Source organism: Ovis canadensis, chromosome 15 (genome assembly GCF_042477335.2).
Source record: "Ovis canadensis isolate MfBH-ARS-UI-01 breed Bighorn chromosome 15, ARS-UI_OviCan_v2, whole genome shotgun sequence".
NCBI classification, from domain to species: domain Eukaryota; kingdom Metazoa; phylum Chordata; class Mammalia; order Artiodactyla; family Bovidae; genus Ovis; species Ovis canadensis.
Genome location: NC_091259.1, coordinates 23,071,801 through 23,126,943, shown reverse-complemented (window position 1 = coordinate 23,126,943; position 55,143 = coordinate 23,071,801). Strand labels below are relative to the sequence as shown.

The 55,143-nt window shown below is 46.5% G+C and overlaps 1 protein-coding gene across 1 annotated transcript; it reads left to right on the top strand.

Moving 5' to 3' along the window:
• Positions 1–17,536: 17,536 nt before the first annotated feature.
• ENDOD1 (endonuclease domain containing 1) lies at positions 17,537–52,194 on the top strand. Its single transcript, XM_069554928.1, has 2 exons — positions 17,537–18,111; positions 48,028–52,194. Exons 1-2 carry the CDS (start codon positions 17,812–17,814, stop codon positions 49,228–49,230), a joined length of 1,503 nt encoding a protein of 500 aa, XP_069411029.1. The 5' UTR covers positions 17,537–17,811; the 3' UTR covers positions 49,231–52,194.
• Positions 52,195–55,143: the final 2,949 nt, after the last annotated feature.

Genomic DNA, 55,143 nt, shown 5'->3' with positions numbered 1-55,143 from the left:
AGGTCTCTGATGGCTGTGTATTTTAGATTTTTCTTTTTGCTTTTAAAAAAGTTATGTTAGTTATTCATTTTAAATACAGCAGTATGTATGTGTCGATCCCAAACCCTCTCCCTCTCCTTCCCCCTTGGTAACCATAAGTTCATTCTCTAAATCTGTGAGCTTATTTCTGTTTTGTAAATAAGCTCACTTACATCATGTCTTTTTTGATTCCACATATAAGGCTGTAATGTTTCTTCTTCTCTTTCTGACTTACTTTACTCAGTATGATCATCTCTAGGTTCATCCGTGTTGCTGCTAATGGCATGATTTCATTCTTTTTGACTGCTGAGTAATATTCCATTGTGTGTATGTACCACGTTTTTATCCACTCCTCTGCTGATGGATATTTAGGTTGCTTCCATGTCTTGGCTGTTGTAAATGGCACTGCAATGAGCATTGGAGTGTGTGTGTCCTTTTAAACCATGGTTGTTGTTTTTTTTTTTTTTTTTTTCTGGATATACGCCCAGGAGTGGGACTGCAGGATCATATGGTCGCTTTATTTTTAGTTTTTTTCAGGAACCTCCATACTGTTCTCCGCAGTGGTGGTACCAATTTACATTCCTCCCAACAGTGTAGGAGGGTTCCCTTTTCCCTACACCCTCTCCAGCATTTACTGTTTGTGGACTTTTTGATGATAGCTATTCTGACTGGTGTAAGGTGATATCTTGTTACAGTTTTGATTTGCTTTTCTCTAGTAATTAATGATGTTGAACATCTTTTCAAGAGCCTCTTGGGAAAGGCTGTAGCTTCTTGGGACTCAAAGAGTGACCAGGATCCTCGGCACAGACATCTCTTTGGACCTTGGTGAAGTGTGATAGCTCAGACTTCAGCACAGACCTGCAACTCAGAATCTTCATTGTTAACTAGATCCAGGTGAGACAGGGGCACACACAGCGTGGAGGAGCAGTGTCCCCTGGTCCTCCACCCCCAGAATCACATCTGGAACATATGGATGCCTAGATCCTCCTCCCCTTTCCCACCATCCGCCAAATTCCAGTTCCCTTGACTGAAATACAAATGTTAAAACTGATGTGCAGTCCTGATTGACACCCACCCATCTAGCTTTTGGTCCATGGGGAGTTAGGCTGCAAGGGTGGATGGGAGTTTAGTTTCTTCAGCAAGCGCCTGTGAGAATTCAGCTTTCCTTTCTCTCTTGCCAAGCCCAGTGGAAGGACGGAGGGACACGGAGGGACACATTCTTCTCCCCCGCCTCCGCCATTCCCAGTCTTCATTCCAGCTAAGGCCACGTGACAAGGCTCTGAGCAGGCTTCTTGGCTCGTGTTTGTTTCTCTAGTTGTGGGTCGGTTTGTCCAGGCTGGGCTGGTTGGCAGTCTCTCCCTCTCTCAGCCCTGTGTGCCTGGGATTTGCCTTTTTGGTGGTGGGAATTTGCATTTCCTTGAAACAGGTTTCATCTCCTTCCTTCGGCCACTCCGGCCTAGCCCCCAGAGGATGCTGACCTTTCCTCTGAGCCCCTTGATGCCTGGTGGAAAAGTCGCATTCCCACCAGGCTCAGCCTGGTTACCTAAGTGACTCTTGCTGTCAGGAGGGTGGCTCATGCCCCACCATAAGGCCAAGGACTCCTGGGGGCCAGTCTACTATTGTTTTGTGGAAATGAGGGGCACAGGGTTTTCATTTTTGGAATTTTCCAGAAGACCCAAAACTTGCAATTTTACGAAAAAAATTTACATGTTGACTTGAAAGTGCTGATGGCCACATAAAACATTTCCAGAGCTCAGAGTTGCCTCCTGTTCCAAGCAGTTCATTTGGGTCATGAAGATTCCACAGTCCCTGGTGACTAATCCAAATGATCTTGCTGTACCTTTGAAGCTGGTAGAAAAGGGGAGGTGCTTGGGAGTCGCCTAGGCCGTGTGGCCAAAGGTTTTTAATTTGATGACTTATTAGTTTGGTGGCCCCTCTGCTGAAGCCTGGGTTCCCAAGTGGCTCCGTGGGTAAAGAATCCACCTGCATTGCAGGAGATGAGGGTTCGATTCCTGGGTGCGACAGCTCCTCTGGAGGAGGGCATGGCAACCCACTCCAGTGTTCTTGCCTGGAGAATCCCATGGACAGAGGCACCTTGGTGGGCTACAGTCCACGGGGTCGCAAAATGTCAGACACGACTGAGCAACTGGGCACGCACGCTGCTGAAGTCACACCTTCCATAGGCCCGAGCATGGCGGTCTGACACTCATCCTCTGAGACCCCGTGTGTCCTCGAGGGGCAGAAGGGACCTCTCTGCCTGACCTGGGGCCAGATAGGGGAGGAGTTGCTCAGGGTGTTTGTATTCCCTTCGGACAGCAGAACAGAAGGAAAGCAGCGCGGTTTACGCGCTCGGATCTTTTCCCTTGCCCGCCCCGCCCTCGCCGAGTGAGAGGCAGCCCCAGCGTGTGACAGGGCCCCTTGTTCGATGCTGCCGTTCCTCTACGAGTGACTGTTTCTCCCTCAATATTCTCTTTATACAAGATGATGTGACTTGTGTTGGCTGCTAATATTAGATCTGCAACAGACGCCTTCATTGTTGTGCCTCGGGTCCATGTGGAGCACATTGATAAGGCAAAGACAAAGCCTCAAATGCTCAGTGACTTTAAGAGCAGGATTTGCTACCAAGATGAGGGGCTCATACTGTGTGAGGGGATAGGTCTGTGAGAGTCCCAGGAATTAGGACCACAGTCCAGATACCATGAGAACTGCAGGCAGAGCTCTGGGGGAAAACGGGTAGGGGGCATAAAGCATCCAGAGGTGGTATCTTCATGTGGAGACAGAGAGTAAGGTGGTTGAAATGACGTGTCATCTAGTCACCATTGATTAACAGAATGAAGAGCCAGGGGAAGCAAACATTAATAGCAGCTCCAGGGAAACAGTAGATAGTTCATTTGAACATGACAAGGAGAGATAAGGAAGCCTGCTTCAGCGATCAATGCAAAGAAATAGAGGACAACAACAGAATGGGAAAGACTAGAGATCTCTTCAAGAAAATTAGAGATACCAAGGGAACATTTCATGCAAAGATGGGCTCGATAAAGGAGAAAAATGGTATGGACCTAACAGAAGCAGAAGATATTAAGAAGAGGTGGCAAGAATACACAGAAGAACTGTACAAAAAAGATCTTCACGACCAAGATAATCACGATGGTCTGATCACTCACCTAGAGCCAGACATCCTGGAATCCGAGGTTAAGTGGGCCCTAGGAAGCATCACTAGGAACAAAGCTAGTGGAGGTGATGGAATTCCAGTTGCACTATTTCAAATCCTGGAAGATGATGCTGTGAAAGTGCTGCACTCAATATGCTAGCAAATTTGGAAAACTCAGCAGTGGCCACAGGACTGGAAAAGGTCAGTTTTCATTCCAATCCCAAAGAAAGGCAATAAAGGGTGCTCAAACTACGGCACAGTTGCACTCATTTCACACGCTAGTAAAATAATGCTCAAAATACTCCAAGCCAGTCTTCAGCAATATGTGAACCATGAACTTCCAGATGTTCAAGCTGGTTTTGGAAATGGCAGAGGAACCAGAGATCAAATTTCCAACATTCGCTGGATCATGGAAAAAGCAAGAGAGTTCCAGAAAAACATCTATTCCTGCTTTATTGACTATGCCAAAGCCTTTGTATGGATCACAATAAACGGTGGAAAATTCTGAAAGAGATGGGAATACCAGACCACCTGATCTGCCTCTTGAGAAACATATATGCAGGTCAGGAAGCAACAGTTAGAATTGGACATGGAACAACAGACTGGTTCCAAATAGGAAAAGGAGTACGTCAAGGCTGTATATTGTCACCCTGCTTATTTAACTTCTATGCAGAGTATATCATGAGACATGCTGGGCTGGAAGAAACACAAGCTGGAATCAAGATTGCCAGGAGAAATGTCAATAAGCTCAGATATGCAGATGACACCACCCTTATGGCAGAAAGTGAAGAGGAAATAAAAAGCCTCTTGATGAAAGTGAAAGAAGAGAGCGAAAAAGTTGGCTTAAAGCTCAACATTCAGAAAACGAAGATCATGGCATCCGATCCCATCACTTCATGGGAAATAGATGGGGAAACAGTGGAAACAGTGTCAGACTTTATGTTTTTGGGTACCAAAACCACTGCAGATGGTGATTGAAGCCATGAAATTAAAAGACGCTTACTCCTTGGAAGGAAAGTTATGACCAATCTAGACAGCATATTCAAAAGCAGAGATATTACTTTGCCAACAAAGGTCCATCTAGTTAAGGCTATGGTTTTTCCAGCAGTCATGTATGGATGTGAGAGTTGGACTGTGAAGAAAGCTGAGTGCCAAAGAATTGATGCTTTTAAACTGTGGTGTTGGAGAAGACTCTTGAGGGTCCCTTGGACTGCAAGGAGATCCAACCAGTCCATCCTAAAGGAGATCAGTCCTGGGTGTTCATTGGAAGGACTGATGCTAAAGCTGAAACTCCAATACTTTGGCCACCTCATGCGAAGAGTTGACTTATTGGAAAAGACTGATGCTGGGAGGGATTGGGGGCAGGAGGAGAAGGGGACGACCGAGGATGAGATGGCTGGATAGCATCACTGACTCGATGGACATGAGTTTGAGTAAACTCTGGGTGTTGGTGATGGACAAGGAGGCCTGGCATGCTGCAATTCGTGGGGTGGCAAAGAGTCGGACACGACTGAGTGACTGAATGGAACTGAACTGAAGGTTTTTCTTCTTGCTTCTTTCATTGTTCTCAATAACACTTTCAGGACAAATCAGAGGAGGGTGGTTACCTACCATGCACCTCCTGGGCTTAGCATGGATGCCTGGGACTTTCTTTTCTCTGTCCTTATCTTTTTATTGAAAGATAATTTGTGTTGTTGGTTTTTCATTTTAATTTATTTTATTGAAGCACAGTTGGCTTACAATGTTGTGCTAATTTCTGTTGTACAGCAAAGGGATCCAGTTATATATACATTCCTTTTCGTGTTCTTTTCAATCATGGTTTATCCCAGGAAGCTGCATGCAGTTCCCTGTGCTATACAGTAGGACCTTGCTGTTGACCCATTCTGTATATAAAGTTACCATCTGCTAGTCCCAAACTCCCAATCCATCTCTCCCTTATCTTGCGTTGTATTTTTTTAATATTTACTGAATGTGCTTTTTTCCCCTCAAGATTTTTAGTTAGTTGCCCGAACCCTTAGGGAATCACTGTCGCACAGTGGGGTGGAGATTTCGTGTGACCCTCTTGCCTGCCACACAGACTCACACACTCGCAGCCATTGTCCTAATGAGCCTCTTCTGCCCACAGTGATCCCAGCGCTAGTGCCGGGGAAGGCTTCCTGAAACATGGTCAAAGCCAGTCGCTCGAGTGTTTTTTGATCTCAGGAGTGTTGTGCTAGAAAGCTCTGTGCTCTAAGGGTGCTATCTTGATTTGGAAAATTGGATTATCAAGTTGAATCCTGCAGTTAACTGTTTATAATCTGAGTTTAATCTTTCTATAAGGAAAACCAGAGCCCTAAAAATAACTGTCTTGTAAATTTCAGATTTTGGTAATTGCATTTTTTTCCCCCGTAAATGAAGGACTGGCTACCTACCTATAGTGAAACAATATGGAAGAAATGAACTCGAGTTTGTTGAGTTTTGCTCTAGGTTAAGTGTGTCACATTGTTTAGTTCCTTTCAATCTCACGTCAAAAATATGAGGTAGGTATTATTATTCCCATTTTACAGATGAGGGATTTAAGGCTCAAGGCGCTCAAGCAGCTTATAAATGGCAGAGCTTAGATTTAAAATCAAAGTCTCCTCATACCCAAACCTCTGCTCTCTCCATTTATCTGCACTTCTGGAGTTCTTTTGCAATTGCCAGATGCTGTTACCTTCAGACTAAGACAGACACACAGGGACAGAGAGAGGACTGCATGTTTTTCTTAATATTTTCTGCAGTGAAAAAAATAAACAGCAATTATTTTAGATATATAAGTAGTTACAATGGAATAGATATTTAGACACATAGATTTCTGAAATGAAAGCTTAAAGTTCCATGTTAAAAATCGAGATGCCCTGGTAGAAAGCGGAGATTGTGATCTCCAGGACAGCTGAGACCATGTTTTATACACTCTGAGCTCAGTCGTTCAGTTGTGTCTGACTCTTTGCGACCTCATGGACTGTGGCCCACCAGGCTCCTCCCCATGGAATTTTCCAGGCAAGAATACTGGAATGGGTTGCTATTTCGTACTCCAGGGGATCTTCCCAACCCAGGGATCGAGCCCTCATCTCCTGCACTGGCAGGCAGACTCTTTACCGTTAGTGTCACCTGGGAAGCCCCTTGTACATCGTGTCCCCAGCAGTTAGCACTGAGCTTTGCCTATAGTGGGGAGAAAGGCACTCGGTGTTTGTTGAATGACTAAGTAAGTGTTTCCTCTATCCACATCAGTACTTGGAAAAAAAGAGACCATCTACATAATTTAAATGGACCTCCTTCACATACTGAGAAGACTGTTGCCTTCAGCAATACAGCCATAGACGGAATGTCTGTGTCCCTCCAAAGTTCATGCAGTGAAACTTGAGTGATGGTGTCTGGACAAGGTGGAGCCTTTGGGGGGTGATTAGGTCGTGAGAGTGGAGTCCTCATGAAACGGATTACTGCCCTTATCAAAAGACCACATGAGCTTTCTGTTCCTCCTGCCATGTGGGTACACGGCAAAAATACAGCCACAGGAGCCAGGAGGTTGGTTCTCACCAGACTCTGCTGAACCCTTGATCTCGGGCTTCCCAGCCTCTAGAATAGTGAAAAATAAATGTTTGTTTCTAAACCACAATTGTATTTTGTATATCATCCTGAAAGGACTACGACAAATACTAAATGATATTACAGGGTAGGCAAGAAAGCCAAGCCAAGCAGTTTATCCATATCTGAAAAAGGTGGATTTTGGTCATCTTACTTCGTCAGAACCTCCTTTTCCTGTTTGTAATATGAGGAAGTTCATGGTTCGTGTACTGTTGAAGCCTAGCTTGGACAATTTTGAGCATTACTTTGCTAGCATGTGAGGTAAGGGCAATCGTGTGGTAGTTTGAGCAGTCTTTGGCATTGCCTTTCTTTGGGATTGGAAAGAAAACAGACCTTTGCCAGTCCTGTGGCCACTGCTGAGTTTTCCAAATTTGCTGACGTATTGAGTGCAGGACTTTCACAGCATCATCTTTTAGGATCTGAAATAGCTCAATTGGAAAAGATTGAAGGTGGGAGGAGAAGGGGACAGTAGGGGATGAGATGGTTGGATGGCATCACTGACTCAATGGACATGAGTTTAAGTAAACTCTGGGAGTTGGTGATGGACAAGGAGGCCTCACGGGCTGCAGTCCACGGGGTCGCAAAGAGTCAAACACGACTGAGCTACTGAAGTAACTGACTGATTATGGGGAAGAATGACTCTGTGCCTTGGTGATCTATGAACAACTAATGAAAATGAAATACCCTTGTGAGTTTTTCTAAAATGTACACGGAATAAATCTACAGTGGTTTCCAAATTTCAACTGAATTTAACATCATTTGCTTTAAAGAAGAATTTCATTTTTTCTCTTATAAGATAGTTTCTCTGTTTAAAATTTTAAATACACAAAAAATAATTTTATTTACCTCTTATGCAAAGGCAATTATTGAGCTTTTCTCAGTCTTTTATGAGCCTTTGCATATGTTCACACACTATGATCATACCATGCATAATATTTTTATTCTACTTTTCTAATTATTCTTTATATTATAAATACATTAGTAGAACTTAATTCTCCATTTTTCCTGGAAATTAAAAAAGCCTTTCATAATACAAAGGCAATATACATATTTGTTATAGTTGAATAAAACAGTACAGGCGAAAAATACACGGATTATTCAAAATGACGAAAATGTAAAATGTGGAAGTTTAAACCAGAATGTTCTGCTTTCTCCCATTTACAGTTGAATACATTTTAAAAGGGAACATGTACTCAGCAAGAAACGAAAATCCAAGGAAGCTCCTTTTGATCCCCTGTCTAAATATATAAAATTCACTCATGTCTGTGTGTCTCTCATCTGAATAAACTCCTTTTGTAGCCCATAAATGGAACTGAATTAAGGTTCTCTAAGCAATTTAGGGGACTTCCCTGGTGGCTCAGTGATGAAAGATCTGCCTGCCAATGCAGGATGTGGGTTCAGTCCCCGGGTTGGGAAGATCCCCTGGCAACCTGCTCCAATGACCATTCTTACCTGGGGAATTTCGAGGACAGAGAAACCTGTCAGGTTATAGTCTATGGGGTCACAAAAGAGTTGGACATGGCTTAGCGACTAAACAACAAAAGCAACTTAGGAGACTGGTTGCTTATAGAACCAGTCTCCAAGGTTCATTAGAGCATCACTGGAAACTTGATGATTTTTTTTTAAAAAATGTATAGTGAATCTTTTCTTTGATATAGTGTAGTCTGTGATTGGAAAGCAAGACTTTCATTAGCCTCCTGGGGAAGTGTAGCCCAATAGTCACTGTCCTCCTAAGAAGAGTGATTGGTTAATCTAGGGCGTTGGATTTGCTCCCTGGTGTATGCAGGCTCGGGGTGAGAACTGGATTTCTGAGCTTCATCATCAGAGGTCCTATTTCTCTGCTATGTCCAGAGCAGCACTGTCTCTAATAAATGAGTAGGAGAAGAATAACCATTTAAAGAGGCATCAAATTTTTAACCTGCCCAAAGTACCCACATCTCAGTGGGTCTCAGTTATATCACCTTTCTGATCTTGGCTAAGATAAAGGGAAGGCCTCCTCCAACTCCAAGCCCGATATTAAGAGCAGCTTCTCTCTTTTCTTGGAAATGGGTCAGTCATGTTACTATTTACCATTGCTATTTGGACATTTGTTTAAAAATGAGCTTAATGTTGGCATTGATGAGGTCAGAAGAGCTATATATGTATATTATCTCTATATCATCTAGTAAATACTAATTTACTACCGTCTCAGTTCAGTCCAGTTTAGTTTAGTTGCTCAGTCGTGTCTGACTCTTTGCCACCCCATGAAAGGCAGCACGTCAGGCCTCCCTGTCCATCACCAACTCCTGGAGTTCACTCAGACTCACGTCCATCGAGTTGGTGATGCCCTCCAGGCATCTCCTCCTCTGTCGTCCCCTTCTCCTCCTCTGTCGTCCCCTTCTCCTCCTGCCCCCAATCCCTCCCAGCATCAGAGTCTTTTCCAATGAGTCAACTCTTCGCATGAGGTGGCCAAAGTACTGGAGCTTCAGCTTCAACATCAGTCCTTCCAATGAACACCCAAGAGTGATCTCCTTTAGGATGGACTGGTTGGATCTCCTTGCAGTCCAAGGGACTCTCAAGAGTCTTCTCCAACACCACAGTTTAAAAGCATCAATTCTTTGGCACTCAGCTTTCTTCACAGTCCAACTCTCACATCCATACATGACTGCTGGAAAAAACCATAGCCTTAACTATATGGACCTTTGTTGGCAAAGTAATGTCTCTGCTTTTCAACATGCTATCTAGGTTGGTCATAACTTTCCTTCCAAGGAGTAAGTGTCTTTTAATTTCATGGCTGTAATCACCATCTGCAGTGATTTTGGAGCCCCCCAAAATAAAGTCTGACACTGTTTCCACTGTTTCCCCATCTATTTCCCATGAAGTGATGGGACCAGATGCCATGATCTTTGTTTTCTGAATGTTGAGCTTTAAGCCAACTTTTTTACTCTCGTCTTTCACTCTCATCAAGAGGCTTTTTAGTTCCTCTTCACTTTCCGCCATAAGGCTGGTATCATCTGCATATCTGAGGTTATTGGTATTTCTCCCGGCAATCTTGATTCCAGTTTGTGTTTCATCCAGCCCAGCATTTCTCATGATATACTCTGCATAGAAGTTAAATAAGCAGGGTGACAGTATACAGACTTGAAGTACTCCTTTTCTGATTTGGAACCAGTCTGTTGTTCCATGTCCAGTTCTAACTGTTGCTTCTTGACCTGCATACCAATTTCTCAAGAGGCAGGTCAGGTGGTCTAGTATTCCCAACTCTTTCAGAATTTTCCACAGTTCATTGTGATCCACACAGTCAAAGGCTTTGGCATCGCCAATAAAGCAGAAGTAGATATTTTTCAGAAACTCTCTTGCTTTTTCAATGATCCAGCAGGTTTTGGCAATTTGATCTTTGGTTCCTCTGCCTTTTCTAAATCCAGTTTGAACATCTGGAAGTTCATGGTTCACGTATTGCTGAAGCCTGGCTTGGAGAATTTTGAACATTACTTTGCTGGTGTGTGAGATGAGTGCAATTGTGTGGTAGTTTCTTCTTTATTGACTATGCCAAAGCCTTTGACTGTGTGGATCACAATAAACTGTGGAAAATTCTGAAAGAGATGGGAATACCAGACCACCTGACCTGCCTCTTGAGAAATCTGTATGCAGGTCAGGAAGCAACAGTTAGAACTGGACATGGAACAAAAGACTGGTTCCAAATAGGAAAAGGAGTACATCAAGGCTGTATAATGTCACCCTGCTTATTTAACTTATATGCAGAGTACATAATGAGAAAAGCTGGGCTGGAAGAAGCACAAGCTGAAATCAAGATTGCCGGAAGAAATATCAATAACCTCAGATATGCAGATGACACCATCCTTATGGCAGAAAGTGAAGAGGAACTAAAAAGCCTCTTGATGAAAGTGAAAGAGGAGAGTGAAAAAGTTGGCCTAAAGCTTAAAATTCACAAAACGAAGATCATGGCATCCGGTCCCATCACTTCATGGGAAATAGATGGGGAAATACTGGAAACAGTGTCAGACTTTATTTTTTTGGGCTCCAGAATCACTGCAGATGGTGACTGCAGCCATGAAATTAAAAGACGCTTACTCCTTGGAAGAAAAGTTATGACCAACCTAGATAGCATATTTAAAAGCCGAGACATTACTTTGCTGACTAAGGTCCGTCTAGTCAAGGCTATGGTTTTTCCTGTTGTCATGAATGGATGTGAGAGTTGGACTGTGAAGAAAGCTGAGCGCCGAAGAATTGATGCTTTTGAACTGTGGTGTTGGAGAAGACTCTTGAGAGTCCCTTGGACTGCGAGGAGATCCAACCAGTCCATTCTGAAGGAGATCAACCCTGGGATTTCTTTGGAAGGAATGATGCTAAAGTTGAAACTCCAGTACTTTGGCTACCTCATGAGAAGAGTTGACTTACTGGAAAAGACTCTGATGCTGGGAGGGATTGGGGGAAGGAGGAGAAGGGGACGACCGAGGATGAGATGGCTGGATGGCATCATAGACTCGATGGACGTGAGTCTGAGTGAACTCCGGGAGATGGTGATGAACAGGGAGGCCTGGGTTGCTGCGATTCATGGGGTCGCAAAGAGTCGGACATGACTGAACAACTGAACTGAACTGAACTGAACTTGAGCATTCTTTGACATTGCTTTTCTTTGGGATTGGAATGAAAACTGACCTTTTCCAGTCCTGTGGCCACTGCTAAGTTTTCTAAATTTGCTGGCATATTGAGTGCAGCACTTTCACAGCATCATCTTTTAGGATTGACGTAGCTCAACTGGAATTCCATCACCTCCACTCAGTTCAGTTCAGTCGCTCAGTCGTGTCCTTGGTCTCAGAGGGAGAGGGAGAGGGTGGGATGATTTGGGAGAATGGGAATTCTAACATGTATACTATCATGTAAGAAGTGAATCGCCAGTCCATGTCTGACGTAGGGTGCAGCATGCTTGGGGCTGGTACATGGGGATGACCCAGAGAGATGTTGTGGGGAGGGAGGTGGGAGGGGGGGTCATGTTTGGGAACGCATGTAAGAATTAAAGATTTTAAAATTAAAAAAAATAAAAAATAAAAATACTGGAAAAAAAAAAAAGAAATATTCCCTTGGTATCTCTAATTTTCTATTCTAGTATCCAAAAGATGGCTAAGCAATCTGAGTTCTATGGACCATGCGTCTTTTTTTACTGCAGGCTCATGGGTTGAGAGCATGCATGTGAACACATGGCTTCTTCCATAAAGTTGTCTAGTGTTATTTCTAGACCTCATCCAAGGTTTAACTTTGCTAGAAAGAAGACGGTTCTTCCCACAGTTTCAGGAGAGCATGACTCAGCCTCTGACTGGCTTGGGTGTTAACCACTTTTGACTCTGAGTCCTTCTGACTCTCAACTTGAGGGTTGAGTGGGGAATGCTTTCTTAGGTTTAGTGATTTTTAGGAAAATAACTCATGTATTCTCACCCAAATAGGAGCTACTCCTCAGCCTCCTCACCTCTGTTTGCAATCCAAGTAGGATTAATTTTCTTATTACTTGTCAATTTCATATATGTGTTAGACAATCAGCAAAGATGAGAGTTGAAGAAGCAGCTTCAGGGAACCAGAAATTTAGTTACTATTCTAATTTATGAGCCACGGCTTCAACACATCTCGTCAAGTAAGATTTTACACCATTGCTACTGTCTTTACGGAGGTGCTTCTCCCAGATTAGCTTCAGTAACCCTTCTCTGCCCTCATAGCACACAGCTCCCTTAAAGAGCAACTCTCACACTGTATTGTAATTGCTCATGTGTCTGTCTGTCTGTCTTCCCTACCTACTTTGAGTTCTGTGGTGCAAAGATCTGTGTCAGTCTTGCCCTGGACTAGAGCTGACCCAGCTTGAAGTCTACATTACAGAACTCATTAGTGGCATGAAAGGTCCCCAGCACTGCCTTCCCTGTCTAAAGCAGAGCATTGCTTACCCTCTACCTTCTGCTCTGATTACCCATGGAGCCCTGTGTGGTTCTGGTGTGAGAGCAGGGACCAAGGTTAACTTTGTTCCTCCATGAATTCTCGGCATCAAGCCAGTTCTCGAGGCAGATTTTTTAAAAATTAATTATTTTACTTGGAAGATAATTACTTTACAGTATTGTGATGGCTTTTGCCATACATCAGTATGAACTAGCCATAGGTAGACATGTGTCCCCTCCTCCTGAGCCCTCCTCCCAGCTCCCTCCCTGCCCTGCCCCTCCGGGTTGTCACAGAGCACCAGCTTTGCGCGCCCCAGGTCATATATCATATTCACACTGCTCACCTGTTTTACATATGGCAGTATATACGTTTCAGTGCTATTCTCTCAAATCATCCCACCCTCTCCTTCTCCCACTGAGTCCAGAAGCCTGTGTCTTCTTTACATCTTTGTTTCCTTTGCTGCCTTGCCCTTAGGATAGTCAGCACCATCTTTCTAGATTCCATTTGTATGTGTTAATATATGGTGTTTGTCTTTCTCTTTCTGACTTACTTCATTCCGTACAATAGGCTCTAATAGGTTCATCCACCTCATTAGAACTGACTCAAATACATTCCTTTTGACAGCTGAGTAATATTCCGTCGTGTGTATGTACTACGGCTTCCTTATCCATTCATCTTCATGGCAGATATTTCAAAACCAGTTTGAAAATGAATGAATGAATTAGAGCCACGAGACTTAAAATGGAATTTCATGGAGGGATTTTTCCTCTTTCATTTACTCACTTATTGTATTGAATACCTACTGTACAGCAGGCACTGTATTTATGTCTGAGTGGGGAGGTAGCAATTAGATATGGGGGAAAAACTAGGTTGAAGAGGCACAATCAGGGAATTTCCTGGTGGTCCAGTGGTTAGGATTCTGAGCTTCCACTGCAGGGTTCAGTCCCTGGTTGGGAACTAAGATTCTACAAGCTGTGTGGTGTGGCCAAAAAAAGAAAAGGCACAATCAGAAAGGGCCTGTAAAAAAAAAAAAAAGAAAAGAAAAGAAAGGGCCTGTAACTGGGCATAGTGCAGGAGGAGGGCAAGGGGTGAGCACATGCTTGTTAGATGGATGACTTGAGGAAGTAATGTTTAGCTGGAGTGTGTTTTAAAAGAAGCTAAATGAAAGAGATGAAGGGATGGGAATACAAGGTGAGAATTCCAGGCCAAGGGAAGTATTTTATGATGCAGAGTCTCAGGGAGAAGAGATAGGAACTCTGCTGTAGAAACTGCAAGAAGCTGAATAGTACTGCTCAGAGCACAGAGGGCCAGGTGGCACCTGTCAGAGGTGAGACCCAAGGGGGGCAGATCTCGTGGTCTCAGTTGTCAGGTAGGGAGTCAGGCTTTACCCCAAGGCAGATGGAGAGTGATTGATGGGCTGTGAGAGTGGGATAACATCATCAGGTTTATTTTTAGGAAGCCACTCCAGCTGCAGAATGAATTGGAGGAGGTGAAGAGATTAAAGACTGGGTATGAGAGGTGAGGTGGTAGGGGCTGCAAAGTTGGAGAAGGGTCTAGTGTGGCTTATGTTTTCAGACAGCCTGGAACAGAATCAACCGAATCACTGAAGTCAAGTAGCATGTCGTTTTATTCCACATCAACCATTACTTTTCCTCTTTGGGCCTTTCTGGAGGATATTGACAGGGCTTCCCTGGTGGCTCACATGGTAAAGAACCTGCCTGCAACGCAGGAGACCCAGGTTCAATCCCTGGGTTGGGAAGATCCCCTGGAGAAGGGCATGGCAACCCACTCCAGTATTCTTGCCTGGACTAAAGAACCTGGAGGGCTATAGTCCATGGAGTTGTAAAAAGTCGGACATGACTGAGCAACTAACACGCATTGACAGATGCTGGATTGGCACGGGTGTGAGTGTTGAGCTCTAAGACAATCTGCTGTGAAACCTCACCCCAGTGAGAAGAGTCAGTGGCAAAGAAAAGGGACCTCCAGTGGACAGAATGAATTATCACTCATAAAGATGCTGTGAAAGACAGTCTTCCCTTGGAATGTGCTGTCAGCAAAAACTTCGATTAGACCAAGGTACTCCCACGATGTAGTATGTTCCAGAATCTTGGCATGTGGACATTTGTAATTTGCAAAAGTAAATTCAATACCATAGTATACTTTATCTTTGGAAAACAGGCAAAGAAAAAGAAGCTCTCTTATTTATGCTATAAAACTAAAAGATACTAAAGTAGACAGAATTACCCCAGCTGTGGGATATGCAAATATTCTGTGTATTATGTGTGCTGGTTCCTGACCGGGGCCTGGAGGAAAACTAGAATCTGTTGTAGGGTGGGGAGGAGTAGTGGCAGAGATAGTTATGCTTGGAGGGGTGGGGGGAAGGATCAAGAAAGTTTGAGAAACAGTGAATTAAGGTCATATAAATGCCTTAGTCATAAAACTGAGAATTTATTTTTATATTCTGCATTTATTCAAATACAACAAAATTGCATATTACATCTATTATTCCAGACTCTGGTAGCCAGTGAGACCAAGAGACTAAGAAGGGACAAGCCTGTCCCCAGGAGTACCTGACTAGTAGAGAAGACAGACATGGGAACGATTAATACCCTAAGATCTGGGGTCCCCAACCGCTGGGATCTAATCCCTGATGATCAGAGGTGGAGCTGATGTAATGAGAATAGAATCCGCTTGCCAATGCAGGAGATGTAAGAGATGCGGGCTTGATCCCTGGGTCAGGAAGATCCCATGGAGAGGGCATGGCAACCCACTCCAGTATTCTTGCCTGGAGAATCCCATGAACAGAGGGGCCTAATGGACTACAGTCCATAGGGTCACAAAGAGTCACACGTGACTAAAGCGACTTCGGAGGCATGCACGTACAATAAAAGTAATGCACTTGAATCATCCTGAAACTAACGCCCCAACCCCATGGAAACATTGTCTTCCACAAAACTGGTCCCTGGTGCCAAAAGGTTAGGGACAGCTGGTCTAATGTGATTAAGTAGCATAGTGAGCAGGTACAGAGAACCCAGAGAGGAGAGGGACTGATTTCTAGTTGTTTAATTGTGGTTAGAGTTGACAACACGAATCGCCACTGGGGAACATGTATAATCCGGTATACTAATATAAATATTAAAAAATCCCACGAAGCCTATTATCCTCACAGCCTCCCATGGAGGGCATGGTAGAGGTGTACAAGGGGGAGACGACCTAGCTGAGGGACAAGCCCCATTTGACCAGCGTCATCAACTCCATATCAAAGGGGATTTTGAGTCTAGCCATTTCTGTGACATCACATTATAGGTGTTTGTCTTTTTTTTTTTAAGTAAGAAACAAGTTTAGGTTTCATTTCAGGGACCAAACCTAGTTAACATTTTGAGATATTGAAGCCCATAGGAATTTGTTAAGAACAACAGTTAAGATGCTTCAAAATGTGTTCTGACAATCTGTCTCCTATTTTACAGGCTCACTTTACCAATGTGCCGAGGAAAAGGCCAGGCTTAGGAAGCAAACAGGCCTGGATTAAACCTGTCTCCACACTCACAGGCATCATAGGCAAGCATTAGAACACTCTGGTCCAGTTCCCCATGTGTCACACTTAAGAACTCAAATTAAACAGTAAGATGTGACTGAAGGCGCCTTAGTAGGCATTCTGACTGTCTCTAGAACCACCCCAGTCCCAGCTACCATCTCTCATCTGTGTGCTTACTCACTCAGTCATGTCCGACTCTTTGTGACCCCATGGACTGCAGCACGCCAGGCTCTGTCCATGGGATTCTCCAGCCAAGGATACTGCACGCCCTCCTCCAGGGGATCTTCCTGACCCAGAGATCGAACCCAGGTTTCCTGCACTGGAAGCACATTCTTTACCATCTGAGCCACCAGGGAAGTCCCAGCTTTTATTTTTCTCAGTATGAGTCCTGTTGGAAAATGGTTGACAGCCTCCAGCCTATGACACTGAATGCTATGTCCCCTGCCTCCTTTAACCCTATTTCTCATAATCTAGTTCACTGTTCTCTACCCCAGTGGGCATAGTGGGAGTGTTCTCTACCCTCCTTAAATAACTCCAACATATCCTTTCTGCTGGGAGACTCCCTTAGCACATGGTACTTTCATCTTTGCCTAGCTCCTAACATCCTCTTGATCTCACTTCAGACAACACTCTTCAGGCAAACACACCCTCACTCCCGGAGGGGCAGTTTCTCACAGCTCCACGCTCCGTGTTTCATTATTCTTTTTATAGACTGCTTCTTTGATTAACGACAAGCTTTCCCACTAGCTTTCGTCATCCAGACCGCAGGGATCCTATTCTTGTTTACCACTGTACGCTGTCACCGAACCCAGCTTGGCACAGAGACACTCAAAAGAGAATAATGAACCAACCGACCTACCAACCAGTGAAATCAGCCGGTCTTGTTCCTTTCTTGGTTTTGGTTTTGATTCCAAGTAAACCCCGGAGCTGAACTGTCTACCTAGGTTAGGAATTTCCTACAACAGGAGATCTTAACTTGGGTGTCCCCGCTTCTGACCTGCTAAAACTTCATCTCTGAGTTATGTCCATGTGCGGGCGGATGGGAAGACTTCCACTGGGAAGGCGAGAGACTGATTTGAGTCGGATTTCACCGGGGGGCGGTCTCTGCCCATCCGCCCCAAAGACCCACAGTTGCTGTGGGCATCTCACGCCGCCTTTTGGCATCCTTGAGGATCCCTGGGGCGCGCTGTCTCCGGAGGCTTCCAGACTCGCGCCCCGGGGACGGTCCCCGCACCCCCGGCTGAAGCCGCCCTGGCTCAGCCCTTTCCGCCGGGGCAGCACGCGTCCCGGAGCCTGTGAACTCGGACGGCAGAGTCCAGGCGGTGCCAAGTGCGGGCCCTCCGTGCGGGGGGGACGCGGCTAGCATCCCCGAACCCGCGCGCCCAGCCAGAGGCGGGCGGGCGCCGGCGTCTTGGGAGAGGCGGGCGCGAGGGGGGCGCGGCTTCGGGACGCGGGCCCGCCCCCGCCGCCGGGGCCGCCCACCCCGGCCGGCCGAGCGCCCCACCCGCGCCGCGCCCGGCTTCCGACTTCCCGGCTGCGAGGCTGTGCGGCCTCGCGCTCCGCCCGCCCGGCCCGCAGACGCGCCATGGGCCCCGAGCGCTGCCTGGCGCTGGGCGGCCTGCTCGCCCTGGCCGGGCTGCTGGAAGGCCGGCTGGTGCGCCGGGAGGAGGCCGGCTTCGGCGAGTGCGACCGCTTCTTCTACGCCGGGACCCCGCCCGCGGGGCCGGCGGCCGCTGCCCACGTGAGGATCTGTCAGCGTTCCGAGGGCGCCGAGCGCTTCGCCACCCTGTACAGCACCCAGCACCGCATCCCCGTGTACTCGGCGTTCCGCGCCGCGCGCCCGGCGCCCCTGGGCGCGGAGCCGCGCTGGCTGGTGGAGCCGCAGGTAAGCCAGGCGCTTCCCGAGCCGGGTGGCCGGACTGGCTTCGCGGGGCGCTTGGCAGCTCCCGCGAGCGGTCGGGAGGGGAACGGCGACCCCGGGCTTCGATGCCGGGGTCCGGAGACCCGCGTTTCCGACCTTCCCCGCCGCGCCCCCGGAATTACAGCCTGCCTAGTCCCCTGTCGACCCCGCGGGCCGGAGCTCGGCCATCTACGAGCCTGATATGAAGCTACAAGGGTCCGAGGTTCCCGGTAGGCGGTGGCTCTACAGCGTAGACATCTGCAGTGTCTCATTCATTTCCTGAACTGTGAGGAGCGTGAGACGGTGACCCAGGAGATCAGTCGGATCTGCAGGACGCGGGGGCTGGGAGCTTACAAGTTGTTGCCACGATTCTGCGGGATGGATGGGTAGATGAAGGCTCAGAGAGGCAGCCAGACTGGCGGAAAGATGGGGTCGGTCTTCCTTCTAGGGAAAAGCTTTTCTTCTGCAGAAGCCACCTGAGCCGGAAAAGCCTTCCCTTCTGCCCAAGACGTCGAGTAAATCCCATCTGAAGTTGTGTTGGCTTGTGCCATGCGCGCAGTCGTGTCCGACTCTGCGACCCCATGGACTGTAGCCCTCCAGGCTCCTCTGTCCATGGAATTTTCCCAGGCAAGAATACTGGAGTGGGTTGTCATTTCCTTCGCTAGGAGATCTTCCCGACCCAGGGATGGAACCCGCGTCACCTGTGCCGCCTGCAATGCAGGCGTATTCTTCACCTGCTGAGCTTAGGACAGTGAAATAAAGATACAGATGTTTTAGAAATGGGATGGGAGAGTTACAAGTAGTAGGCATCCATTGACTGCCTCCAGCTAATGGGAGGGACAAACCAGTTTTTCTTGACTCTTTATTTATATCTATTGATATATTATCGGATTCCCTGGTGGCTCAGACAGTAAAGCGTCTGCCCACAATGCGGGAGACCGGGGTTCGATCCCTGGGTTGGGAAGATCCCCTGGAGAAGAAAATGGCAGCCCACTCCAGTACTCTTGCCTAGAAAATTCCATGGATGGAGGAGCCTGGTGGGCTAAAGTCCAATGGTTGCCTACTGCCTCCAGCTAATGGGAGGGACAAACCAGTTTTTCTTGACTCTTTATTTGTCTCTATTGATATATCATCAGACCGCTTGGAAAATCAGGTGGTCTCTCAGGGGGTTTGTTTGAGTTCTGTCTGGTGAGAGTGACCAAACATTCCGAGAGGTCCCCAGAGGTCCTGCTGAACCTGCCTTAACACATTCTGCCCTAATCAGCTCAGCCAGCCTCTGTCTAGAAGTCTGGGTCAGGCTCCCCTTCCCAACAACCAAGGGTACTTCATCCATGGGGGGAGGGGGTAGCTGAATACGCAGTCCACCCATTTTTTTTTCTTTTAAAGAATTGGCTGACCTTGATCTTTTTTTTTTTTTCAATGTTTTCATTGAAGTATAGTTGATTTACATCAGCCTGCCCCTTCTTGATGGCCACAGCTGCCCAGGACCACACCATGAGCAGGGTTTCTGTTGTTTTATTCAGAGTCCTGGGTTGTAATTTCTATCATCTCACTCAGCTATTTCTAGCTCTAAGACCTTGACCAAATCTCAGGCCATCTGCACCTCTGTCCTCTTTACCTTCTCCACATCCAGCTGATGAGCTCAGGCGTGTGAAAAAGCCTTGGTAAATTAGATACTCTAAGGCATACACTGGGGCTTCCCTGATGACTCAGATGGTAAAGAATCTGCCTGCAAGGCAGGAGACCTGGGTTCAATCCCTGGGTCGGGAAGATCCCCTGAAGAAGGGAATAGCTACCCATTGCAGTATTCTTGCCTGGAGAATTCCATGCACAGAGGAGCCTGGCAGGCTCCAGTCCATGGGTCACAAAGAGTCAGACACGACTGAGTGACTAACACTTTCACCCTTCAAGGCATGCCTTAATCCAAAGTTAGTTTGCCCCCATCTTCACCCCTAGAGCTCTCTGAGGATCCCCCAGCTCCCCATTATGCTTGTGATGGCAGGCCTGTGAAGAAAATAGATGACCTGGTCCTGTCTCCCTGAGGATCTCGTGGACGGCTTGGGGAGCCAGAACATACATGCGAGGAAGGTACCAGGATGCATGCTGAGCAAAGTTCAGTTAAACCCAGAACGCTCACATTTAGTAGTCACCCACTGTGTGCCAGGGGAACAGAGTGAGACTCCAAGATTCAAAGGCTTCCTGGGTGGGAGAGGTGGCTTTGCTTCTCATTAGAGCCTCAGTTTAAGCCTCAGTTCTCCCACTGGCTCACTGTAAACTCGGGCAGGTTGACTTGAAGGTAATAACAGGGTGATTCTGAGAATTAAATGAATTACTCTATACAGGGTTCTCTGAGAAGTGCCTGATACATCAGCCCTAGCTGTTATTATAACATAAGCCAAACACCCTCTGTTTAAAAAGGTAAGCAAAGTCTTGTTAGATTTAATCTGTCTTGGAGATGAGAGGAGAGAGCCTTTGGGTCAGAGTGACATTTGCGCTGTGCCCAGAAGGATATTCAGAAGGGAGACAGGGATGAGGCCATTCCCAGCAGAGGGGATATGCTTAGTGGGAAGCTGTGGCTGATTCAGGGATTTGTGTGAAGGGAGTGGTCAGAGCAGCTGAACCAGTACCAGGGGGCAGATGACGGTCAACCTGTGCTCAGGCTGAAGGGGAGTGGTAGAAGGGAGGGGCTGGGAATGGAGTGATCAAGGAAGTTTGAGGGGCGGGGGGCATTTAGGCGCTTAATAAAGGAGCCCAAAGGAGCATGACTCATTCAGGAGAGAAGAAATGGACAGGATTTTCAGGGAGGCGGTGGAGACACTGGGCCCTGGGAAGTGAGGAATAGATCTGGGGGATGAAATAGGATGGGGAAGGAAGAAGGAGCCAGTGGGGTGGGAGGTTGTTGTTGTTTAGTCATGAAGTTGTGTCCAACTCTTAGCAGCTCCGTGAACTAGAGCCCATTGGGGTCCTCTGTCCTTGGGATTTCCCAGGCAAGAATATTGGAGTGGGGTGCCATTCTCTTCTCCAGGGGAATCTGCCGGACCGAGGGATTGAACCTGCATCTCCTGCATTGGCAGGCAGATTCTTTACCTGCCGAGCCATCAGGGAAGCCCAGGGTTGGGGAGGGGGCAGCTTGAGAGGTAGGAGGTGCAGCAGTTCAGAAAAGCCCAGGAGGCCAGGGTCCCCTCCTGGGGAGGTAGGAGTGGTCTGGTGGTAGAGCCCAGCCAGAAGGATGCTTTCATCTGCAAGGTGGGCTTGTACTGCCCGTCCCTTCCCACCCCGGTGTCTGGCCAAGTCAGCCAGGAGCCAGCGGGTATTAAGTGGAAGGCAAGAAAGGCAAGAGGCGGGGAGAAGCTGCCAGATCACAAGGCTGGCGGGCCCTGGAGCTCACTGCAGCAAACCTGCCTCCCCGAGCCTGCTTCCCCGCCAGCGTGCCTGCTGCAGAAAGATGCTCAGGGTTCAACGTGGACTTCGGCCGCTTCCAAGCCCTCTGTAACGCTGAGTCACCTAGTGCCCGTGTCACTTTTTTGTGAGGTCAGCATTACCAAGAGGCTCAGGAGACAGAAGAGGAAGAGGCAAGGACCAAAGGAACTGGGTGTTTGCCTTCGGGTGAGTCAAGCAGGGCTGTTCTGACCCTGGGGCTCCCAGAGTTCAAGGCAGCAGTTCTCAAAGCTGTCCTGCAGTCTCCCTTTGGGAAAAGAAAAGAAAACCTCCTAAATCCAAGGTAATGGAAACTTAGTCACCCATGTGCTTAGAACCTTTAGGGTGTGGGCTGCCCATTGCCTCTAGGACAAAGTTCACGCTGCAGAATGCGCGTTACAAGGCCCCCATTCCCCAGGCTCCTGTCTGCAGCTCCAGCCTGTCTCCCACCCCTCCCCACTCCCGTGGACTGTTCTAGCATTATCCAACTGCCTGGAGGACCTCTCCTACACCATTCTGTTGGTCACGGTTGTTCCTTTGCTCACGCTCAGTCTTTCACCCTGAACACCCATCCTACACTATCTCCATCTCACCCTTCACTGCTTCCCCTACTCCATCCTTTAAGACTGTTTGGTGTCACCTCCTCCAGAAAGAACAGCCCACCTGAGTGAGGGCCACCTCCTGAGTTAGACCACCCCGCAGCATTCCCTCTAATTTCTCAATTTTTGTACTTACCACATTGTTTTATAAAGGGCTTCCTGGGTGGCTCGGGCTTCCCTTGTGGCTCAGCTGGTAAAGAATCACCTGCAATGCAGGAGACCTGGGTTCAATCTCTGGGTTCGGAAGATCCCCTGGAGAAGGGAAAGGCTACCCACTCCAGTATTCTGGCCTGGAGAATTCCATGGACTATACAGTCCATGGGGTCTCAAAGAGTAGGGCATGACTGAGGGACATTCACTTTCCCTGGTGGCTCGGTGGGAAGGAATTCACCTGCTAATGTAGCAGACACAGGTTCGATCCCTGGGTTGGGAAGATCCCTTGGAGAAGGAAATGGCAACCCACTCAGTATTCTTGCCTAGAGAATCCCATGGACAGAGGAGCCCGAGGGGCTGCAGTCCTTAGGGTTGCAAAGAGTTGGACATGGCTGAGCATGCCTGCACGCGTGCGCGTGCACACACACACACAGACACACACACACACACACACATATACATATTGCTTTATAACTACCTGCTTATGAGTTTGTCTCTCCAGTGAGTTTTGAGAGCCGAGGGCTGCATTTTACTCATACTTGCATTTCTAATGCCTAGGACATTAGAAAGCACTCAGTAAGTTCTGGATAAAATCATGTGATGTTTGGAGGTTCAGTCAAGCAGCAGGAGGTGAGATATTCTGCTGAGCTTTCTTGGTGGAGAGCTGCCTGCTTTAGAAGCTTGCCTCCGAGCTGGCCAGCCACCACTGTTCCAAGCATATTCCCTTCACAGAGCTGGAACCTTCCTCTAAATCCACCCCACCAGTTCTAGCTCTGATGTTTGGAACTACCTCAAAAGATTTAGCTCTCTTTAACATCATCTAACTGGAGAAGGAAATGGCAACCCACTCCAGTATTCTTGCCTGGGATATCCCAGGTACAGAGAGGAGCCTGGCAGACTACAGTCGATGGGGTCCCAGTGACTGGGACAAGACTTAGCAACTAAACCACCACGACCAGGTGTCATATAACAGGGCCCCACATTTGAGGGGCCTTCTGAGGGACATAATGAGGACTTCAGAATGAAGCACAGAAGACAGAGGGGTGTTGCGGGTATTATGTGGAATGTGGTCACCTTTAAATTGAGAATGGGGAGGGGCAAGAAAGAGACGGGATAGCGTGTGTGCCTATTAGCAGGATGGAAACGATCTGAAGGGTTTGCAGTCAAAACTGAGGACTGGGTTCTGGTTTAGCACAGGGATCCTCGACCTTTTAGCCACTCAACTTATTTCCGTTTAATGGAAGAATTTTTGGATAACGTACTAGTGATGTCTTTGCAAAGGATCTTGTCAATTTACAGTAGAAGCCAATGTATAAGATCCTGTCATTTTCTTTTTAAAACATTTTTTTTTTGACATGCAACATGTGGGATCTTAGTTCCCTGACCAGGGATCGAACCCATGCCCCTGCAGTGGGAGCCCAGAGTAACCACTGGATCAGCAGGGAAGTCCCGAAGTCCTTGTCATTTTACAAATGTGACTGTTGGAAGGAATTGGCTTTATGGTCTGCCTAAAGTTATTTAGACTTACAAAAATACTGTGAGGTAGATCTTATTCTCTTCATTGTAGATATGAGGCAACTGGCCCAGAGGGGCTCATTAACTGTTGTGCCCAAGGACACATAGCTTGGATTCGAACTCATGACTAGTTGCTCCTAGTCCGGAGCACTTTTGTTTTCCTGTGGAGATTTTTGACCTCCCGTGGTTCCACTGCTTTAGTGGTCATAGGACTTTAACTCTCATCTTCCATGAAAGGTGGAAGTGTGGTTGCTCAGTTGTGTTCGACTCCTGCGGCCCCATGGACTGTAGCCCACCAGGCCCCTCTGTCCGTGGGATTGTGCAGGCAAGAATACTGGAGTGGGTAGCCATACCCTTCTCCAGGGGAACTTCCTGGCCCAGGGGTCAAACCTGGGTCTCCTGCATTGCAGCCAGATTCTTTATTGTCTTGAGCTGCCAGTGCATCTTTCACATGGGAATCTTAATTTCTACCCCACTTCTCTTTCCCCACCATCACAGGACAAGTGGGAGCACGTATGTGGCCATGTGAATGTTGTTTAGGTGTCAGTGACTCCAGAGTAAAGAAGATATTTTGGTCAGTGGCAAAAGTATTTTCCTAAAGGGCCCAGTGAAGTCACGGTTCAGATCTTAGTAAATGTACATGAACAGTCACAGCTAGAGCCTCAGTTAAGTCTTTAATCTTTCATTTCCATCAGTACCTTTTTGCTTATATCTTCTGAAGCTGTTAGATGCACTGTTTTGTTTATTCTAACACCAGCCCTCTTTTTATTGTGTCAGAGAACAGATACAAAGAAGATATACACTGACATCTCTGGGTAAGGGGCTCAGCAAACGGGACATTGCTGATTCTTTCTTCCTCATTACGAAACCTGACTTTGGATCCTTGCTCTACCATTTATAAGCTGTGTAATCAAATTCTTCCAGTCCTATTTTTCTGATCTGTCCATTAAAGATAATAACAATGTTGACTTCATAAAGTAGTTATGACAAACAAGATAACACATATAAGCGTGTAGCATAGAACCTGTAATATGGTGAGGTCTTAATAGTAATGTGTACACTATTAAGGTCTTCCTCTAATGGGTGTTAGACACGCACACGCACACGAATGGAATGCTGGATTAGATAGGTAACTCCCGCAACCCTGCATGTCTGTCCTAAAACATCCACCTGTGTATCTTCTCAAATGCTTGGTATGTGTCCCACAGTCACATAATAGGTGCTCAGAAGGTATACGGTGAGAGACAGTGAATGGAAGATAGATGGATGGGTGGATGGATATAGATGATTGGAAAAATCAAAACAAAACAGAGTCCAGAGATGCCTCCACCCTCCCTGTCCTGAGCAACCAGAAGATGTATTGTCATAAAGCAAACAGTGAGCAATTGCATTCCAGGCTCCTGTGCCGAGCCCGAGGAGTGCCGGGCAGCGCCTGACTCACAGGGCTGGTTCCACAGTCAGTTGCTCACAATTTCTTCTTAGCAGGTAGTAAAAACAGGAGTCACACATTCTCCCCTTTGCTGCCTTTTTCTCCTTTTCTGGCTTTTTCTTCATCTTTGAATCTAGTGTCTCCATCGGATTCATGGTTGCTCTCAGGAGCAAGTTAGGGTGCTTGCCCTGAACTGGCAGAACACTTGAGTGACTCTTTGTCCTGGAATTGTCCAGTGTGATGGATCTGTATACCATTCTTTCAGTCCAGAATTGAATTTGGGCAGTTTAGGGAAAGGAACTATCATTTATTAATCCCCTACTATGTGCAAGGATCTTCACAAATTAGCTCATTCATAGAACAACTCTAGGTCTTATGATCCATGGTTTGTGGTTTAGGAAACTGACGTTCAGAAGCATTAAATAGCTTATCCAAGGTTAAATTTGCCAGCTGCTTATGCTGCCTCACTCCAAAGCTCTTAGCTCTCTTTTTGCTCTGTCATGCTGCTTTCAATGACAATGTCAGTATTTTCTCTCCAGATTCTCAATGGACTGATGTGTTATTTTCATTTTACTGAATTAATCCAGTTCTTTGGATGTTGTCTGGCTGGGCTTCTAACACACTGTTCTGGAAATCTCAGTTACAATTCATGGTGATTGAATGGAGCTTGCCTTGAGGAATAAAGATTTTATTTGTTGGGTTTCAAATTCCTCTTCCTTTCAAACTGACAACTCTACAAGTGGAAATATGAGAAGATAAATACTCCCACTTGCCAGTAGTATTCATTGCCAGGGATCTGGTCTTGCTCCCAGAATTCCTGTTTGGTCAACAGTGTCTTTTCCTTCAACTGTGTATCATATCTTCTGAGTGGTCCCGTAGCCTGTTGGTTCCACAGAACTTGACACATATGCAGCAGTAATTCATTGCCTACTGACATAGCGATTTGGCCATTGAAAGGCAGGAGACATAGGAAAGAAAGCAAGTCTTCGAGTGAACCCAAAATAGAAGCACCATTTAGTATTCCAGTCATGCTTTTATTGACCCAGTGCCTGACAGACATGTGGCTCATTCAAAGGAGGTCAAATGAGGGCATTATATATTTTTAATCAAAATTGAAAAACGAGTACTTCTCCTTTTTCACAGTAAATAGATGACTGAACTAGGGTATGAAGACATAAATTGCATGTTCCAGTTGGCTTGCACCTTTATTTTAGGGGTGATTGAATTGACCAGGAGGCATGATGGAACAGGGACCATGTGAGGAGATGGCCACTATTTATGCATCTGAAAGGCTCGGCATCCACCACAGTCTCAGAATATGCAGGAAGCACAGAGAAAGGCAAACTGGGCTTATGAACTATAGAAAGATCTTTTCTCATTATTGAATATTTCTATTGTATCTGAAACCATGGAACCCGTGATGACATCAGATGCCTCCTTCACGGGCAGGTGGGACCGTTTGGGATGGTTGATGGCCTTGCTTCTGTGCCTCACCTGATAGACTTCATCCCTCTAAGCCCTACCATCTGTACCCCGAGGTTCAAGCTGCCACCATCTTCATCCAGGCCTCTGCAAAACAGCTGCCCAACTGGCTGACCCATCCCACCTGGGTCTCCTTTAGCCTTCCTCCACCAGAAAGTCAGAGAAAGTCTTTCATAACATTCATCCTGTCTCCAGCAACCTCACTGGAAACCCTTCAAGGGGTCCCCATTTCTCGTCAGACACAGTCCTTATCGGGGTCTCCAGAGTCCTGTGTGGTCGGCCTCCCAGTCCCCTCCCAGCCTTATCTGCTGTCACACATTGCCAGGCCTTAACCTCTGTCCGCTTTGGCTTCTTGCTGTTTTTAATTTCTGTGTTCTCTCCCATCATAGAGACTTTGTACCTACTGGACATTTTTGTCTTCCATGATGTTCCCAACTATGTCAGCTGCTAATGAGATGCTAGTCACTCAGTCATGTCCAATTCTTTGTGACCCCATGGACTGTAGCCCGCCAGGCTCCTCTGTCCTTGGGATTCTCCAGGCAAGAATACTGGAGTGGGTTGCCATTTCCTTCTCCAGGGGAATCTTCTCACCCCAGGGATTGAACCCAGATCTCCTGCATTGCAAGCAGATTCGTTACCATCCGAGCCACCAGGGAAGCCGTCAGCTGCCAATAATACTCTCTAAAGGCACCAAACACACCTTTCTTTGCTAGTGTGGTACAAATGTACATTTATTTGTATGACTAAGTGCCCCTGACTAGACTCCGAGTTCCATGCATGCAGGATACAGGGCTGTCACGCTCACCATCCTAACACAGGGGCTGGTAACCTTTTCTGTAAAGGGCCACAGAGTAAATAGTTCAGACTTTGGGGCCATTTGGTCTCTATTGCAACTATTCAACTTGGCTTTTCTAGCACAAAGCAGCCACAGACAATGCATAAATGAGTAAGCGTGGCTATGTTCCAAGAAAAATTTATGAAACAGGTGGTGGGCTGGATTTGGCACACAGACTGTGGCTGGCCAACTCCTGGTCTAGCACGATGCCAGCCCTGAGTATGTGCTTACTAGTCAATGTTGTTGAATATAGAGCACTAAGCAGGTACGGGTTGAGCCTTGGCAGTGAAATCTGAAAACTGTGCAGCCTTATTCCTCTTAGGGCATGGCAGCCCTAGATTGAGATGTACAGTCAATTTCCAGGAACTTTTTTAATGTGGTGCTGGTGGTGGTTCTTTATGTTAGGCCTTTTTAGGACTGAGAGACTTCACTTTCACTTTTCACTTTCATTCATTGGAAAAGGAAATGGCAACCCACTCCAGTGTTCTTGCCTGGAGAGTCCCAGGGATGGTGGAGGCTGGTGGGCTGCCATCTGTGGGGTCACACAGAGTCAGACACAACTGAAGCGACTTAGCAGCAGCAGCGGGATGATAAAAGTAATCATGTGCTTCTGGGTAAAAAAAAAATTTCTGAGCATTTTGGAAGTATATAAAGAAAAAGATCCCTCTTCTAACAGATAGCCAGTCTTCATAGTCTGTGTGTATGGGTTGTGTGTATGAGTGTGTGTGTGTAACATTCCAGAAATTTCCATCACAGAGAGACGTGTGCACTCTCACATCCTTTCTTCTGGTCAAGCATTAGCATCCTTTTGGATTCTGTGAAGCCACGTTTAACTAGCCTCTCAAACAATCAGCACCCCCATGGAGTGGGAGAGAGAAGGGACTTTTGTTGAGCAAATTTGCACAGAAGCATAAACAGTTTGTCTCATGAAGCACTTTCATGTAATAAATATTTAGAAGGCCTGGGGACTCGAAATGCAAAGTCTATTTCATCGCCTTCTTTCACAGCTTTAAAGTCATGTATAACTGACAGATGGCCTGAAATAATGCCTTCTTTGCCTTGCTGAGTAGATGAAGTGTTATCCTCTACATTAAGAAGAGAGTGGGCCTGGGGCGACCCTGGGCTGCCTGAAGTCACAAGGCCAGTAAGGTGCAGAGCTGAAGGGATCTCGTTTCCAACCCGGTGTTCCGTCACTGCTGCCGAACAGTCTCACCTTTAGAGGAACTTGAAGCAAAGCACATTCACAAAAGCCTGGAAAGAAAAGAAAGTGAAGTCATATCCGACTCTTTGTGACCCCATGGACTTTAGCCCACCAGGCTCCTCCATCCATGGAATTTTCTAGGCAAGAGTACTGGAGTGCGCTGCCATTTCCTTCTCCAGGGGATCTTCCCAACTCAGGGTTCGAACCCCAGTCTCCTGCATTGTGGGCAGACACTTCACTGTCTGAGCCACCAGGGAATCCCACAAAAGCCTGGAGGAGAGGGCAAAGAAAGGGAAATGATTTTGCCTACTGCTGCTGCTAAGTCACTTCAGTCATGTCCGACTCTGTGCGACCCCATGGACTGCAGCCCACCAGGCTCTTCTGTCCATGAGATTTTCCAGGCAAGGACACTGGAGTGGGTTGCCATTTCCTTCTCCATGAGGAGGATTGAGATCGGATGCAAATAAATCATTTCCTGATATGAGACCTAGAGCCAGACATCCTAGAATGCAAAGCGAAGTGAGCCTTAGGAAGCATCTCTATGAACAAAGCTAGTGGAGGTGATGGAATTCCAGTTGAGCTATTTCAAATCCTAAAAGATGATGCTGTGAAGGTGCTGCACTCAATATGCCAGCAAATTTGGAAAACTCAGTAGTGGCCACAGGACTGGAAAAGGTCAGTTTTCATTCCAATCCCAAAGAAAGGCAATACCAAAGAATGCTCAAACTACTGCACAATTGCACTCATCTCACATGCTTGCAAAGTAATGCTCAAAATTGTCCAAGCCAGGCTTCAGCAGTACGTGAACTTCCAGATGTTCAAGCTGGTTTTAGAAAAGGCAGAGGAACCAGAGATCAAATTGTCAACATCCGTTGGATCATCAAAAAAGCAAGAGTTCCAGAAAAACATCTGTTTCTGCTTAATTGACTATGCCAAAGCCTTTGACTGTGTGGATCAGAACAAACTATGGAAAATTCTTAAAGAGATGGGAATACCAGTCCATCTAACTTGCCTCCTGAGAAATCTGTATGCAGGTCAAGAAGCAACAGTTAGAACTAGACATGGAACAACAGACTGGTTCCAAATCAGGAAAGTAGTATGTCAAGGATGTGTATTGTCACCTTGCTTATTTAATTTATATGTAGAGTACATCATGAGAAATGCTGGACTGGAGGAAACACAAGCTGGAATCAAGATTGCCGGGAGAAATATCAATAACCTCAAATATGCAGATGACACCAACTTCATGGCAGAAAGTGAAGAAGAACTAAAGAGCTTCTTGATGAAAGTGAAAGAGGAGAGTCAAAATGTTGGCTTAAAATTCAACATTCAGAAAACGAAGATCATGGCATCTGGTCCCATCACTTCATGGCAAATAGATGGGGAAACACTGGAAACAGTGAGAGATTTTATTTTGGGGGGCTCCCAAATCACTGCAGATGGTGACTGCAGCCATGAAATTAAAAGACTCTTGCTCCTTGGAAGAAAAGGCATGACCAACCTATACAGCATATTAAAAATTAGAGACATTACTTTACCAACAAAGGTCCATCTAGTCAAGGCTATGGTTTTTCCTGTAGTCATGTATGGATGTGAGAGTTGGACTGTGAAGAAGGCTGAGCGCTGAAGAATTGATGCGTTTGAACTGTGGTGTTGGAGAAGACTCTTGAGAGTCCCTTGGACTGCAAGGAGATCCAACCAGTCCATCCTAAAGGAAATCTGTCCGGAATATTCATTGGAAGGAGTGATGGTGAAGCTGAAAGTCCAATACTTTGGCCACCTGATGTGAAGAACTGACTCATTTGAAAAGACCCTGATGCTAGGAAAGATTGAGGGTGGGAGGAGAAGGGGCAACAGAGGATGAGATTGTTGGATGGCATCACTGACTCAATGGACATGAGTCTGAGTGAACTCTGGGAGTTGGTGATGGACAAGGAGGCCTGGCATACTGCAGTCCATGGGGTACCAAAGAGTCGGACACGACTGAGTGACAGAACTGAACTGATGTGAGAGCAAAGGGCGCAAGGTCCCCCTCCCTCATGAACTTGAAGATAAAGATAGCACTTTGCCTGTTAGCTTTGGAGTGGGGCCATCTCATAGTTATAGTCTTGTGTGGAGACTGGCTGTGAGCCTTCCCCAGTTTTCAGATGAAGGTGACACATTATTGAGTTGACAGTGGGACCTTGCAGGCTGCAGTTCTGCACCGGGGAGCTCAATGACCCAGCTAATCGCTGCTCTTGCCTTTCTGCTCTCAATATTGGATGGTCTTCTGCTCCTCCATTCCTGTCCCAGGCCAGTCAAAGCCTGGGAGTTTCCTCTCACTCATTTATATAAATGTGGTCACAGCCAATCATGGATGAAAGATTATCTTCAGTTTGTTTCCTGTGAATGAATTGGGGTGTATATGGACAATGGGGGAGACCAGGGTCGGGAAGATCCCCTAGAGAAGGAAATGACAACCCACTCCAGTACTCTTGCCTAGAAAACCCCATGGACGGAGGAACCTGGTAGGCTACAGTCCATGAGGTCACAAAGAATCAGAAATGACTGAGTGAGTTCACTTTCACTTTCTTTCAGTGGCAGAAACAAGCTCACCCTGTTTGTTATCTGTACCTTCATCTCTTCATTCCTGGGCAGCAGGGGGAGAATGTTAGCGTCTTGAAGGAAGAGTCCCCAGACATCAGGCTGCTGATTGATTACCCTAGTAGTGTCTTTATTATCGTTCGCATCACAACCATTTATTGAGTTTTGGGGTCTAAGCCCAGAAATAGGAGTCCATGACGTGGGCCTGGGACGAGACTTAGTCCCTGCCCTCAGGTGTCTTTTTACCTAGTGAAGAAGGTGGATCAGAGGCAAGAAATGCCCCACTGGAAGGGGCAAGGACTGGGCATATGGAGTCGTTCAGAAGATGGGTTTTGTAGTGAGATGATTTGGGCTGAGTCCCAACTCTGTCCCAGTGTCACCAACTCAGTGGACATGAACTTGGGCAAAGTCCAGGAGATGGCAGGGACAGGGAGGCCTGGCGTGCTGCCGTCCAGGGGGTGGCAAAGAGTCGGACATGACTGAGCAACACAGCTTAACAACAACTGACTCTGTTAGTTACTGACTGGGTGACTGGATCTCAGAGAGCCCGGGTCCCCATCTGTGGCCTAGAGCTCATAAATCACCCCTACCCTATGGATGAGGGCCTCCCTGGTAGCTCAGTCAGTCAAGATCTGCCTGCAGTGCAAGAGACCAGGGTTCGATCCCTGGGTGGGGAAGATCCCCTGGAGAAGGAAATGGCAACGCACTCCAGTATTCTTGCCTGGGGAATCTCATGGACAGAGGAGCCTGGCCAGTTATGAGGTCACAGAGTCAGACACGACTGAACAACTAAGACTCCCACCCTGTGGGTGAGTTAGGAAGGTTCAGGATGACTCTGCGTTGTGTCTGCATACTCAGTACACATATGTTAAGCGTGCGGGATGAATAAGGAACCTTAGCTTCCCAGACCATGCCTTCCTTGGAGACAACCGGGATGGGGGTTCCCATGTCCTTAGGTCTGACCCTGAGGTCAGACATTTCAGAAACACGTCTCTCCATGTTCCTGCTGAAATGCCTTTTCTCCCTCTGCCCTGCTTCATTGCCATCTTGCCAGTGACTGGTCTCAGCTTTTCCTCTGGGTTCAGCTTCTTCTGCTCTGTCCTCTGTATTCCTCTGCCCACTGATGCTCTCCTCTGTTGAAGAATTTAGTAGGAGTGCCTTCTCTCAGTCCCCCGGGTACCCCTCTTATCTGTTCCCAGACTTCTGCAACCAAGGCATGTCTCTTCCTTTGTGCCCAAGACTTAATCCAGGTATCTAGAAAGTTCCTGGTCTGCAAGGTCCCTGCCTTGATTCTCTAGGGTTCTCGTAAGAGTAGGACTCCCGAGGTTTCAGGCTTGTTGGTGCATGAATCACAAACTTATCCAAGCTTATGTGCGGGAAGGGTAGGACTGTCGTAAGAAATCACTGGTAAATTCACAGGTACAGGAACAGAGATACACACAGACTTCAAAGGAACCAGAGCCGGGAAACTTCTGGAAAGTCAGCGGTCCCACAGAGCCTTCAGGATCTCTCTCCCACCCTCCTCTGTCTTTTCTCTCTTAACCAGCTCTTCCATTTTCCTGTGGGTCAGCCTGGCCTTCCTGAAGGCCATCTAGCAACCTCCCCACCCTGATGATGTTGGGCTCTGAGCTTCTTGGCTTGAGAATCCAAGAAAGCCATCTGGTAGGCTGCCAGCCAGATTGGCTATCGTTTAGTTATGCCTGGTAAAGAGGTGGGTGGGAGAGGTCATGTGATGAGAAATAAGTACTAGGTTAAGTTAGACTTAAGAGTTGAGTGTGGCATGTTGGCTGACACGGTTGGCAGAGCTAGAGGTTGCCTGGGAGAGTGCCTACTTGAGGGCCCCTCGTTACTCAACACAGCCTGGCCTGTGTACCAACCATGCTCCAGAAGACCTTGAGGTGGGTGTGATCCCCTAGGACTGCATGAGTTGGGCTCTTGGGAAAGATCTTACTGAGGCTGTATCAGCCAGGGTCTGGGAAGGAAACAGACAGAACTTTCAAAGTAGTTTAAGTGCAAGAATTGAATGAAGAAACTGCAGAGAATTAAGGGAGTCAACAGGGTGGCTTGTGGCTCCCTCGTGGTAAAGAATCTGCCTGCAATTCAGGAGACCTGGGTTCAATCCCTGAGTCAGGAAGATCCCCTGGAGAAGGCAATGGCTACACACTCCAGTATCTGTGCCTGGGAAATCCCCTGGACAGATGAGCCTGGAAGGCTACAGTCTGTGGATCACAGAGTAAGACACGACTAGGCAACTAAGCATGCATGCATGTACACAAGGAAGCCGTTAAGATACGATCAAGTACCCAGGGCCTGGTTATTGCAGGAAGCTTTCACCATCCCAGGCCTATGGGGTCTGCAGGCGGCCTGGTAAGAGCCGTGACTGCAGAGAAACTCAGCTAGAGTCAGAACTGCAACAGCCAGGTGGGGAGGTTGTTGTTGTTCAGTCACTCAGTTATGTCCAGCTCCTTGCATCCCCATGGACTGCAGCAAGCCAGGCTTCCCTGTCCTTCACTGTCTCCTGGAGTTTAGAGGGAGCAAGGGAATAAATCATGTCTTCTCTCCTCCCATTGGCTGCTCCAGTCAGAAGCCAGAGGGCAGGAGAGCACAGATGATGTGGTCCCTAGAAATCAGGTCCCTGGGACACGGCACAGGGCATGGAAGAGAGTGGAGAATGGATCTTGGAGGCCAAAGAAGAGCACCCCACACGGGAGCTGTGAGGTTAGAGCCAGGCCTCGGCCCCGAGATAGGACATAGGTAGCAGAGAGGAGTGGTGAAGGCACCCCAGCCAGTGCTGACAGGGGCCGCAGCACAGAGGTAAGCAGGGCCGCGATTCCATCCTAACCACGTAACTGACTCAGCTGGGGGACGTGAGTGTACTTTTCTGGTTGATGTATGAGAAGATTTGGCAGGAGGCATTGGAGGGGGCGGGTGGTCATGACTATGCCAGTTTGTCATTTAACCTGCAAGTACAGGATGCTCTTGAAGATGTTAGAAAGAGTAGTGAGACATGATCCAAAAAGTACAAATAGCAAAAAGAGGCTTCTCACCTCACATGTGAGTAAGGCGCAAAATCCATGTGTACCCGGTTTTGTGATCAGAACATTAGCTGCTCTGATGAGTGGAGGATCCAAATGGCCCTGTAGTACTTATTCTCTTTCTCGGCTTTACCATCCCAGGTCTTACAGTTTGAGGATAACACCTCTCACAGAGTATTAATAGGGTGTGAAAAAATCAAGCCCAGCTGGACCACCACCAGAGCTGACCTCGTCAGCGTTTGTGTCTCAGAGTTGTCCATGGACCCCTGTCCTGGCATCAGCCTTACTGGGGGTGGTGGTTAAAAATGCAATCCTGAAACCACCAGAGGCCTTCTGAAAGCATCTCCAGTGTGGAGCCCAGAAATCTGCATTTTAAACAAGATTTAAGTTGCTTCTAATACAGGCTGAATTTTGAGAAGTATTGATTTAAGGAAACATCACTAATTTCCTATAGAAGCTGTATAGAGAGGGGCTTATTTCCATTAAGGAGCAAACGTGAATCTGATAGTGATCTAGCACAGGGATTCTCCGTTTGGAATCACCTGGAGAACTTAAAAAAAAAATCCTGAACCAATCTCCAAGCACCACCCCCCACTCAAGCTTTTTGAAGCTTCCAGGTGGCGCTAGTGGTAAAGAATCTGCTTGCCAATACCGAAGATGCGGGTTTGAACTTGGGGTCAGGAGGATCCTCTGGAGACAGAGGTGGAAATGGCAACCCACTCCAGTCTTCTTGCCTGGGAAGTTCCATGGGCAGAGGAGCCTGGTGGGCTACAGTCCTTGGGATTGAAAGGAGCACACACACAGGTGGTTCTAAGAACCTCTGATCTTGTCTGCACATCGAAGGTGGAAAAAATGAGAAATGGGGATGTCTCAATTTAACTGACTTTTCTGAATTCTGTAGCACATAGTCAAATGCTAAAAATAATTGCGCTGGAAAAGAAAGCAACAGTGGAGTGGAAAACTGGCTTCATCGAGTAAGGAGGAATAGGACCAGGGGTGTTGTAATCCGAGAAGGTACCACAGGTCTAGAGAGGCCTTAAAGGCGCAGGGGGCTGTCTCAGGCTCCCGGTGAAGGGGCGGGAGACGTCCCACGGGAGTTTCCCTCAAGGCCTCCCTTGCCTGCACCCCGTGCCAATTTAGGATTGGGTCTTTTTTTCTTTTTCTTCCACTTTCTCTTTTTTTTTCTTCCACTTTCTTTCCTTTTTTAAAAAAATTATTTTTAATTGATTAATGATTACAATATTGGTTTGATCTCTGTCACACATCAACATGAATTCACCACAAGTATACCTAGGTCCCCTCCCTCTTGAATCTCTCTTCTGACTTCCACCTTCTCCCGCCCCTCTAGATTATTACAGAGCCCCCCATTTGAGTTCCCTGAGTCATACAGCAAATTCAGGATTGGATCATTTTTTTTCACCCCGCCCCTTTTATTTGCATTTGTTCAGATTTTGAAGACAAAGGAAGGTCTTACATGCAAGGGCGCCATCCTTTCCTCCCCTCTCCTGTCCCACCGTCTTCTGACCTAGGAGTGTAGAACTCCTAGGTCGCGCATGTCTTTGCGTCTGCACGGCTTCCCCGATGCAGATGCCTGCCAGGCGCCTACAGTGTGCCCAGTGCCGGGGCAGCTCTTCCCGAAGGCAGGGGGGAGTGTGGGCAGCCTGGAGGAAGGGTGACTCAGGGCAGGAAGGCTGTTCAGGAAATGAAAAACCCTGCATTTCTCATCCCCTAAAAAAAAAGGAAAAAGCATCCTTCTCATTCTTCTAAAGCTGTTTCTACTCCCAAGAGGATAAAGATTTTTGATGCCAAGCAGGGAGGATTTCTTTTTTTCCTGCAGTGGGTGGGTCACAGCTGTTTATGCCTTTCCTGAGGAGCTGAAAGGCCTGGCGGTTTACTCCTCCTCAAAAATCCTTTCTCACCTCTTGTGGCCCCACTGGCCTCCACTTCTTTTTTGAAACAGGGCTTTTCTGAAACTCCAGCTGGGTGTTTTCCGTGGTGAGTCCTCAGATCTAGTTCATTCTGACGCTGGGAGCGTGCAGAGGCTCGGTCCGCAGCCTCCAGCTCTGATAAGGTTATCTGATGTTCCGATGGTCAGCTACACTCTCGGTTTCTTGTGAGGGGGGCCCTCCCACCCACCTGCTGATGGACCGTGGGGTGACCGCGTTTCTTTAATATCTGTGTCCGTGTATCATAGTTCGTGCTGTTCAGCTCATCCATGGACCTAACTCTGGTTGAAAAGCAAAACAACCCCCAGAGGAAACGTCCTGTCCCCGTGCCCACAGTTCGATAGGAGTTGGCGAGGTTGCTTGCGACCAGAGTCTGGTGTGAATCATTATCAGCGTGTGCTTATGGAGACTGAGTGGGGGAAGGAGACTCCAGCCTTCCTAGGGTGCATCAGTGCGGAGCTCCAGCACCCCTTTGATCATCCTTCTCCATGACCAGCTTTCCCAGGGAGAAATTCTGGAGCAGAGATAGAGGCCCATCCGTTCTTCCTGGAGCCCCTCCTTCCTTGTCTGCAAGGACATCGTATGCGCATCTGTGGCTCACATGGGAGATCATTCTTTCATCGTGTTGAAACTGTCTCCCTGGTGTCCTGGGCTGACCGTTCCCCACGTTGTCCTTGGGGTCAGCCTGCCCAGCACCGGATTCCCTCGTGTCCCGCACCCCTCAGCCCTGTCTGTACTCTGGCCAGCCCCCATCAGCCATGGGCCCACCTGCCCCGTCCCTGAGCCCACCCCACTCCTCTCTGCTCCTGCTCTGTCTGCTCCCAGCAGCGGTGCCCTGAAGCTTGCCTGGACTTCACAGCCCAGGAGCCCTCTGGGACAGGGGCCCTGTTTAGGGACCCCCTGCCCCTCTAGCCCATCGCTTTGTTATCATCTCCCTGAGATGCTCCCCAGTGCTGCATGTCTGGAGACCTAGGCTGTCCCACACTCCCAGTGCCCTTTCTTCCTTGGGAGTTTGTAGGGGGCTGGTGGAATATCTTTTCTCACCCCTGTGGGCCCTGCTTCTCCTGCTGAGGCCATATTCCTCCCCTGCCTTTATGTAAAGTAAAGTCACTCAGTCGTGTCCGACTCTTTGTGACCCCGTGGACTGTGGTCCACCAGGCTCCTCTGTCCATGGGATTCTCCAGGCAAGAATATTGGAGTGGGTTGCCATTTCCTTCTCCAGGGGGTCTTCCCGACCCAGGGATCAAACCTAGGTCTCCTGCATTGCAGGAAGTTGCTTTACCTTCTGAGCCACGAGGGAAGACTGCTCGAATCTTCTTGCCCAAACCCAGCCGCGTCCACCACCTGTCTTCCTTCCTGAGCCCGCTGGGGAAATTGCCCTCTGAAGCCTCATGAATGACTCTCATCATCACAGCCCTCGGCCCTTGTCTCCATCCTTCCTTTTCCTCTCTGTGCAGGTGGTGTGCACGGCTGATCCTCCTCTAGCCAAAGCTCTGTCCTCTCTTGACTTCGATGTGATGCTGGACAGTTGATTCCCCCGCGGCTCCATCAGTTTCCCAGTTGCCCCTCCTGTCCACCCTCCATCCCATCCTCCAGTGCCTCCTTCCTCACTGCTCTTGCTCACCTAGAGGCTGGGCTGCTGATGGGTGGGGCTAGGACCTTTTGAATCTGAGAATGCCCAGCATGGCCTTGGCTGTGCCATTGACAAATTGAGTGGCCTTGTACCTGCCCCTTACCCAAGTTTTAGTTTTTCTGTGTGTAAAGTGGACATGATGATGCTAGTTACCTGGTGGGGTTTTGTCAAGAGTCAATGGGTTGATGACTCATTTGAAAAAACCCCGATGCTGGGAAAGATTGAGGGGAGGAGGAGAAGGGGACGACAGAAGATGAGCTGGTTCAATGGCATCACTGACTCAATGGACATAGGTATGGGTGGACTCCGGGAGTTGGTGATGGACAGGGAGGCCTGGCGTGCTGCGGTTCATGGGGTTGCAAAGAGTCGGACACGACTGAGCGACTGGACTGAACTCAATGGGTTGCTGTACTGCAGTGTTTTCTAAATGATAGTCATTTGCACCCCTGCTTCGCCAGAGTCCCACTTGTACTGCTATTTACTTGAGATCTGGTCTTTACATTGACTTTAAATAAAATCATTGGAAAACAAATTTAGTCTTATCCTAAATAATCATATCGTGAAATTGTGTGTAGGAATTACTGGTTATATATTCCCAGGAGAAATTAAACACTAATGCATAGCTATTAAAATAGAAGCATCTGTTGGTTCACTTCTCGCTGTCCATGTAACTCTACATGTGCTGTCCTTCAAATCTCACGTGAGTTATGCCCCAGTACTCCTACCCCAGGATGCATGTGCACCAGGATGAACCTTTATCTCTCTGTGGCCAACCTTGCTTTCATGCCCAAGCTCCAGTTCTGTATCTCCAGCTGCTATAAAATGTTTCTGCCTGTCAGCTTGGTCCCTTTTAGAGGTCGGCCTGTTCACTTTCCCTCCATTGCCCTTCATTTTCGGGTGACCTGGGCTCCAGAGTTGGACATCATCTTTCACCTTCCAGGGACCCTGCCGGGTCTGCCTCCACGTCCTGGGGCACCTTCCTTCCAGAGTTACGCACATGTCCTTTCCTTTCCATTTCCTCAGCTACCTCAAGGTCTTTCCTGCCCAGTGTGGGTAAGTGTATATTTCCCTGGAATTACATGTTCCTAACGAAGCAACAGTTAGAACTGGACATGGAACAACAGACTGGTTCCAAATAGGAAAAGGAGTATGTCAAGGCTGTATATTGTCACCCTGCTTACTTAACTTATATGCAGAGTATATCATGAGAAACGCTGGGCTGGAAGAAGCACAAGCTGGAATCAACACTGCCTGGAGAAATATCAATAACCTCAGATATGCAGATGACACTACCCTTATGGCAGAAAGTGAAGAGGAACTAAAAAGCCTCTTGATGAAAGTGAAAGAGGAGAGTGAAAAAGTTGGCTTAAAGCTCAACATTCAGAAAATGAAGATCATGGCATCTGGTCCCATCACTTCATGACAAATAGATGGAGAAACAGTGGAAACAGTGTCAGACTTTATTTTTTGGGGCTCCAAAATCACTGCAGATGGTGACTGCAGCCATGAAGTTAAAAGATGCTTACTCCTTGGAAGGAAAGTTATGACCAACCTAGATAGCATATTGAAAAGCAGAGACATTACTTTGCCAACAAAGGTCTGTCTAGTCAAGGCTATGGTTTTTCCAGTGGTCATGTATGGATGTGAGAGTTGGACTGTGAAGAAAGCTGAGCACCAAAGAATTGATGCTTTTGAACTGTGGAATTGGAGAAGACTCTTGCGAGTCCCTTGGACTGCAAGGAGATCCAACCAGTCCATTCTGAAGGAGATCAACCCTGGGATTTCTTTGGAAAGAATGATGCTAAAGCTGAAACTCCAGTACTTTGGCCACCTCATGTGAAGAGTTGACTCATTGCAAAAGACCCTGATGCTGGGAGAGATTGGGAGCAGGAGGAGAAGGGGACGACAGAGGATGAGATGGCTGGATGGCATCACAGACTTGATGGACGCGAGTCTGAGTGAACTCCGGGAGTGGGTGATAGACAGAGAGGCCTGGCGTGCTGCGGTTCATGGGGTTACAAAGAATCGGACACGACTGAGTGACTGAACTGACTGATGCTCTGGCCTTAGGGAATGTACAGATCAAGTCCAGACTCGGAAACGCAGCATTGAAAGGACCTAGAGAGCAGAGAGGAGCTGGAGCACTTTATAGTTGCTGAAGTCAGACCACGTGGGTTTGCAAACTCAGCCTCCCCCACCGACAGCGTGATATCCACACGCTACTCAGTGACTGAGCCTGCGTTACACGTTCTACAGAGGAGGCAGTAGGGATCCTGTTAGGATTAAGAAGGTGTGTCCTGTAACACACTTACATGGTGCTCACTACCTAGAGAGTGCTTGGTGAGCTTTAGTTGTAATTATTCTATGAGGAGTTATCTGTATATCAGATCATTTATAATCTGGTCCCCTGCTATCCCTCCCAATTAAAGCTTTTCCTTTCTCAGAGTCCCATTTTCACAGACTCCCCATCTCTCAAGCCTTTGTGCAGATGTCTCCTTAAGCCATACTGACCTTTCTGTTTCTCTAGGTTTATCAAAACCTTGCATATCCTTCTAACCCTGCCTCAACTTTTGTTTTCTCCAAAAGCTAAAGATATCTTATCTTCTCTGACTGTTTATGGTGTCCTTCCTTCCTCTGGAATCTGATTGCTCTTTTTCTTCATAACATTTATTTGGCACTTAACTTTATCTGGTTTTTCCTTGGTTTCCTATTTAGTTTTGTATGTGTCTGTGTCTTGCTTCTCTAAGTAGATGGTGAGTTTCTTGATGCCATTTGGAGGTATGTGAAGCAGGGATTCAGAGCAGCAGCTGTGACATCATCACTCACCAACTGTGTGACCTTGAGTATGCTACTTAATCTGGATGTGCCTCAGTTTCTCCACCTGTCAAAAAATGATAATAATAGTACCTAGTTTTTGTGGGTTGAGATGAGTGAGTACTTGGTGCAGCTACTTACTGATTTAGTACATGTGAAATTCTTAGAATAGCGCCTGCCATGTGGTGCTCACTAAGTGTTGCTGGTTATTATTGTTATTAAATTCCTCCTGTTTTCTCCTACAGTAGCAGTCACGCATAAATAGCCTCAATACATATTGTTGAATGGGTGTCTATTTCCCCTCCAGTTCTCCTTCTCAATTTTCTCCTAATCTATTTTTCTTCCATGCCTATTAGCAGGAAAATTGAAAGTCTCCTTTTATTTAATTCCAAAGGAGGGGAAAAAAAATCCCATGGGTTTAAGTAGCTTTGGCTGTCTGCTAAAGCAAACAGACCAACTCATTGAGAGAAACAGGTTTTTTTCTTGGCATTAAATTTGAAAAGGAATTTATTATAAAGTTGTTTATGGGGCAGGATACTGGTGGATGGGGAGTGCTCATTCTTCTAAAACTTACCTAACATGTTGTGATTAGGAAAAAAAAAAAATTCCATTAAACCCAGAAGCTGTATCAAATAACACTGGCAGCCCAGGAGGACTAGGTCAATAGGGAGGTAGATTACACAGAGAGCTTTGTACCTGTCCCTTCATCCAGGGAGTCTGCTGAGAAACCGAAGAGAAAGGTTAGTGGTGCTTGCAAAAGGGCGAGGGCAGCCCAAAAACTGTAATCTGAAATTACCTCTTACATCATAGGTGTATTTTTGTCTTTAGGGAGCAGTGTTGTTGGTAATTTACTGTAATTGCAGTAACCAGGTCATTAAACTGTGTCTGCAGAGAGCCTGGAAAAAAACAAAAAAACACCTGCCCTTTATGGGACAGTGTCTCAAAGAATGCATTCGACTTTTAAATCAAATATTCTTATTGTTTTCAGTACGGTTTCCCATACATGAGTCAGAGATTTTAGTTACACACACACTTGGCTGTTCCTTCAGAAAGTGAGAGCCTACTAAGATACAGTGGTTGTTTCATAGAGTTTAGTAAGCATGATGATGGGGGAAGCTGTTAGAACTGATTTTATTTAGACTTTCAGATGATTCTTTAACAAATGACATTAGAACCACAGTTATCTTGAGATCAAAACAAAGTTTTGTCATAATTCAAAGACAGGTTAACTTTTGTCATAAGTTAAAGCAGCTTTAAGACAGAAAGTAGAAATCGTGATAGACGTTTCTCCCAGTAGAGATCAGTTAGCAGACCGTTTTAAGGCCCTGGGTTTTAATATGTTTTATGAGATGGTAGAGTGACTTCATAATGGAATATCCATTTTTAATGACTCCAAATTGCAAATACAAAATCAATGAAAATGAATTTGAATAAGACAGAAACACCTATATGAAGAGATGAGAGAATTATAGCTAATAGATAAAGCAAAGGAATTAGTAAAAAAATAAACAAAACCCAAACAGGTTGTTTGTAAGCTGGCTGGTGTGTTTTGGCAAAGGGCTGGGAGTCCTTCTGTCTTATTCTTAGTGAGAGAGTTCAGCCTGTAAAGTTCTTGACACATCAGAGAAAGGTCTGGGAAGGTACTGTTCTGCTTACACCACACAGGAGGTGGCCTAAATAGAAAAGAAGGAGATTTAAGCAAAGTAAATAAATTTGGGGATGATAAATCTATAGTGAGTTATAAAAGTAAACAAGGCATGTTTTAGCAGAAACTTTATAACCTTAGACAAAGTTCCTGGGCAGGTGTGCAGTTCCTCACCTTCCACTGCAACCACATAGAAATATTGAATTTTAAAATTATCTATATATTTAAATTAAATTCATATTTCAGCAAAAAAGAAATTTTCAGGTGCCAGAAATATATGAGAAATCAATAGCCAAAGCTGTGTGTGGGAGGACACGTGGAAGCTAGGGGCTAGGGCTCTAAACTGCCTGTGGACAGACGTCAAGGTTACATAACCTATCCATGCCGTGGGTCTGGAGCTGAGCTCTCCAGGTAAAGCTAGGGGCTGGCAAACTGTTGCAGCTTTGGTGAACCAGGCAGGAAAGGTACTTGTAAGTTGTTATAGGAAGTAGCTGCCTACACCATGTCATTAGTGGAAACAGTCAACCTCCAGAAGTAAGCCTGAAGCTGTCATTTTTCCTTTGTATGGGTCCAAATGTGCACTGCTTTCTCCATGTGGAAACCCTAACCTATGAAAAAACTCAGAAGCTAGTCCAGATTCATTGAACTCTTTAGAGCTCCAGAAGAAGCAACTGCAAATGCAGTCCTATTAGATTTGTTTTTGTTTCCATTTTTGTCTTTTTTGTTTTCAGCAGACCATCATGGACCTTTTATGAAGACAAGCTCATGGGCAAAAATTGCAGAGCACTTAAGTATACACATGACCCTAAAGTCAAGCAATAGGAGCAACAAAATAAACTGAGAAGCCAAATAAAATAGACAGATCTTAAAGGTAATTTAAGAATATCTAAGAAAGATTAAAAAAATTTCTCAAGAGAAAAAAACAACAACAGAATTTTCAATAGAACCAAATAGAAATGCTAGGAAAGAAAGAGGAGTCATTGAAATGAGAAACAAAAAGGAAAAAAGAAAAACACCTCAACAAAGTAGGTATTAAACTAAACATACCTAAGGAGAGACTTAGTGACTTGGAAGATAGATCTAAGGACTCACCTGGAGGGCAATATAGAGAGTTAATAAGATATAAATGGCTCATATGGTAAAGAATCTGCCTGCAATGCAAGAGACCCAGCTTCAGTCCCTGGGTTGGAAAGATCCTCTGGAGAAGGGAGTGGCTACCCACTGCAGTCTTTTTGCCTGGAGGCGTCCACAGATAGAGGAGCCTGGAGGGCTACAGTGCATGGGGTCTCAGAGTCAGACCTGGCAGAACGACTAATGCACAACACTATGAAAAAGAACGTAAGTCACAAAAAAAGGACAGAAAGAGAGGCTTTGATGTGATTGGATCCTCGGAGGAGAGAATAGAGAGTTCATTGAAGATCAGTATATGGTCTCATAAAACGTTCTTTGGTATTTTGGTCAGAGATTTAAGACTGTGTTCCCTGGTGGCTCAGACAGTAAAGCATCACCCTGCAATGTGGAACACCTGGGTTCGATCCCTGGGTTGGGAATATCACCTGGAGAAGGAAATGGCACCCCACTCCAGTACTCTTGCCTGGAAAATCCCATGGACAGAGGAGCCTGGTGGGCTATGGTCCATGGGGTTGCAAAGAGACAGACTGAGCAACTTCCCTCGTAAGACTGTGTTAGGTAAGCCTTGAGAAATCTATTATTTTCTATTTTGATTTTGACTGGTAGCATCCACACTGATTTATGTACAGTATATACATCACTGTATTGAACTGTGACCAGACAAGACAATCCTAGAATGCCTGACAGTTTTTCTCCATGACGTTTCACTGTGCTTACTGTTCTCTGTTATAGCTGCTGGTGTAGAGAAAGAAAGCAAGTAGCCAAGTAAGGTGCTAATAGAACCAACGTCTCCAGGAAACCAGCCAGCTGCCCACTTTTTAAGGGTAGTAGTATGCTTCCTCCATAGCGCAGTCGGTAAAGAGTCTGACTGCAATGTAAGAGACGTGGGTTCGATCCCTGGGTCAGGAAGATCCCCTGCAGAAGGAAATGGCAGCCCACTCCAGTATTCTGGCCTGGAGAATCCCATGGACAGAGGAGCCTGGCAGGCTACAGTGTATAGAGTCGCAAGAGTCGGACATGACTGAGCGACTAAGTGCAAGCTGGAAACTACTCTGGCTGGTTGCTCCTGCCTGAGCTGCCACCTTCCTTGGCTTGTGAAGCTGGTGGCTGAGCTTCTGTGTGCTCTGGGCAAAGGCAGAAAGGAAGCCTGAGGGCTGGTCTGCATGTGTGCCCGTTCACCTTCCCCTTTCCACTCTCCCTTCTTTCTGGGGATTGCAACCCCAGGGCGCTCAGACCGGCTTCTCTCCCTGTACATTTAAGGAATTTCATTTATTCTGTGTCATAGAGAGAAAAGGAGACTGTGATTTCTTTTTCTGTTTGGTTTTCTACTCTCTGGCATAGAAAACTGGTACAGCAGTGTCCGTTAATATGCGGAAAGCATGGCTTAGTCATAAAGAATGTGTACCTTAGGAATAAAATGACTGACCTCAGTTCAAATTCTGTCCTGCTAATTTTTGGATGACTTTGGAAAAATTCACCTTTCTGTGTTTTAGTTTCCCCACCTGTAGAATCAGGTAGAAAAAAAAGACCTTCTGTAACATTATATTGAAATCATTTAACTGGTAGTTAAGAAAAATTAGTCCTTGACCTCCTGCTGTATTGCTATATAGGTACCGGATACAGACATTCTATCTTCATTTCCAACACTATATTCTACCCTGTCATCAAACCATAGGGCCAATTTGGGGTTCATAACAATACATGGATGTGAGGTTCTGAAGAAGGCCAGGAAAAGGGAAAGGAAGACATGCTCTCTCCTGCCTGTGCATCTGGACCACATCGTCTAGTCTCTGCTTTGCCTGCAGAGGCTCAGGGCAGGGAGGCGCACAGGGCCCACTGCGGAATTAGGTCCCGACCTCCGCAGTCACCTCGGTTCATCCTGGCCGGTTCCCATGTACCTGCGAGCTGTGGGCAGGAGAGACTCCGTTATGGCAGATACCTGGAGCCCATTGAACTCAAGTGGCCTGAGAGGACGTGGAAGCCCCTGCCTTAGTCTCCTCTGACCTTAGCCACGGGAGACCATGCTCTGAAGTTTGGGAGTAAATCAACCCACAGTTCTGGTTTCTAAGAGCAGGATGTTGTAGGCTGTCTCTCACACACATGCACACACACACACCCAATCTCACTCTCTTCTTTTCTCCTCCCTCTCTTTTATCCCTCCCCTTTTCTTTCCCTGCCTGGCCCTTTTTGGTTCCTTCCCCTTCTTTATCTAAGAATCTCTTTTCTCTGTGTTCCAGCCTGCCTTCTGTCCTTGCAGGCATTATTTCATCCCTGGGTGGCTCTTGGAAAGAAGATGAACCAGTGTGTTGCCCTATGCTCTGTCACTGGCTACCAGTAAAAAAAAAGAACAAAAAAAAACCAAAACCCAGCTCCAGGTTTCCTCTAGATGGGATAAAGAAGCCACACCAGGCTAAATGCAGACACAGTACCCTAGTAAGCAGGGAGAATAAACAGGCACCCTAAAATTCCTGGCCTTCCACCCAAGACTCTACAATCTTGGCTCTGCCGTACCTTGATCTCATGATTCAGGAATGAGGCAGATATTTCCATGAGTTGTATCTTCTGGCTATAGGAGAGCAAGGGCAGCTTTACAAAATGGGTGAGTGTCTTATCGCTGTCCTCTAGGGGTATGGTGGGAGTGGGGACCATCCAGGATCATTTCTAATTTGAGTCTGGGGGCAGGGATGGAACGACCTTGAAAGGTGAGGCTATGGAATACTCCATTAGCTTTCATGACTATTCCTGCTTTCACACCAACTTGCTCATTCGTTGCCCTCACTAATGCTACATTTGCGTGCATGAGCATGCCTACATTTGCTGTTGCAGAGCTGGAGAAATGTAGAGTGGGTTGCCCTCCCACGTGAGGTACAGCAATCCACATGGCCTTGGCCCTCTTGGGTTTAGCAAGTAGCACCAACTCTAGGGAATCAATTAGTCAGAATTTACTTCTTTTAATTCATTTCTTTTTTTCCTTTTGAAACTAACTTATAAATCATCTGTGGGTTGATGTAGGTAAGAGCTGAACCAAGAGAAACAAGAAAACAAGGGAAAAAATGTATCGCTTGTATCCTTAGGAGTCGATCAGCCATAATGGACATTTTCATGTGTTTCAAACTTTTTTCTTGCTCATTTTTAGCCTTAAAAAATTGTTATCATTTAATTTTATAATCTGCCTTTTCCTTTCAAAATTATAGCACATATTTCCCTGTCACTACAAGTGCTTTTTAGTGGCTTTGAGATATTTCCTTGATGGATATAACACCATTTATTTAACTGTTGCCAGTTTTTGAAAATGTAGGTTGGTTCAGCTTCCTGCCATTATAAATACTGCAGTGATCAGTTAATACTGATCTCAGATTAACAAGAGTGCCTTGAGATTCTCAAGTGGTAACGAATCTCCCTGCCAATGCAGGACACATGAGTTTGATTCCTGGGTTGGGAAGATTCCCTGGAAAAGGAAATGGAAACTTATTCCAGTATTCTTTCCTGGAAAATCCCATGGACAGAGGAGCTGGGCAGGCTACAGTCCATGGGTCACAAAGAGTTGGACATGACTTAGTGACTAAAAAACAAGTTGAGATTCTAGTATGTGTCAGTCCTTGACTGGGTCCTTTGTACAGGATCCATGGTGTCAAGAAATTTATAGTCTAATTTGGGAGCTAAAAACAGAGTTTGGGGTCAGTCCTGAGCTCTTTCCTTTCATCTTTTCAGATTGGCAAAGTGACGTATATATTATACTGCTGAATTTAAAATGAATAGAGCAGAACTAAGGGGGAGATATATATAGTTATTGATATTTAGCAAATAGCTCAATAGGCCTAGACAGAAAATGCATTGTTAATAATTGCAAATATTAGGAGGAGATGAAGTTCGAAGAGCAGCTGGTCAAATTCTATCTTGGCCTGGGAAGTATCTAATATAACTGACAATAATCTATACATGTCCCTCTGTTTGATTTAAATTCTCTGATTAGAGTTGATTGCTCTTTGTATATCCCCAAATATGCAAAATTCACTTAAGACTACGTTCTTTAAATTGCAGCTCACATTGGTGGCTGATTATCTGAACTCAAGTTCTGATTTTTACAGGCCTGCTGAGATTTGCTTTTCCCCTTGCTTTCATTTTTGCAGTCAGTTTGAATCTCATGGAAAAACATTCCCGGAAAAGGGCATGACATTTATAAAACCGCAGCAGATTGAAAACTGGTGTTCTGATGGTGTATTTGTGTGAGTGTGGGATAGGTCATTACTGTAGGTCAAGAATGGAATAGACACAGAGAGTGGAAGAGGATATAGCCAACTTGAAAGATGCTTTCAGACACTAGGGTTGTGGGCTATTAGGACGAAGTGTGTGTGTACTTCCAGACCAAAGCGTTGGAAGTGTCTGTATAGTAGGGACTTCACTAGAGTCTGGGCAGAATGGTCCGAGGATCCCCAGTCTGCTGTGAACAGGGACGCATCTCAACCTCGCTCTCTCCTTTCAGATTGATGACCCCAACAGCAGCCTGGAGGAGGTGACGGATGAGGCCGAGGCCGTCAGGTCTGTGAACAAGCTGGGAAGCAACCAAGCCTTGAATGCAGATTTCCTGGGTTCTGATTACCGGACCGGGCAGCTCTACCCATTCTCTCTCAGCACTGACCCCCACTCGGCCACCTTCACTCTCACAAACGCGGCTCCGATGACCCCGTCCTTCCAGGAAAGGTGGTACATGAATCTCAACAGCCTGATGGAGCGAGCTCTGACCCCACAGTGTGGCAGTGGGGACGAGCTCTACATCATCACAGGTGCCGTGCCCTCGGACCTCAGGGTCAGCAACAGAGTGAGCATCCCGGAGTTTGTTTGGCTGGCGGCCTGCTGCGCGGTCCCTGCAGGAGGCTGGGCCATGGGCTTTGTCAAGCACACCCGTGACCGGGAGGTCATCGAGGATGTGATGCTGAGGGACCTGGAGAAGCTGCTTCCATTCCACCTTCAGCTGTTCCAGAACAACTGTGGGGAAACTGACCAAGACACAGAGAAGATGAAAAAAATCCTGGAGGTGGTTAACCAAGTCCAGGACGAGGAGCGGAGGCTGGACTCTGAGGGCGGCTCCGAGACGCTCTCCAGTGCGAGGGGAACCAGGTCTGCCCTGCCACCTCCGGAGACATCTGGGGAAGGGAGTAGTCTTCTGGGAAGACTCCTGGGCTTTGTCGTTACCCCGTTGATCAAGCTCTGCCAGTTAATTTATTACCTTGCCTTTGGGATCCTGAAGTACACTGTGTATTTCCTCTGGTATGTCACCAAGCAGGTGATTAACGGTCTAGAAAGTTGCCTTTATCGCCTGGGGTCAGCCACCATCACCTACTTCTTGACCATCGGGGAGGAACTGGGCAGCATTCCCTGGAAGGTCCTCAAAGTCACGGTCAGGATCACCAGGGCCGTGCTCCGGATCCTTTGTTGCCTGCTGAAGGTGGTCTGCCGCGTCGTGGGTGTCCCTGTCCGGGTGCTTGTGGACGTGGCCACGTTCCCCGTGTACACCATAGGCGCAGTTCCGATTGTCTGCAGGGACATTGCCATGGGCCTTGGTGGCATCCTCTCTCTGCTCTTTGACACGGCTTTTGGCACCATGGGTGGTCTGTTTCAGGTCATCTTTACTGTCTGCAAGCGGGTTGGCTACAAGATTACTTTTGACAATCCTGGGGAGTTATAGAAAAAAAAAAAATAATGAGTGCCCGGCCCCAGTGAATTTGATTTTTTTTATAATAGAGAAAGCTGGAATATTTTGTCTATACTATGGTTTTCTGTTCACTGTCAATTATATTTTGGCCTTTGGTGAGGGTGTCTGCCTGTTCCAACCTAACCCAAGAGACATGTTCAGGGTGGGATTATGTGTAGGTTGCCTGTTGGGATGTGGGTGAACTTCCAAGCCGTCCCCTTCAGTTAGTCACTCTGATACAGGAGACCTTGTGAGAGATGCTGGTGTTCATTTGTGATCAGTAAAAATTACAGAAGAAGAATCTGGAAGAGGACCACTTTAAACCAAACTGTCTCTGAGAAAACTAGAAAGGAATTTATTCCTGCTATTACTCTCTGAGACTCAAGACAAAACTGATATAAGTATTCCTGGCCAATTTGTTATCATTTTGCTTCTCTTTCTCCCCAGCTCAGCTGACTTGGTGAGGTACAGACCACTTCCTTGTTGAAACAGCTCTCTTAGGATATAGAATCTGTTACGTCCCTTAGCTTTCCATGACTCCCGAGGATCTGTAAGGTTGTTTTGTTTCTCCAAAGTTGAATTTTGCTGCATTTTTCCTTTGAGTTAATGGTAAGCATTATATGCAAATATGGCATAACAAATTCTGACTGCAAGGGCTAAGATTGTTTGCCCCTTGAACGCTACCCAGATATTAAAAAGGGAGTGCAAAGATCAGACCTCTGCTCTGAATAGGTGCCGTAGGTCTGAGGATATCCTTACCCAAGCTTGGATTAACAACATATATTAAATCTCTGGCTGAGAAGATGGAGCTCAAAGATCTACATGTTAAGCTAATACAAAAATTCATATTCTGCAAAATACTAGATCAGTCTTTCTTAAACTTCCAGCAAGTACCCAATAGAGTAAAATGTTCTGACTCTGTCCTTAAATGGTGGTTTTAGTATAAAGGTATAAAAAAATAGTCAGAAAATTATAACTCTTCTGGCCATCTTGGAAAAAAATTCATACACATATATCTAAGTTTATATGTATATAGTCTTGATTCAGAATCATTATCTCAGGAAATTATTTTTATAGTGTGTTTGATGCTAGAAAACATAACTCTCCCATTAAAGCAAGTTATTTATGAGAGCTAATCTCCAATTTATTGATCAAGCACTTGTCATTTTAATTCTTGCACTGAAAAATGATAACAGGAAGAAGCTGAAGCTCCCAAACTTTGCTCTGCCTTCTAGCGCCGAGGGGGAATCACCTGGATTTTTCTGAGTGTTCTAAAGAGTTCCTGTGAGGTAGAATAGGACCCAGTGTAAACTGCTGATTTGGGGGTGCAGGCCACTATGCATTTGAAAGTTTAGTGCAGAGACCTGGGTCCAGAAAGGCAATGAGGAGAGAAGGATGGGCGAACCATCGGCATCAAGTTGATGCCCAAGAAATGTGAGTGTGATGAGAGTTACTTTTTTTGCAGAAGAATAATGGAATTGGACCTGAAGTACCAGGGCAGCCGGCAAGCTGCCATCCTGATCAGTTTCTTATGTGAGGTAGGATAGTGGGACACCAGACCATGAACCTGTCATAGGAAGTAATACACTAGATTATCTAAGACTCTTAGGCAGTATTTTACCAACACTTCTGCTGGTGACCGTAAAAATCTGTAGTCAGGCTTTCCTTCATTTCAGTAGCGTGAGGAGCCATGGAGGAGAAGAGTGTGCCTTGGTACTGATGGGTCAGGTAGAATCCTGGCAGATGAAAGTAAGGGAATTTCAGAGGGGACCAGAGAGATGGTCTGGCCAGAGACAAGCTCAGCCTGACCAAAGCCGCCTCTGATGAGGAAGCTGACGCCTGATGCCAACTGATGGTAGACCGGGAGCCAAGGTCTTCTGCTCGGGTCCTATCCGAGGTGACATCCCACACCTTGGATGTCAGATCTGTGCCTCCCTGGTCTAGGGCCAGTTTTTCTCCATCATCCATCGAACAAACTGGACTCTGATGAATTAAATGGGTTTGGCCCATGTGATGAGGCAACTAGCCGTCCATGCACACCAGTAAGCTTGCTGCCTCCCGTGGAATTAATGTCCCCTCAGAGTACCTATCTGCACACCGAAAGGCCCACGGGGGCCATCCATGGCAGCTTGAGCCCCTTGGCACCATGCAAGGAGAAGGGCATCTAAACTTTTCTCGAGAACCATTTGAAAATGTCTTCCTTTTCAGTTCTAGTTGTTTAGTGTCTTATTTATTTATTATGGTGTGGCCTTTTTTGAAATCTGGAAAGGGATAATAAAGGGAAAACGAATCCCCAAGGTTGGGTGGCTGAGAGCCTCCACTCTGGACCGTGGGTCTTTGTGCCTGTGGCTCACCAGCCCCAGAAGGTGGCCAGACCGCTGGCCCGCCCCAGTGAGCCACGTTGGCCTTTGGGGTGGGAGTTTGAGTTGATGAGCCCCGTCTCTGGCTGGAAGGTTTTTCTGTGGCTCTGCTATGTTCTCAGGCCCTTGGAGAGGTCAGCCAGCTCTTCGTCACTGCAGAGCTGACTTTCTAGTCTGGATCAGCCACGCCTGTGGACACTCCTCTGTTCCACTGTGACTTGTGAGTGTTCGCTTCAGCATCAGCACTTGCCCCTAAATGCAGACGAAGGCATCTGAAGAAGGAGCTAGAGCGAAACACTGGTCATTCATCCATCCAACGTGCATTTGAACATCTAAGTTGCAGAGACTGACAACACGTGCATCCCATCTTTGAGGAGTTCAGATATCTAGTGGGGAGGATGCGGTGAGCTGATCCATGGACCACATCGTGGTAAGCCTGCAATGGTACTAGCATCCCTGGAGCACAGCAGGAAAACCCACAAAACATGGACGTTGGGGAAGCCTTTATAAAGGATGTGATGAGTCAATCTGACATTTTCAAGCTATGTACAATGCTGTGCACCTTGCAATGCTCAATAAAATAACTGTTGACAACTCATCAGCTGTTCTGGAAAATATATAAAGGGGAGAATCTTGGAATGAGGTTTGGAGGGTTATCTTTGATTTTTTTTTTCCATTTTCTTCTTGATTGACATTAACTCAAGCCATTTCCACTCCCATCTGGATTTTTTGTTTTAATTTTTTAATCATATATGAGAAAACAGGTTAGATCAGTGAAACAGGCCCTGAACCTTCTTTTCCACGTTATTTCTCTGAAAAGCTATTTGGGACATGAAATATTTGAAGCACCCAGGAACCTACTGCTTCACTGCTTCTGAATCACGTAGGAAGTTATAGGAACATTCTAACTTTTTATTCCTTAGGAACACCCCCGCCCTCCCCAGTGTGAGATATGACACACAGTCTCCGGAGGGAGGTAGTCTTCTGTGGCCTTTAGTGGGGCACTCAGCCCTGGGGTGGAGATGGCATTAGCTCTTGCCTTCCCAGTGTGGGCCGGGTCTTATGTGTGATTTGATGTCTTGTTCAGCATTTCACCTAAACTTGTCACCCACTGAGGTTTCAAAATGTGAACACTAGAAGCCATGTAGTGTGAACTCCTTGGCCTTCGTAAATGGGCTCTCAGAATTCTCGTGGTTTCTCTCTCTAAGTATTTTCTCCCAGATCATGGCTTGATTTCTAATAATTACATTCCAAACCATTTTTTTTTTTTAAAATTTGGAGTATAGCTCATTAATAGCTCAGGTGGCTGTGACCTGCACACTAAGCATGGCTGAGAGGATCTACCCCATGTCCGAGGTCAGGGGCAGAAGCTGGGAGGATACCATGCCTGAAGGGCAGCGGCCAAGAGGAGTTACCCCACGTCCGAGGCCAGGGGCAGCGGCTGGGAGGAGCAACCACACACCCAAGGAGCGGTGGCTGCACGGGCGCAGGAGGGCCTAGAGGAACTATACCACGTTGAAGGTCAGGAAGGGCAGTGGTGAGGAGATACCCCTCATCCAAGGTAAGGAGCAGCGGCTGCGCTTTGCTGGAGCAGCCGTGGAGAGACACCCCACGCCCAAGGTAAGAGAAACCCAAGTAAGATGGTAGGTGTTGCAAGAGGGCATCAGAGGGCAGACACACTGAAACCATACTCACAGAAAACTAGTCAATCTAATCACACTAGGACCACAGCCTGGTCGAACTCAATGAAACTAAGCCATGCTCTTGGGGCAACCCAAGGCGAGCAGGTTGTGGTGGAGAGGTCTGACAGAATGTGGTCCACTGGAGAAGGGAATGGCAAACCACTTCAGTATTCTTGCCTTGAGAACCCCATGAACAGTATGAAAAGGCAAAATTATATGATTCTGAAAGAGGAACTCCCCAGGTCAGTAGGTGCCCAATATGCTACTGGATATCAGTGGAGAAATAACTCCAGAAAGAATGAAGGGATGGAGCCAAAGCAAAAACAATACCCAACTGTGGATGGGACTGGTGATAGAAGCAAGGTCTAATGCTGTAAGAGCAGTATTGCATAGGAACCTGGAATGTCAGGTCCATGAATCAAGGCAAATCGGAAGTGGTCAAACAGGAGATGGCAAGAGTGAACGTCGACATTCTAGGAATCAGCAAACTAAAATGGACTGGAATGGGTGAATTTAACTCAGATGACCATTATATCTACTACTGTGGGCAGGAATCCCTCAGAAGAAATGGAGTAGCCATCATGGTCAACAAAAGAGTCTGAAATGCAGTACTTGGATGCAATCTCAAAAACAACAGAATGATCTCTGTTCGTTTCCAAGGCAAACCATTCAATATCATGGTAATCCAAGTCTATGCTCCAACCAGTAACGCTGAAGAAGCTGAAGTTGAATGGTTCTATGAAGACCTACAAGACCTTTTAGAACTAACACCCAAAAAAGATGTCCTTTTCATTATAGGGGACTGGAATGCAAAAGTAGAAAGTCAAGAAACACCTGGAGTAACAGGCAAATTTGGCCTTGGAATGCAGAATGAAGCAGGGTAAAGACTAATAGAGTTTTGCCAAGAAAATGCACTGGTCATAGCAAACAGCCTCTTCCAACAACACAAGAGAAGACTCTACACATGGACATCACCAGATGGTCAACACCGAAATCAGATTGATTATATTTCTTTGCAGCCAAAGATGGAGAGGCTCTATACAGTCAGCAAAAACAAGACCAGGAGCTGACTGTGGCTCAGATCATGAACTCCTTATTGCCAAATTCAGACTTAAATTGAAGAAACTAGGGAAAACCGCTAGACCATTCAGGTACGATCTAAATCAAATCCCTTATGATTATACAGTGGAAGTGAGAAATAGATTTAAGGGCCTAGATCTGATAGATAGAGTGCCTGATGAACTATGGAATGAGGTTCGTGACATTGTACAGGAGACAGGGATCAAGACCATCCCCACGGAAAAGAAATGCAAAAAAGCAAAATGGCTGTCTGGGGAGGCCTTACAAATAGCTGTGAAAAGAAGAGCAGCGAAAAGCAAAGGAGAAAAGGAAAGATATAAGCATCTGAATGCAGAGTTCCAAAGAATAGCAAGAAGAGATAAGAAAGCCTTCTTCAGTGATCAATGCAAAGAAATAGAGGAAAACAACAGAATGGGAAAGACTAGAGATCTCTTCAAGAAAATTAGAGATACCAAGGGAACCATTTCATGCAAAGATGGGCTCGATAAAGGACAGAAATGGTATTGACCTAACAGAAGCAGAAGATATTAAGAGGTGGCAAGAATACATGGAAGAACTGTACAAAAAAGATCTTCATGACCCGGATAATCACGATGGTGTGATCACTCATCTAGAGTCAGACATCTTGGAATGTGAAGTCAAGTGGGCCTTAGAAAGCATCACTACGAACAAAGCTAGTGGAGGTGATGGAATTCCGGTGGAGCTATTTCAAATCCTAAAAGATGATGCTGTGAAAGTCCTGCACTCAATATGCCAGCAAATTTGGAAAACTCAGCAGTGGCCAC

What these genes read in the sequence shown, in the direction of transcription:
- ENDOD1 (XM_069554928.1), top strand. Translation starts at nt 17,812, where the DNA reads ATGGGCCCCGAGCGCTGCCTGGCGCTGGGCGGCCTGCTCGCCCTGGCC. An exon ending in GCTGGCTGGTGGAGCCGCAG is followed by an intron (nt 18,112 to 48,027) that starts GTAAGCCAGGCG and finishes CTCTCCTTTCAG; the next exon opens with ATTGATGACCCCAACAGCAG.